We start from the raw sequence: 60,948 nt of genomic DNA, 5'->3' as shown, positions 1-60,948 counted from the left end.
ACTAATCTGTTATCGTATTTATAGATGACATCTTAACTTATTTAAGTAAAGAAGGAAAACGAACAACATCACCATCTTACGCTCGAACTTTTGAGAAAAGAGCAACTTTATACCAAATTCTCCGAGTGAGAATTTCTGTTGAACGAAGTCCAATTTTCTAGACCATGATGTTAATGGTCAAGGCATTACAATCAATCTCGAAATCAAGCCACATGTAAGCAGGAAACTCTCCCAACTCAGACTTGTATTCGTAAAATCTTAGATCTCGCCTGTTATCACCGAAGAGTCATTTCTGACTTTTCTCGTGTTACCCGACTTTTACACTCGTTAACTCACTAAGGGAAAACTTTAAACCTCTCCGTGTTCGAACCTTGAGCGTGATTCTTCACACCAACATTTCTAGTTAAAATCGTATAGCAACAGATGGAACTCAAACATGGAAATATTTCTACATGAACGCCGAAAGGCATACTCTCTCGACTCAAAATTAACGTAACTAAAATTCGTTATTTTGCACGAAGAATTCGAATATTAAACTGTAGATCTGATCAACTTTCTCGTCATCACGTACCACACACATACCTCTGTTATTTCACCGTTACTGTCTGATATTACTGGAATTTAAGATAACACACAATCCAACGATACTTCACTCTTCTTTGACTTAACGTCCTTGTGTTTCTGATAATCGGCCAACTATTATTCAACCCCGAACTATACAACTACGTGTACTATCCTGTTTCTCTTCCAGACTTCAATTTTCGACAACTAGAGGCGCGTTATGGCAACCTCGAGATGTAAACTCATCCTATTCTAAGTCCTCATTTCACTACTATCTTTACCGTTCGCATTTCCGTTTAAAGAAACTCCTTGTAACATTTCTCCATGGATAGAGAAACTCCTCATATTACATAAGTATTCGCCACGAGGGTGAATAGTCCTAACGAACATTTTTCGAACCCTAACTAACTGTTCAAACGTATCTTAAGAGATTCTATTCCAACACGGTGTATCTTTGTCAATTATTCTGTATCGAAATACTCGTTTCACTTCTAGTTTTACAAGAAACCTTGGAGACCCGCTTAGACATGAGTACCGCGTACCACCCACAAACAGACGAACCGAACAAACGAACGATTTACGTCTTCAAAAGACATGTTTCAAACTTGCATGGTCGCTTTTAGTAGATCCCTCTTACTACAGTAGTTACCACTCGTGTGTTCACACGCACTTTCCAAAACCCTATATGACCGCTAATGTCATACCCCTATTCGTTGGACCAAAGCTCATCCAAGAACACAACAATTGAGATAATCCAAGTCCGAGAAGGGCTCGGGACGACCCGTAGTCGCCCAAAGGAGTCATACCAAACTTAGATGAAAACCTCACAAATCCCAGTGTATAACCGCGTAATATTGAGAAACCGTACCTTGGAAAGGTGTAATCCATTTTGGGAAATCGAGAAAGGCTATATCTGCAATATCGAACCTTTTGAAACCTTGGGGCGTATTGGAACCGCTTCCTATCGTTTAGAACTTCCGACTCAATTAAGTTTCTGTTTACCCTACATTTCGTGTAACAAACTTAGAAACGTGTCCTGCAGAACAGGAACGTGCAATCCTGCTGGATACATCAACTATCGACGACAAACTTCTCTTCATAGGAAAACCAGTTGAAACCGGGGATCGTAAAAACCGAACCTTAATGCAACGTAAAACCCTGACTATCCAAATTCATGAGAACCCCCAAGAACGTACTTTCACTTATTCATAGCATTGACAACGTAAAGTCTCGAGTAAGAGATATCGACTACTACTTCCAACTAAATTTCGGGACGAAATTTCTTTTGAGGTGTGGATAATGTAACATCCCGCATTTTTCCGTTAAATTATTTTAACGCCCGTCTTTTTCTTTTTAAATAATACCCTTCATATCTAGATTCGTATCCTTTGTTAAGTAACATTTTAAATATTCTCGTTATCGGAATTTAATATCTCCCGTACTCCCGTGAAATTTAAAATAATTCGTTCGGGTAATTCCCGCACCCGATTCATAGTTGAGGGACCAAACTTGCCAAGGGTTCAAACCTTTGACTAGGTCAAAGGGTCAAACCCTTTCCACCCTTTCATTATCACCTCCTCCATTTTTATTACTTCCTCCATTTTCTCTCTAACTCCAAACACAAAGATTCATCATCCATTTATGATCTAGCGGGTATTTTGCAAAACAAATTACTTATTTGAGCTCCTTACAACTTCCTCTTCGTTTTGGTACCAACTTCATCTCATTTGGGTAACATTTCTAAAACACTAGATTTCTTTAAATTCGTGTTCTTGACTTATAAAGTTGTTAATTAGCGTCCATGGCTCATTGTGATGTCGTGTATGTAATTTGTATGCTCGATTCGTTGTTTTTGGTGTAACTAGTTCAATATGAAAATTACTTGCTAAATCCTTGATTTTGGATGATCAAATGTTGTTAGATTGTTAAAGTGCATGTTTTAAAAGTGTTACTAGTATCTTTAGCTTCGTTTTGATGTATAGGTTGATTAAGGAAACTCCAAGAACACGATTAATGATTTTGTGAACTTGGATTAGGGTTTGATGAGCTTTACATGAACTTTTGATGCGTCAAATGTTATGAGATATTGTTGTTAAGTGTTTTGTTGCAATGTGTGTTTGATTACCTTCGAAACGGCATAACATACATGTAAATTGGTTGCCCGAATCATAAAATGCGTTTTTGGAACTTGAACTTTGATTATGAATGTTTAATTGTGGTTTTTGGTTGTTATAAGTGGAAGTTTGATTGATGATATGTGTTTAGTTGCATTCCTCGTCAAAATACCTTTCCAACGATGTATGATAGGCGTTATAAGTGTTTGCGGGTCAAGAGTTGTGTTAGAATTGGTTTTGGCTCGTGCATAGTTTGAAAGACAGAAAAATAGCTGAACTACAGGTCGCGCGGCGCGCACCCTACCCCGCGCGGCGCGCCAAATGGCCTGGACAGATTCTGACCTCCATGTCCCTTTTAACGTGAAATGTTTGACTAGCTACCGACCTCCGATTCACATGAAACTTGTTTTAATACACTTGTATATGAATAATTAGCATAGAAAAATAGTCCGGGACCCGACCCGAACATGTTGACTTTTTCGTTGACTTTGACCCGACCAAGTTTGACTTTTTGTCAAACTTAACCAATTAATTATGCAATCTTTCTAACATGATTCTATACTTGTATCTTGCATGAAACTTGACAATTTTCTTCACATGCTACATAATCGAGTCGTGTCGAGCCATAGGACTAATTGAGCAACTTTGACCCTTCGTGACTATCGTTATTGATACAACCTATTTGTTTAGGTCGAGGCTAGCGTTGTCCTTTGCGCACATTACTTGTCGAAGTACTTATTTACTCTTGCAATCAAAGGTGAGATCATAGTCCCACTTTTTCAATCACTTTTATTCTTTACATCGTGGGCTGAGAAACACATACATTTCATACTTATATACTTTTCATGCTTTTACATTGTGAACAAATACGAATACAAAGATGCATACGAGTTTGAACAAAAGTCCTCAATCCAATTATCATTAGTTCCACTTGCAGGGTGTAAGTGTAAGCGTGTAATTATGTTGTGTGGCCATACGGGTTTAACAAACCCTCATTCAGACGGTTCGCTACCGTTAGTGAATGAAATATAATTTCAACAATGTATAGTGTAAGTTCTAACACTAAATTCAAAATTCAGAGGGAAGATTCGGTTAAGCCTTGATAATTGGGTGCTCGTGATACAAATACTATTTTGGAATGTGAATGATTCTGGTTGAGCAATTCTTAAAGAACCTTGTGGTTCAATACAATTTACTTACTAAACCTATGATTTCACCAACGTTTTTCGTTGACAGATTTCTATGTTTTTCTCAGGTCTTGCACGATATGTGAAACATGCTTCCGCTTACTATTTGATACTTGCATCCGATGTCGAGTATACATGCATTTCATGGAGCGTCTTTTGACTTTACTTTAAACCGTGTCGCCTAGATTTCAATCGTATCTATAACGTTGTAACTTAACTTTTGGTTGAACAATTCTTGTAAACTTTGAAACAATCTTTATTTTGAAATGAAGGCGACATATTTTGGTCAAACGTTATCTTAAAGACTTATAATCAGGTAATGGGACCCACGTAGCCGACGCCGTCACTTGACGATTTGTCGGGGTCGCTACAATAAGTTACTATTCACGGACGGTGTCAACCAATCATAGGTCGACACCATTTACCACAATTTATATGTATATAAATTAACTACTTTGAACCATATAAAAAAATCATTGAATTTTCTGTAAATATCTTGGCCAATTTGTTTGTGTAGGTGACCCATAATGGCCTTAACTGTGAGCAGTTCCTGTATTTCAGTGTCACCCGTTTTTACTCTAAACGAAAACCGTAAGATGCGTTCATGTATTCCAGTTAGAAGTGTAGGTCATGACGATTCGGTATCAGTTTCACGAGAATCAGTTAGGATCAATGGATCTAATTTTATATACAGTAAGAACGCTGATGTGGATTCTTACGTTGATGGTGGAAAAACGAGAGCACAACATGTTCCTGAAGTGTTGGAACCTTTGTGGGATGATGGTTATGGGACTCGAACCACAAAAAATTATGTTGAAATTGTTACAGAACTAATTAAGAGCGATGGAGGTCCACCGAGGTGGTTCTGCCCCGTTGCGTGTGGCGTACCTTTAAACGATTCACCTCTTCTTTTGTATTTACCTGGTAATATTGATAGCGTTCGAAGGATTATTCGCTAATAAGCTCTATTAATTAATTTATACTGTATAATATTATGTAGGAATGGATGGTACTGGGGCTGGCCTTGTCTTACATGAAAAAGCTCTTGGAAAGTAAGTTTCACTTGATATATAAATATAAATTCATTATCATTATGATATGTAAATTTATGTAAATGTGTAATTCAAAAAATTAGATGAAATTTATATTGCTTGAATAAATCGCTACTGTTCTCTAGTTGGAGCTACTATAGAATGAGTTTTTTTTTTTTTTTTTTTTTTTTTTTTTTTTTTTTTAAATTCTGGTGACAGGCTTTTTCATGTCCAATGTTTGCACATTCCTGTTTCAGATCGAACATCATTGGAAGGTTAACGTCTTCTTTTGTATTATGTGGCATAATATCCATTAAAAGTTCCATCTACTAACTGTAAAGTAATTAATGAAGGTTTGATTAAAATTGTGGAAGAAATTATGATGATCGAACACGCTTCATCACCAAATAGGCCAATTTATTTACTTGGAGAGTCTTTTGGAGGAAGCTTAGCACTTTCAGTTGCAGCACGTAATCCTACAATTGACTTAGTACTCATACTAGCAAACCCAGGTACTGTCTATCTCATAACGACCGTTAGGAAAATTCCGTTAAGTAGTGACATGTGTGTCTCACTAACGCGGTTGGTCCATCTCACTAACGTCGTGAAGTGTTGACATGGTTGGTCCCTCTCAATACTTAACGGAATTTTTCTAATGGTCATTATTGAGAGGGACCAACCACGTAAATTACGGTACTTGGGTGACCAACTAAGTAAAAAAACATTATCACTTTCTGAAACTTTAAGTATCATGGAATAATAATCTCTACATTATCACTTTTTACTGATAGGTTATGTTTGCAAAACTAGTCGATACCTTTTAGCTGGTAGCTTGTAGTTGTTAGCTGATAGCTTGTAGTTGTTAGTTTGTAGCTTATATCTGATAGCTTATAGCATAAATTTGTTTTTTTGGGTATCTTACCAACTTTGTATATGTCAAATAGTTAATAACTACTATTATTACCCTATCAGCGACTTCCTATGAGGGGTCCACATCGCATGCTTTTGTATCGCTCGTTAGAACTCTGCCTATGAGCCACCTCATAAGAAGTAGGTTAGCGTGTTCTTCATTTGATTTCAAATGATTCAAGTTGATCCATACATTGGTTCATTTGTTGTTACATTGAGAGGACTTATTTCTAAATCCATTAGTTATTACAGCTTTTATGTTTTCAGGTGATTTTATAAAGACAATGATGGTTGTGACCAATGGTAAAACATATTCATCATCTCTTTGGAAATTGTCTAACAATCTTGATGATGATCTTTCAGTTGTTTCTGTAAGAACTGCATCTTGTTCGACTATTGAATCGAATGCTAAGTTAATTTCAGTTTGTTTATGTCCAGTTTTTATCATCAGTTTTTCGTGATAGGTGATGGCCAAAGCGTTACCCAAAGACACTTTTAAATGGAGGTTAAAGTTAGTTGAATCAGCTGCCAATTTTGCTAATTCTCGACTTCATGCTATTACAGCTCAAGTACTTGTAGTTGCTAGGTTTCTTTCTTTTTTAGCTAATATATATATATTTAGGCAGCCCATAAATTGATACATTAAGCATTTAGGAAATTAACATTCCCAACATATATGCATTTCAGTGGCAAAGATAACCTTCTGCCAAGTAAAAACGAAGCCCGGAGACTATCAAGATTATTGAGACGATGCAATGTACGTGTGTTTGAGGACAGTGGGCACAATATCCTACTGGTAGTAATCGATTTCTCCGTGTTTAAGACCTCTGTCTCATCCACTATTGACTTTTCAAAGTATTTTTTTTTTTACTTTGACTTTAAATATTTTTATATGTGTTAATATTTGATGAAAATTATATAAATAAATTGGGTTTTAAATGTGTTTTCATTTGTATAATTTCCATCAAGTATTATGTAACACAAACAAAGAAATTTACACTCGAAAATTCAAAACGGAATAGTTTCAAAAGTCAATAGTGGCACTTAGCTACAATAAAGCAATAATGTAAGTTTTTTTTTTTTTTTTTTTTTTTTTTTTTTTTTTTTTTTTTTTTTTGCAGGAGAGTGGTTTTAACTTATTGTTTGTGATTAAAACTACTCAGATGTACCGCCATTCATCTAAGCATGATATATTCAAGGACTTTTTGCCTACTAGTATGACCGAGTTTTTAAACACACCCATGGACAGTTGGTGAATATAATAAAGTTAACAACTTTATTTTCTGTCAACTTAATTAGTAGATTCGAATATATGAACATGTACGTGATGCAATGCAGGTTGTACCGGCTTTGTATAGGTGCAGCAATGTTCTCAACAATGGAGAATGGGAAGATAGTAAGAGGTCTTGCAGGGGTTCCTAATGAAGGACCCGTATTAGTGGTCGGAAATCACACGTTTTTGGGATTCGACTCGTTTTCTGTGGTAGCGGAATTTTTAAGAGAGAAGAAAATTACAATTCATGGTTTAGCACACCCAGAAATTTATCAAATTCGTGCTGAAGACGAATTTATTATGATTCCATATACTGATGCAGTGAAGACTTTTGGTGCGATTCCTGTTTCCGCTAGAAACCTTTTTAGATTGTTATCAAGTAAATCCTTTGCCTTGCTCTACCCTGGTGGTGCACGCGAGTCTCTCCATCGTAAGGTGCATTATATCTACTCATATTTTACTTTAAATAACAAAATATAAACGGGTAAACGGATAAGGTATTCCCTGTTCAGCCTAATATTTTTCACTCAGATGTGTCCCGTAATGGTAGTCTAGTGGTTGGGGGACATGCAGCGTAAAACGGAGGTCATTGGTTTAATCCCAGCCCCATGTCCCTTTAAGCATGGGTTATGCGATTTTCCTCTCACATGTTGGCCGTGCCACTGGTCGACGTGGGGCCGCTAGAGGGTCGGTTTTACCCCTTTTTTACTCGGATGTACGTGGCTTATCAGGGTTTCCAGTGACCGTTTCCAACTCTTTTCCGTCGCCACCCCAATATATAGTTCCAGTGAGATTTGAACCTGAGATCTCATGGGAGGAACTTTGGGCCCCAACCACCGGGCTATCTTCAAATTAAAAAAACTGATTCTCGTTTTTTATTTGTTAACAGGGCGAAAGTTGTAAGTTGTTTTGGCCTGAAAAACAAGAATTTGTAAGAATGGCAGTGAAGCTTGGGGCTACGATTATACCATTAGGAGCTGTTGGTGAAGATGACTTATTAGAAGTAATAAACAACACATTTTTTCTACGAGTTTAATTTACATTTGTCACGTCTTATTTCTTAATGATGTCTACTTTGTTCCCAGCTCTTGATTGATTATAACGACATGAAGCATATCCCTTATTTCGATCAGATGGTAAAGGACTACAATCGAGGAAGAAAAAACGTTAGGTAAATTTAAGATTATGTTCCAACAAGCTTTTCATTTAAGATTACGTTCAAAACGCGTATCTTATATGTAAAGACTGATATGATTATTCGAGTGATATTTTGTAGGGCGGAAATGGAGGGAGAGATTGCAAAGCAACCACTTCATATCCCTATATCTATGCCCAAAATACCAGGAAGACTCTATTTTATGTTTGGGAAGCCTATAAGAACAAAAGGAAAGGAACATATGTTTGACGACAAATATTATGTACAAGATTTGTATTTGCAGATAAAATGTGATGTTGAAAAAAGTATGGCTTATTTATTAAGGAAACGAGAGGATGATCCTTACAGAAGTATCGTTGAGAGAATTGTGTGGCTAACGAATCATGGGTCGTTAGATCATATACCGTCATTTGATCCATGAACGTTAAGTTATCCATGTGTTGTATTTTGCTGTACATCAGTATGTTAACTTGCAGGTCTAATTGGTGCGTTCTACGAAATCTTTGGTACTATTTTTGCATTCATCTTAGAGATACCATTTACATTTACCGGCAAGGAGACATCAAATTACAAAGAAATTGAGATTGTAATAGAGTGATTATAAATCCACTGTGATTATGCATCTTTAGTTTATACAAAAAAAATTTGAATATATGAGTTTGATAAATTTATTTAAATGTTTGATACAAATATCACTGACAATGTAATATAATATTGAGAAAATAAAGCAATTTACTTGCAGATCCAAATATCACAATCACAATAAACATTCAAATGAAACCGACTGTTTACGTAAGTGTAAAACGACATGATTGTTCTTGGTTGAAGCATTCAACTTCATCTTCTTTGTAGAGTATTAAAACGTCAGTACGATATTCACTACTTTGTTGCATTGCTTTCATTGCATATTTGAAGTTGGAAGAATATGATATTTTTTTGATAATTTAGAATTATTTTAAAGATGAATGGAAAGTGTTTGTGTATTAATGTAGTTTGATTTGGGTTAGAAATTGTTGGATTTATATGAGAAAGAAAGGGGCAAATAAATTAAATAATTTTTAACGGTCATAAACGTTCTTTATAAACAAAGTTAGTTTTTTTTTTTTTAAAATATTGTATGCAACGGTTGAATGACTAGAAACAAAACAACGGTCGAAGGAGCTCGAGGTCATTTACTAAACAAGTTGCGACATATATTCAAGTTCGAGCTCCTTCGAGCTATAGCCCAAGCTCGTTTAAACTTGGCATGAACTAATCATTTAATAATTCGAGCTCGTGTAGCTTGCGATTAGCGGACTCATTTATTTAAGCCTCTACTTAACTTAAAATTTATATTTATATTTATATTTATAATAATATTCCTATTTAAATTTAAATGTATTTAGCAATTTCGTAGGAGAAAACTTGTCGAAACCTCAAAATATTGGGCCGATTTTGGCTTTTACAAAGTTGTTAGCTGTACTGTTTGACGGAAGTAATAGATTAACACAGTCAAACCACCGCAAAACGCACACTCCGCCGCCTCGCCACCGTGAAATCGAGAACAAAATGAAGACTATCCCGGTGATTCTTCTTGGATGTGGTGGCGTTGGGAGGAAAGTTCTCGAACATATCGTCTCTTGTCGTCAAATTCACGCAAAAATGGTCGAACACTAATTTCAGCTACATCGATCATATTTTCGTTTAATTAGCATATATTTTTTTTCTTCTGATTAACTGCTTTGTTTTTATATATCGATGATGAGTTCAATATAAATACAGTTGAATCTGATCATTTTGATGTTACAGGTTTGAAATTGCAGGTAGATTTTGACTTATATGTGGTGTATTATATATTTAACCAGATTTATAGAGAAAATATGCGTTGACATTTTTAGGTCAAATATAGTATGTAGCTATACATAACTTACAATTTCTATGGACTGTATATATCTAACTATGTGAAAAGATGACATTCAGCTAGTAATGTGTTATTCACTTCAATATGTAAGATATGTTATAGTTATTTTGAATATTATGAATACATGTGATGATCACAGATTTTGATACAATTATATGTTTTGGGCAGGGAATTCGCTTGCGAGTTTTTGGTATAGGCGATAGCAAATCGTTTCTTGTTGCGCCTGACGTGTTATCTATGGAGTTTGATGATGAATTTTTGAAGTATATATGCCAGATAAAGTCTAGCAGCTTATCGTTGGATAAGTGTATTGAATCCGGTAATTCCTTAATTATTCTTGTACTAATAAAATTACTTGATTCTGTTTATTCAGTGAATTTTATGTTTTCTAGGTAATGACCTCAACTTCTTTTGTGTTAATCCATATCTTTTACTACTTCTTTAGGTAAATGTGAAGCTTTTTCATCTTCTGAAGCGATGACAAAAGTCACCAACATTGCTGCTCGTCTAGGTAAATTGATCATTCAGTGAGTATCTTTTTTCTAGGTTATATATGTGGCCATGGACCATAAAGAGCATTTTTTATGTGTGCCTTCTTAATTACCTTTCAGGATTTGTACTTGTTGATTGCTCTGCAAGTGCAGAGACCGTTGGAGTTATTAGCGAGGTAGTTAAATTGGGATGCTGCGCTGTACTGGCCAATAAGAAGCCTCTTACTTGTTCAATGGTAAGTTGTCACTTAACATTTATGCACTCACTTTATGAATTTCACATTTTTTAATGAAAATTTTACTGGCTTTGAGCTTTCACTATGAAATGCGAACTGATAAATGGAGACCGATTTACTTTGTTTGTATGCAGGAGGAATTTGAAAAGTTGTTCTTACAACCACGACGTATGAAGCATGAATCAACTGTAAGTTTTGCTAATCCATATATTTTACAACTGATTAATAAAAGTTGACAGGTACAATATAAATCATTGTCGAAGGTGGCAGTTTCCCATTTACTTATGTATAGGATAGGATTTGTTAAGCTAAATTATCATAAATGGGCGAACCTAGTTTTTAGTTGGCTAAAACCAGCGGACGGGATAAGAAGTCGCCGTAAGTATGTTTTTTATGCATACCTCCTCCTTAATCATCTTGTTCAGTGATTTGGATTATTGCTTTATTACTATTGCTTTGTAATCTTATAACTCCCTCATTTTCATAATTAAGCATACGGAATGGACAAAAAAAGATGTCCGTGGATCCAAGATGGTGAAAGTCGCTAGTCGGTATCGTGTCGGCCGGGACCTTGGAGGGACAAGTCGGTCGATTTGGGGACGAGACGGGAACGAGTCGGGCATTGACCAACGTTGACTTTATGTAATAAATTAATTACTTAAGTTAAATATATACATATCACATGTAAATATATCAAACATGAAACATAAGTATTACAGTACATATATATATATATATATATATATATATATATATATATATATATATATATATATATATATATATATACAAAATATAATTTTAAAAAAATATTGAAATTTGACCCAGTTTGACTTTTACTGACTCAGACCTGACTCAGCCCGACCTTGACCCGACTTTTTAGCATTGACCGACTTTTTAGGCGTTTTTTGGCTCCCCAAACTGATGCGTCAGTCGACTCAGCCGACTTTTTCAACAATGCGTGGATACACTCTACCCTGTGTAACTCATTTTAATACGTACTAAAAATTGTCACATCTAATCTGTACCCATTTTGACCCGTAACGCACCCGACTGCCATGTTCATCTTGCCACTTTTTACTTAGTTTGATTTATCAAATTCTGTTTGTATGGCAAATGTGGGAATCTCCTTGCATCCCATTTTAATGCTATGGTTCTTCACATGCATTATTCCTTTCTTATTGGTAATTAGGTTGGTGCCGGCCTCCCCATTATAGCATCATTAAATCGTCTAATTTCATCCGGAGACACCATCAAACTCATAATTGGTAGCTTGAGCGGTAATACAATTTGAAAAATAGTAACTTACCTTTGTTAGTAGTGCTCCAAGTGTTCATATTTCCATTACTTGATTGCAAACATAACTAATAAAATTTTTTGTTGACTAAAAAATAGGTACTTTGGGCTACGTAATGAGTGAGCTAGAAAATGGAAAGCCATTCAGCGAAGTTGTTAAAGCTGCTAAAGGCCTTGGATATACTGAACCAGGTCAAAATTTATTTATCAGGCATATCATTACACATGAGTTTATCTGCCAAAATAATTTGGGCTACCAAACGTTTTTTATTTATCAGTGGATTTATTGCTTAAGGTTTGGCAAGAAATTTGTGCTTTAGAGAAATTTATGTGAAACAAATATTGTTGAAAAGAATCGATTACTATAATGGTATATCAAAATATGTACTAAGCCAATGAGGTGAGACTGGATGATATACAAAAAACTATCTGAACCAATGTTGGACAAACAGACATAAATTGAATCAATTTGATTGTAAGATATATAAAAATTCTTCATTTATCTAAAAATTTTGTTGCGCAGATCCTCGTGATGATCTAAGTGGGATGGATGTTGCAAGAAAGGTCCATTGCTCATCTCTAATTTTGCTTCGTTTTTGTAAAATTTGTTATCTACTATTTTCAATGGGGTCCATGTTGCAAGAAAGCTGATCTCTGATTAGTTGGCTATTGAACATCACAAGTCACAAATATATTATATCTTTTACTCTGCTAGAGCAAGATTTTATAATAATATATAATCATTTCACATGTCTCCCGTGTTTATTAAATTATTTATCTTGAACAGGCCCTGATTCTTTCAAGACTTCTTGGCTACCGTACGGACATGAATAACATCTCGGTAGGTGCCAGCTTGCTTGAGCATGTTAATTTTTTTCATAAATTAATGTTCTTTACGCGTGATGTTTTATCTTTACAAAGATCGAAAGCTTGTACCCTGCTGAAATGGGGCCCGACGTGATGTCCCTAGAAGACTTTTTAGCGAATGGTCTACCATTACTGGATAGTGACATTAAAGAAAGAATCAACAAGGCTTCTTCAAATGGGAAAGTTCTGCGCTACGTTTGTCTCATTCAGAACTCACGGTATCTTTCATTCTTTCCCATAGGTTGCAAAATGGCCAATTCGGGTAGGTCGGTTTTGGGTCATTACATGGCGTTAGCGTGGTTCGTAACGGGTAGCCGTTAGGCTTAGTTGACCCAGAAACCCTTTTCTGTCACTTTCAGTTTGTGTTCAAGTCTAATTTATTACATTTGATTAAATTGATATAGGAACTAATAAAGATACACTTTTGGTGACTTTAAATGTCTTTGGTTTTTTTCTTTCGGCTAAATATGTTTATTTTCGCCCTTTGAGAACAAAGTAACTCAAATCGACCAACTCATAAGTGAATGGCTTGAAATTCTTAGCTCTGTATTTTTCTATTTATTCATTTCTTTGTTTATTGATCAGTGTATACTGACTTCTATTTGAACATCTAATAGGTGCAATATCGGAATCCAGGAAGTCGAGAAAGACTCGGCTTCGGGCTTATTGAAAGGAAGCGACAATGTGGTAAGCTCTTATGATAGTTTACGACATTAGCAATAACGAGATTATGTTATTTAAAAACGAATAAAGCAGGCGTCGATTTATTGGCGACTTGACTGCCTCTTAGAGCCTAAATTAAATTTCAGGTAGGATTAAAAACCCATGGAAATTTGATTTTACCATTTTCATGGCGTCTAAATTTTATTTTATTTAAAAAAAAAGTTCCTACATATTGGCCAGAGGTCCACTCGGAATCTCTATCCGTCGAACAGAGAGAAGGATGATTTTCTCTACTTTTGAGAGTGTTTTCACTCTGCGTGGAGAAATGATTTGTCTTTATTCCCGGATAGGGGAAGGATTGTCTACATCTCACCTCCCCTTACACCACTTATGTGGTATTGGGTTTTGTTGTTGTTGTTATTGTTGTGTAAGTTATGGTCGTACGATTATTATCCTCATTTGTTAACTGATAATTAATCATTAGTGGTGAAAGCTTTCAATTTATTCATATCTAGTCCCATTAAGCTCATTGAGTTGACAAAAAATCTAACTGCAGGTGGAGATATACAGTCGTTGCTATGAAGTTCGACCATTGGTGATTCAGGGTGCTGGAGCAGGCAACGATACTACAGCAGCTGGTGTTCTTGCTGACATTCTTGATCTTCAGGATCTATTTCCGTAGGCAAACCCACAACAATAATTTTGACGCTGATATGATTTACGTAGAATGTAATGCAATGTACTTCGATTGTATGTGGCGTGCAATGTTAATGTTGCCTATAAAGGCACAACCGTGTAAAAGTATAGTTGATCTTTTATCGTTTAATTGGGGAAGAACGAAGTAAACATTTATAACGAGGGAGAAAATGATGGTGTAACAGATAATAACATCTACATGACACAGAAAGAAACGTGCAAGAAAGTGTCTAGTTCTGACTAAATTTAGAATAGGAGAACGAAAAATGAACTTGTTAATTTTAATTTGGCCTTTATTTTCACAAAACGGTCCAATAAAAAGCGTGTGATATGAGGTATTAGGTTTAAATTTCACTAGGATCACATCTTGTTATGATTAAAAAAGGTCAGAAGCGGGATAATCTAGTTTAGCTACACAAACTTTTAATATAGATAAGTGATATTTTAAAGGTTGAGTTTATAGACCTAAATTTTAGATAGAAAGACCCACGAAATCAAAATGTATATAGATAATGATTACTTAATTAATTATGTCATTCATTCAACAATTTTCCATTTTTATACTCAATACTATTTTATCATATACTAACACTAATTATTAATATTACTAGTCAAAGACCTGCGAATTCGTGAGATTTTTAAAGAATTTTATTATTGTAAAAGTTGAAACGGGCCTTGTATAAAAGTTGAATTCGCGGAATTCTCTAAGGATTTTGTTATAGTAAAAGTTGAAACAACCTTGTACATGAGGAATTGTTCGCATTCAATGGGCAAACAATTTCTTTAACATCATAAGTCAATTGTTCGCAAATATCATCAGCCAATTGTTATAATTCCTGAGTAGAGGTGGCACACTACACCGGTTGTCATGTCCTTTTTCGCTTGGGTCAAAACTTGAAGGGTTAGCCTGAGTGGCTGACCCACAAACACTTCTGTACATATTTTTAGTAAGCTGTAAATGTGTTGATTACAACTGCAAACTAACCTTACATTTTTATTTTTATGATAATAATAATAATAATAAGCATAGATATATGAACGACAATTGCATTAAAATAGTCTGTGGCCAACTTTAAACCCTTTCAGACCCAAATTACCGGAAGAAAACATATCCCAAATCAACCAGTTCAGAAGTAAATGGGTTGAGATTGCCGCCTGTACGGAATGGCTTTAACAGTTAATAAAATCTTATGAGATAAGTTCTTCAAGTGCAAAGGGCTTTCGATCGTATTAAGAATAGGTGTCGGGAGCTTCTCTATACTTCTGAGCATGTATAGGACATACAGATCCCTGTATTAGTCAAACCAAAAAAGAAACACATGACATTTAAATTAGCTTAAACATAAATTTAATTAAATTATAACTTATTTGCTCAATTATAGTCACAATCGACGATGAATTACAATCAAAACATAACATGTGTAATAAACTAAAACATAAAGATTATGCATTTACATCTGTTACTGTTATAATCTGTATTTAATTGTCAAAATCGTCGTTAGATTAACATTTTATTAAATATCCAACTTGTGATTATGAGAGGATCGCATGGACGTTAGTAGACACAAATTTGAGAGAAAATAACTCTATTACTCACAATAATAGATTACACGAGTATTACAAAACTCTAAAAAAAAAAAAAAAACGCTCAAACTAACTTACTAGGAATTATCACCACTATGTAGGGATGTATTCACTCTAGGTTAGGATTATACTTAACTCACGCACACTAACTAGGTTGTGATTACACATTTCTGAATGATTTTATAACTGACTAACTCACTAGGAATTCTCACCACGCTCTAGGGATGTATTCACTCTTGGTTAGGATTACATTTCCCTGAATAAATAATATTTCAACTGAGGTTTGCACCTCTATTTATAGAAAACTTTGAAGAGGTTGAATGGTGTGAACACATAATGGTGTAAACGCAAAATGGTGACTAGCCGTTATTGTTTCCAACTTTGCTACTTCCCTATGAGGGGGGTGGAATGATGTGAATGTAGAACATGTGGCTAGCCGTTATTGTTATCAATTTTGCTTCTTCCATTTTGGTGTTCAAAGTTGTCTACTTTGAATGTCTAGAAGATACTAGATTACGGCTAGAATGGAGACATCTAGCGGCATCTAGAAGATACTAGATTACGACTGGAAGTTATCAATTCTCCCTCTCCAGGCATATACAAAGAAATACATCCCGGTTATGTCTCTGCATAACTTTAGCTTCTCTCGAGTCACCACCTTTGTCAACATATCCGCAGGATTCTCCTTTGTATGGATCTTCACTAGTCTCAACAGTTGTCGATCAATTACCTCACGTATCCAATGATAGCGAATATCAATATGTTTGGAACGTGAATGGTACATGGAGTTCTTGCTCAAATCTAGAGCACTCTGACTGTCACAATGTACTTTGTAATCCTTTTGTTTGATTTCAAATTCTTGGAGATAACACTTTACCCACAACATTTCTTTTTCAGCTTCTGCGGAAGCAATATATTCTGCTTTAGTTGTGGATAATGCTACACACTTCTGTAATTTGACTGCCATGAAACATCTCCCCCTGCAAAAGTGTAAATGAATCCTGAAGTAGATTTCCTACTATCAGGATCTCTAGCCATATATGCATCTTTATAGCCTTCCAAGATTAGATCAGCTTCCCCGTAACAAAGACATATCTTTGTTGTACCTTTAAGATATCCGAGAATCCATTTTACCGTCTTCCAATGCTCTTTCTCGGGGTTAGAGAGAAAACGACTCACTGTTCCCATTGCGTGAGCAATATCATGCCTAGTACACACCATCGCATACATCAAACTTCTTATACCACTGTCATCATTTTTCAGCTTGAACACCCATTTGTTTTTCAGTGCCTTCTTCCAGCGTGGAAGTACAATCTTATAAGTTTGATTTTTCTGCAGAGATTTCATCTCATCCTGCATTGCCAGCAACCATTTTTCTTTATCCTTATGAGTTACTGCTCCATGAAAACTCTCTGGTTTTCCATCTTCAGTAAGTAGAAGGTACTCATATTCTGAATATCTACTTGATGAAATCCGACCTCGTTCAGATCTACGAACTTCTGGAATATTCTGAGGAGATCCACCATCATCTTGGCCTTGTGATGGTTCTGGAACGTCTAGCAGACGGGGTTCTGGCTCCCTCTGCTCAGCACCATCATGAATAATTTCGTTGTTGCCTCTAGCACCTGAGCAACAACATTTGTCTTCTGAGATATTGTGGGCTTTTCAATATCTTCTATTGTTTGACTTTCATGAAAAACCACGTCCCTAATTCTGATCACCTTTTTCTCCTTTGAATCACATAATCTGTATCCAAATTCTTCATCTCCATAGCCTATGAATATGCATGGAGTGGTCCTTGCATCCAGCTTCTGCCTGAGCTCCTTGGATACATGTGTGTACGCTAAATATCCAAATACTCTTAAGTGAGAGTATGATGGATCCTTTCCAGATCAAAGTTTCTCCAAAACTTCAAAATTCAGTGGTACTGATGGAGATCGGTTGATCAAGTAACATGCGGCTCTGACTACTTCTTGCCAAAGCCATACTGAGCATGCTCTGAACACGTTCCATGATTGGTCGATTCATTCTTTCTTCTATACCATTGTGTTGAGGGGTACGCGGAACTATATTCTCATGTCGGATGTCATATGATCTGCAATAGGCATTAAATTGCCTGAAAGAGTATTCACCACCGTTGTCGAATCGAAGACACTTTAACTTCTTTCGCGTCTCATGTTCTACAATGACATGGAAATGTTTGAAGTAATCGAAAACCTGGTCCTTCGTGCGCAAGAAATATACCCACACCTTTCGAGAAACATCATCAACAAAAGTTAGAAAGTTTCGGTTGCCGCCAATTGATTCAACCTCCAAGGGATCGCAAACATCAGAGTGCACCAGACTGAGTAACTCTGATCTTCTCGTTGAAGAGGAATAAAACAAGACTCTATGCTGCTTATCAAAACATACAATTATTGCAAGGATCTATCATAGCATCCTTGTGTACATTGATAAGCTCCTTCTTTGTTAGGGTAGATAACCCTTTCTCACTCATGTAACCGAGTCTCTGATGCCATAAGTAATGTAAAGCCTCCTTTTCTGCAACATTAAGGATGTCTGCGCAAAACTTCACATGAGTTTTGTATAGTGTGCCACAAATGAGTCCTCGAGCGACTATCATAGCTGATAGTGCTCCAAATGAACATATATTTAGTCGTAATATCATCCCAATATGTAAAGTTATTAGTTGTAATTATTCTATTTTTAAGTTGTAATCGTTTAAATAAATAAATGTGAAGACGAAGATTAAAGAATTGAAGAAAAAGTGCCACTAAAGCCTGAAAAGTGCCACTAAAGCCATAGTGCACTCAAAAGTGCCACTAAAAGTGATTTAAAGACTTGCGCGGATTTTGGGAGTTAAGGAAAATAATTTTTTGTGCAATTTACAAATTGCAAAACGCAAAGTACAAGATATCTACGCGTACGAAAGGACGTTCGAAAATCCAGAACCGAGACATAAACCGAGCATCAACGCGCGAGACAACGGAGCTAAAATTACAAGTCAACTATGCACAAGAATATAATATAATATATATATAATTATATAAAATTATATATATTATATTATATTAATTGAATACTCAGCAGCCCACGTTTTTTAGAGCAAAATATATGGATCCAGGCTGGCCATGCGATCGCATGGCCTGGAAGAAGCATTTCCATGCGATCGCATGGAGTGAAAAGTTTGGTCAGGTCTATAAATTGGCCATTTTTCGGACGAGTTTCACACACCAACATAATATCTATCTCTCCCTCTGTAATAATACATATAATATATATATATATATATATATATATATATATATATATATATATATATATATATATATATATATATATATATATATATATATATATATATATATATATATATATATAATATAGTTTAGTTTTATATTAGTTAGTTTGGGTAATGTCAATGTTATTTTACGGGTTTTAAAGTCGAAGTTCTGTCCGTGTAACGCTACGCGATAAATAATCATTGTAAGTTATGTTCTCCCTTTTTAAATTAATGTCTCATAACTAAGTTATTATTATGCTTATTTGAGCTGAAGTTATCGTGATGTTGGACTAAATATTAAGACGGGGTTATTGGACTTTGGACCATAATTGGGGTTTGGACAAAAGACCGACACTTGTGGAAATTGGACTATGGGTTATTAATGGACTCTATATTTGATTAATATAGAGATTTACAATTTGACATATCTATAAATATCCACATATGCTTGATCGGATACGATGAACGGGAGATCTATAAATACTAATAATTGTTCATTTAACCGGAGACGGGGATGGATTAATAGTCAATGGACTCATTAAAACAGGGGTGGATTACATTCAAGGGTAATTGGTGTAACTGTTAACAAAGTATTAAAACCTTAGATTACACACAGTCGATAACCTGGTGTAATCATTAACAAACTATTAAGACCTTGTTACAGTTTAAGTCCCCAATTAGTTGGAATATTTGACTTCGGGTATAAAGTTAATTTGGCGAAGACCCTCGCACTTTATAATTATGACCGATGGACTATTATGGGTAAAACCAGATGGACATATCAAATAATTCAGGACAAAGGACAATTAACCCAGGGTACTAAATTATCAAAACGTCAAACATCATGATTACGGAAGTTTAAATAAGCATAATACTTTTATTTTATTTCTTATCGCATTTTAATTTTCGCAACTTTAATTATCGTTATTTATATTTTGCATTAGGTTTTAATTGTGACTTAAGTTTTAAAATCGACAAACCGGTCATTAAACGGTAAACCCCTCTTTTATAATAATATTACTAATTATATATATTTGTACAAATATAGGGTTTAAAATATAGTGTAAAATAAGTCGTCTCCCTGTGGAACGAACCGGACTTACTAAAAACTATACTACTCTACGATTAGGTACACTACCTATAGTGTTGTAGCAGAGTTTAGGTATATCCTATCTGTAAATAAATTATATAAAACTTGTGTAATATTTTGTCGTATTTCGTAGTAAAATATAATAGTATTTCGTATACACCGCTGCACACATCAAGTTTTTGGCGCCGCTGCCGGGGACTCGGCGAAACGCTATATTTTTTTTTTTATAAAAATATAATTTATAAAAAAGAAAAAAATATAAAACATTAAAAAAAAATATATATATATATATTTTTAAAAGTTTGTTTAAAATATATTGAGATGACCCGTCCTAATCCATAAGGACGAATACAATAACATATGATTACATCGCGAGGTATTGGACCTCTATATGATACATTTTACAAACGTTGCATTTGTTTTTAAAAGACAACCTTTCATTACATCAAAAGTTGACAGGCATGCATACAATTTCATAATATCCAACTTATTAATGACCTAATCTGTCATTTACTTAATATTAATCTCTATTGAACTCAATGACTTGAATGCAACGTCTTTTGAAATATGTGATGTTATGCGAGGCGTATATGAAATAGCTTATATTTTACTAGGAAATACTATTAAATATGATACAATTTTACACAAGATATTTATTTATTTATAGAATGGATATACCTAAACCTTGCTACAACACTTATAGGCAGTGTATGTGATGACCCGGGAATTTCCGACCAAATTTAAACTTAATCTTTATATGTTTTCGATACGATGAGCAAAGTCTGTAATATTGAGTCTTCAAAATCTTGAACTATTTATGTGCATTCATTTGACCTTTGACTATGCCCGACGATTCACGAACCATTGTTGTAAATAAATATGTATATAAATATATATAGATAAAAGTATGGATTATAATTTGAAATAATAAGATATAAATTAATTATTAGAATTGAATATATAAAATTAATACACAAGATAAAGAAAATTATTAAAATGAAAACTATATATAAATATATATATAATTTCTATGGATAATTATTATTAGATTGTAATATATATAGATAATAGATACTCAGTAAAAGTTATAATATAAGGTATTATATAAGTAATAATACATATATATAATACAAGTGTAAATATAATCGTTAGAATAATATTGTTATTACTTTCAATATTAATTCAGTACTAGTGTCTATAGATACAAATTTGATATGTAAATTGATATAGTATTATTATTATTATAGTTATATTTATTAATAACATTAATTATAAACTATTATTATAAAAATATCAATATAATAGGTATAAAAATACGAATACAGATATAAGTAGATATATGCAGATATATATCTTAGGAATCAGAAATTAATATTATAAATATAATAAAAATAAAAATACTTATTTATATTAACACATTTATTTTTAAAATAAATTAAATTCATATAACTACAAACTAACAAGAAAATCGTTACCTAATTCTGTACAATTGTCGACCAAATTGAAGAATATGCCAAAAATCAAAAATCACGGATGTAAGTGGATTCTGTTAAGCATCTTATTCAGTTTTTTTTTTATTTTTATTTTTTTCCCTTCTGTCCTTGAGGTTAAAAACTGTCGACCAATTACTTTTATTTAACAAAGGAATTATTCAATGATATTAGTAAAAACACTCAGTTCTTTCCTCATCAAGATCAGATATCAATTTCGTTTTTTTTATTTGATGAACTAAACAGAAAAGAAAAGAAAAAAAAAAAAGGTATCCAGTTTATTCCCTGTTCGTTGCTCATTTTTTTTAAATCTTTAATTTCGAGTTTATTTTAAAATCTATAAATGCAGGGTTGTTAAAAATCCTTCCTTCAATCTATCTGCAATTTTTCAGATCTTAATTTTCGAAATCAAAGGTTAATTTTGAGGTCAAAGTTAAAAAAATAAAAAGTCAACAAATCGTTCTTCATTAAAATTCAATTTTGTATCTGTATTTCAAGTTAAATTAATTATCTATAAAGTTTCTATGAGCGAATTGGAATTTATTTTATGAAGGATTCATAAGCTAAAAACATCCAGAATTCGAAATCAAAGTTTGAGTTTAAATGGGTCATCGTGTTCATACTTCTGTGTGATTTTTTTTTTCGTTTTCTTTTCTGTTAAATCCATTCCCCTATGCCGTTTCTGTCCCAAATTCATAGTATAAATTCAATACATTAATACCTGTGTAAGAGTAAATAGGATTGATCGGTTTGATTAAGAAGAAGAAGAAGAAAGGATTAGAAACGGATATATAGATAATAGGTATAAGAAGGTATTAAATCAGAAATGCAGAAATGGAGAGTTGGTTAAGGGGTATTTGGCATGAACGGGAGGTCTCGGGTTCGATCCCGGCTTGGGCAGTTGGTTATTTTTTTTTGAGCCTCTAAGGTAGTAATCCTTTTATTTTAATTATTATTATTATTATTATTATTATTAACTAATATAAGTATCATTATTAATTTTTATTATTGTTATGATTATGATTGTTATTATTATTGTTATTATTAGTATTATTATCATTGTATTATTATTGTTAGCATTATTAATATGATTTCAGAGTTAGTAAACAGGTTAATAAGACAAGTATATAATAAAAGTTGTTATATTAAAAATTATAGAAAATTGTTATAATTATATGAATACACGTAAATTATATTTTTTTTTATAAACAAATTAAGGTTATGAGAAGCAATGATTAATAACTACAAAGATTATAATTATCATGACTATGAAGTTAAAGGTTTTCATATTATTATTAAAAATTAAATATAGAAATTTTGATGTAAATATTATTATTATGAAAATGACTAGAATTTTAATCAAAATATGATTTAATGGAATTAGTAAAATTATTATAACTATTCTTATCATATTTATTATAATTATGATACAATTTAGTATTATTATCATTATTAATATTATTACTTTTATTAACATTATTATTATCACTTTATAAATATTAGAACCATTACTATTAATATAAGTGTATTATTAGTATTAATATCATTACTTTTATCACAAATGAAATCATAACCATTATTATCTTAATTAAAAATTTTAAGTATTATAATTATAGTTATTTTTATTATTAATATTACTCTAGTATTACTATAACTATTATTCTGTAAACAAAAGATTATGTATATAAAAATAAATATATAATAAAATATATAAGATAATAATATAAAAATTATCACTAACAATAATATAAATATTTGTTCGATTTCGATTATATGTATTAATGATTATACAAATGATTTAGGTTCGTGAATCCAAGGCCAACCCTGCATTGTTCAAAATAGTCATATGTATTTTTACTACAAAATACATTAGGTGAGTTTCATTTGATCCCTTTTACTCTTTACAATTTTGGGCTGAGAATACATGCAAATGCTTTATTAACTGTTTTACAATATTTATATGCGTGAGTTTCATTAATCCCTTTTTAAATGCTTTTGCAATATATATTTTTGAGACTGAGAATACATGCGCTGTTTTTATAACTGTTTTACGAAATAGACACAGGTACTTGAAATTACATTCTATGGTTGGATTATCTAATCGAATATGCCCTTTTTATTAAGTCTGGTAATCTAAGAATTAGGGAACAGACACCCTAATTGACGCGAACTCTAAAGATAGATCTATCGGGCCCAACAAGCCCCATCCAAAGTACCGGATGCTTTAGTACTTCGAAATTTATATCATGTCCGAAGGAGGATCCCGGAATGATGGGGATATTCTTATATATATTGTGAATGTCGGTTACCAGGTGTTCAATCCATATGAATGATATTTTTGTCTCTATGCATGGGACGTATGTTTATGAGAAATGGAAATATGAAATCTTGTGGTCTATTAAAATTATGAAATGATTATTTATGCTAAACTAATGAACTCACCAACCTTTTGGTTGACACTTTAAAACATGTTTATTCTCAGGTACGAAAGAAACGTTCCGCTGTGCATTTGCTCATTTTAAAGACAGTATTTGGAGTCGATCATCGCAATGGAACCAGTTGTTGGTGACTTCGTCCAGATGGTTTAGGACGGGTCCTTTCAGTTGGTATCAGAGCGATGGTCTTAGCGAACCAGGTCTGCAATAGTGTGTTTAACCGATAAGTCATTAGGATGCATTAGTGAGTCTGGACTTCGACCGTGTCTGCATGTCAAAAGTTTTGCTTATCATTTCGTGTCGAAAATTACCTGCTTATCATTCTTAGAGAATCACTTGCTTATCATCTTTAGTCTAGACACATCTTATTGCATTGATTGCATGATTAGTGTATAGAAAAAATTCATATCTTAGCATATCTGCTAATTCAAATCATAGCGTATCTGTTATTGTAAACTTTGACATTTTCTGTAGATCCCTCTGTAACTTATGGGATTTTTAGTATTATATATGCATATGTAAATTATGTATTGCAGAGTACTAATCTACATCCTATAATCTATTTCTTATCGAAAGTCCTTCATCTGATCGTACGAGATGAATCCTGCAACCAGTTCGAGTCCCTCAGATTTCGATAGCTATTCCGATAGTTATTCCGACAGCTATTCCGACATGGATATTCACCTAAGCTCCGAAAGCGGTGTTACCAGAATGAATCAATCAATCAGCCATCCCCAATTCATCTGCTGGGTTCGTAGTCGACTTAATCAATGGAGACGCGAAGAAGGCGATCCCTTACACCAACCGAATTCACCTCTTGACAATGAACCTGAAGCGTTTACCGGCGAACCTGTTAGAGACACCATTTCCAGTCTCATTTCCAGGGTAACTCGATAAGATTATATTCTATCAACAATTCTGAACCCTATTCATCCGCTCGTTCCTACCGACAATAATCCTGGAGTAATAAGTCAACGAACTTCGCGCTCGAATAATCAATTCGGAGAATATGGTGCAAAATGTACCAGCTTCAGCAACATCACCGGCACCAACAGTACAATCAATAACAGCACCAGTACCATCAACAATCCATGCTTCAATATCATCATCTGTACTTTGAGTATGATCTTCGTTCGACATGTCGAATATGTAATCTCTAAAGTTTAAAGATTATTTATTCTAGTTCCAACCGAAAAGCAAATGAGTTTAATATTATATTAACCCATTAAATCCATGAATACATCTGAAGAAAATATATATGTATATATGTTTTCATAAAGATTGTAATTAAAAATTCTCTTGTACAAACTGTTAATAGTGAAAATATTTTAACGGGTAGGTAATACCCGAGGATTATTTAAATTTCACATTAATAAGTTACATTGTACGTTCTTCGAATCTGTTTCAACAGTCATATACTATCCTACTTACATCCACCTATATACAAATCCGTTCACCACCGAATAACCATATTCATCCAAATACATATTTGGATTTTGACCTATCAGAATCCAACAAGTGGCATAATGAAGAAATAATGGACACAATAAAAATTGATTAGAAACAGACTAATTAACAATATGAAATTCTATTAAGAAACCACGCTGACATAATCCTAGCTAACTGTTCCTAGCTAACTGTTAATTCCGTATTACCATTTAAATCGCAATTTATTTATCGCAGTTTATTTATCGCAATTTACATTCTCGCAATTTTATTTATTGTCATTTAATTTATGTTATTTATTTTACGCACTTTAAACATCGGGACACGTATACAAGGTTTTGACATATCATATCGACGCATCTATATATACTATTTGGAATCACCATAGACACTCTATATGCAGTAATGATCGAGTTCTCTATACATGGTCGAGGTAGATTCTCAAATAATATATATACTTTGAGTTGTGATCGAGTCTGAGACATGTACACGGGTCACGATATTTATTAATCAATTCGAATATTATATATTAAATTATATATGAATTACTGGACTGTTACTGTGGAATATCAACTGTGGACTACCAACACTGGACAATTAAAATGAATTAAAATATTGATTATAACATATGAAACTAAACAATACTTCAAGTTTGCCACTTGATTTTCATCTTAAACCTCATTTGTATCTTGACGATTACAATCTGCGTTCAAACCTTTCATGATTCTTGAAAACACCTCAATCGAGAGGATGAACCAACCGTACTTCATCTACGGAAGAAAAGATTTATGCATATAGTTATGCACCTGAGAAACTCTCGGCAACTGAGTAAAAGTTTAACACGTAGCCGCGTCAGATCCTTTGACATTTATTAGCAAAAATAACTTTGCGATCCCTTTTAAAGTAGCTAATTTTGTCACAGCTCCAGCAAGTCAACTTCGACTTTTCATTCGAAGTAGCCTTACTATAATCCTGATTTATACAATTACCCTTTTGATATCGGAGAATTCTTTTATATTCCACCATATTACCATCAGCGTTTAATCATCTAAAAACACAATTCTCCTGAAACCACCTCGGATTGATAACCGATGATTCAGATATCGTAGCATTAAATGCAGAGGAAACAGAAAAATTGTAGATGGTCTAAACAGCCAAAAGTTTGATAATAAATAAGGGAGTGTTAGGAACGCTCGATAGAAAATTTGGTACTGAAAAGCAGATTGAGCTAACCATAAAGGAAACCAAAGAGAAATACAAGTAACATACCCTAAATTCATAGAACCCAGATAAATCTAGATCCGTTGAAATCTTTAGAGAATATCTTGCTCCGAAGTCATGTTAAAATCTTGCGGAAAATCTTTCTCCATCAACCATCGAACTTAGAAATTCCAAAATATCATCATCAATATCTTCGATATTTCTGAGGATATTTTCATAAATATTCTCGTCCGAAATTATATACCTCTTCGTGCTTCCTGTGTGTCATTATATTGGAAACATTCAATAGAAAAATTTAGTGCCGAAAAGCAGATTATGCGAAACTATGAAGAAAGTCGTGGACAAATCACAAAGAATAAGTTTGACTTCAAAGAATCCAAATGATTCAATGTCTGCTAAAGTCTTTAGTGAATATCTTACTCCTTACTCTAAACCCTTGCAGACAATAGTTCCTATCATCCTCTGATCTTAGATATTCCGAGATATTATCGTATCTTTCATTATAAATATCCTCCACATTTCTGGAGATATTTTTATAACTATTCTTATCTGAAATCATTAATCTCTTCGTGCTATCAGTATTACATCATATAGAAACTGTTAGTTTCTATATTCAGTAGACTTTCGAATTTAAAATATGAATGTTTTTGAAGTAGTGTTGGGAACTGATGCATGAGTTAGTATAATATAATGACACTTGATCAACGTGATTATATTATAGTAAGTCATGCTGAATTCTAATGGGACATGATGGTTCACAGTAAATCATACCACCATCATGTGTCATGTTACATAACTCTTTCATTCTAATTAACTTCTGAACATATCAAGAAAGTATATTCTTGATAGCTCTACTCTCAATGATTCTGGTAATTTGACTAATCAAATCGTGCTATTACGTTCTTTCTTGATTATAACATTAAATTCATTCGCAACTCCATACTTACAAATTCTAGACCATTACTCGTTTTACTAGAGATCGAGAGGAGATTAAAAAGACGAAGAGCTCCGAAACATAAAGGAAGATATAAAACTCAACGACAATACTGAAATTACAATAATTAAAAATTAAAACATCACGACAATTAAAAATTAAAAGATTACAATCAAGCTACTCGTCGTCGTCAATTGTCATCTGCAAAGTAGCGTTCACCAGTCATTTCACCATCCGTGAGGTACTCTGGAGACATCGGTATTCCTCTTGATGCCTCAACTGCTGCTTCAGTTGATTCATCGAGGTAACGATAACCCAACGTCTCTTCATCTTCAAGAACCGCGTACAAAGAAATACATTTACCACGATCTTCAATGGTATTTTTTATAAAGTACCATTGATCATCGGTACACAGAAAACTTGCCCTACAATCCGCATCATAATCGTCTTTATAAAAGAACACAGACGTGAATTCACACGGGACTTTTTCCTTCAGAAAGGATAACAAGTCTTGTAAACCAACATCACGAATGTCAATATCTTCAAACGAAATACTGTCGCACCACTTATATTCCTTCATTTGATTACGGAAATCACCTCCGTAATGAACATCGAATGAAACAATCATTGGGGGAAGTGTTAACATTTTGCAGTTTGGGAGTGTTTGATTTTGATTTTGAGAAAGGTGGAAATGTAAAAGAAATATATGTTCGAGTGTATAAAATGAAGTATATGGTTGGTGTTTTTATAGGGTAAAAGTGACCGTTGGGATAGCCGTTGGAATTTTTTTTTATTTTACTAACGGCTAAAAATTTGGGCAAGTCTTTGGACGAAGGTGGACGATGCCCGTTGGGACCTCCCTCATGATAGTTTCATTCGTGCTCTTCGAATAATCGAATTATTTTATCTGTATTACTCAATGATGATAAAACTCTATTTATCAACTCATATTCGTCATGAAAATATATTTATTGTTAGCCAGGACGACCTCAATCAAATTTCGGGACGAAATTTCTTTAACGGGTAGGTACTGTGATGACCCGGGAATTTCCGACCAAATTTAAACTTAATCTTTATATGTTTTCGATACGATGAGCAAAGTCTATAATATTGAGTCTTCAAAATCTTGAACTATTTATGTGCATTCATTTGACCTTTGACTATGCCCGACGATTCACGAACCATTGTTGTAAATAAATATGTATATAAATATATATAGATAAAAGTATGGATTATAATTTGAAATAATAAGATATAACTTAATTATTAGAATTGAATATATAAAATTAATACACAAGATAAAGAAAATTATTAAAATGAAAACTATATATAAATATATATATAATTTCTATGGATAATTATTATTAGATTGTAATATATATAGATAATAGATACTCAGTAAAAGTTATAATATAAGGTATTATATAAGTAATAATACATATATATAATACAAGTGTAAATATAATCGTTAGAATAATATTGTTATTACTTTCAATATTAATATCAGTACTAGTGTCTATAGATACAAATTTGATATGTAAATTGATATAGTATTATTATTATTATAGTTATATTTATTAATAACATTAATTATAAACTATTATTATAAAAATATCAATATAATAGGTATAAAAATACGAATACAGATATAAGTAGATATATGCAGATATATATCTTAGGAATCAGAAATTAATATTATAAATATAATAAAAATAAAAATACTTATTTATATTAACACATTTATTTTTAAAATAAATTAAATTCATATAACTACAAACTAACAAGAAAATCATTACCTAATTCTGTACAATTGTCGACCAAATTGAAGAATATGCCAAAAATCAAAAATCACGGATGTAAGTGGATTCTGTTAAGCATCTTATTCAGTTTTTTTTATTTTTATTTTTTTTCCCTTCTGTCCTTGAGGTTAAAAACTGTCGACCAATTACTTTTATTTAACAAAGGAATTATTCAATGATATTAGTAAAAACACTCAGTTCTTTCCTCATCAAGATCAGATATCAATTTCGTTTTTTTTTATTTGATGAACTAAACAGAAAAGAAAAGAAAAAAAAAAAAAGGTATCCAGTTTATTCCCTGTTCGTTGCTCATTTTTCTTAAATCTTTAATTTCGAGTTTATTTTAAAATCTATAAATGCAGGGTTGTTAAAAATCCTTCCTTCAATCTATCTGCAATTTTTCAGATCTTAATTTTCGAAATCAAAGGTTAATTTTGAGGTCAAAGTTCAAAAAATAAAAAGTCAACAAATCTTTCTTCATTAAAATTCAATTTTGTATCTATATTTCAAGTTAAATTGATTATCTATAAAGTTTCTATGAGCGAATTGGAATTTATTTTATGAAGGATTCATAAGCTAAAAACATCTAGAATTCGAAATCAAAGTTTGAGTTTAAATGGGTCATCGTGTTCATACTTCTGTGTGATTTTTTTTTCGTTTTCTTTTCTGTTAAATCCATTCCCCTATGCCGTTTCTGTCCCAAATTCATAGTATAAATTCAATACATTAATACCTGTGTAAGAGTAAATAGGATTGATCGGTTTGATTAAGAAGAAGAAGAAAGGATTAGAAACAGATATATAGATAATAGGTATAAGAAGGTATTAAATCAGAAATGCAGAAATGGAGAGTTGGTTAAGGGGTATTTGGCATGAACGGGAGGTCTCGGGTTCGATCCCGGCTTGGGCAGTTGGTTATTTTTTTTTGAGCCTCTAAGGTAGTAATCCTTTTATTTTAATTATTATTATTATTAATATTATTATTAACTAATATAAGTATCATTATTAATTTTTATTATTGTTATGATTATGATTGTTATTATTATTGTTATTATTAGTATTATTATCATTGTATTATTATTGTTAGCGTTATTAATATGATTTCAGAGTTAGTAAACAGGTTAATAAGACAAGTATATAATAAAAGTTGTTATATTAAAAATTATAGAAAATTGTTATAATTATATGAATACACGTAAATTATATTTTTTTTTATAAACAAATTAAGGTTATGAGAAGCAATGATTAATAACTACAAAGATTATAATTATCATGACTATGAAGTTAAAGGTTTTCATATTATTATTAAAAATTAAATATAGAAATTTTGATGTAAATATTATTATTATGAAAATGACTAGAATTTTAATCAAAATATGATTTAATGGAATTAGTAAAATTATTATAACTATTCTTATCATATTTATTATAATTATGATACAATTTAGTATTATTATCATTATTAATATTATTACTTTTATTAACATTATTATTATCACTTTATAAATATTAGAACCATTACTATTAATATAAGTGTATTATTAGTATTAATATCATTACTTTTATCACAAATGAAATCATAACCATTATTATCTTAATTAAAAATTTTAAGTATTATAATTATAGTTATTTTTATTATTAATATTACTCTAGTATTACTATAACTATTATTCTGTAAACAAAAGATTATGTATATAAAAATAAATATATAATAAAATATATAAGATAATAATATAAAAATTATCACTAACAATAATATAAATATTTGTTCGATTTCGATTATATGTATTAATGATTATACAAATGATTTAGGTTCGTGAATCCAAGGCCAACCCTGCATTGTTCAAAATAGTCATATGTATTTTTACTACAAAATACATTAGGTGAGTTTAATTTGATCCCTTTTACTCTTTACAATTTTGGGCTGAGAATACATGCAAATGCTTTATTAACTGTTTTACAATATTTATATGCGTGAGTTTCATTAATCCCTTTTTAAATGCTTTTGCAATATATATTTTTGGGACTGAGAATACATGCGCTGTTTTTATAACTGTTTTACGAAATAGACACAGGTACTTGAAATTACATTCTATGGTTGGATTATCTAATCGAATATGCCCTTTTTATTAAGTCTGGTAATCTAAGAATTAGGGAACAGACACCCTAATTGACGCGAACTCTAAAGATAGATCTATCGGGCCCAACAAGCCCCATCCAAAGTACCGGATGCTTTAGTACTTCGAAATTTATATCATGTCCGAAGGAGGATCCCGAAATGATGGGGATATTCTTATATATATTGTGAATGTCGGTTACCAGGTGTTCAATCCATATGAATGATATTTTTGTCTCTATGCATGGGACGTATGTTTATGAGAAATGGAAATATGAAATCTTGCGGTCTATTAAAATTATGAAATGATTATTTATGCTAAACTAATGAACTCACCAACCTTTTGGTTGACACTTTAAAGCATGTTTATTCTCAGGTACGAAAGAAACGTTCCGCTGTGCATTTGCTCATTTTAAAGACAGTATTTGGAGTCGATCATCGCAATGGAACCAGTTGTTGGTGACTTCGTCCAGATGGTTTAGGACGGGTCCTTTCAGTGTACCTAATCGTACAGTAGTGTAGTTTTTAGTAAGTCCGGTTCGTTCCACAGGGAAATCTTTTAAACAAAGCTTAACGCTATATTAGTTTAAATTATAAAAACCTAATGTAAAATATTAAATAAATAAAAGACTTAATTTAAAGCGTAAAATAAATAACAATAATGAAATTTCGGATAATAAAAATGCGATAAAATAAAATTACGATAATTAAAGAGTACGAAAATTAAAAGTGCAATTAAATACAATGACAATAAATAAAAGTGCAATAATTAAAAGTGCAATTAAATATGAAAATAAAGGAATTATGCTTATTTAAACTTCCGTAATCATGATGTTTGACGTGTTGATTTTAGTTTTATGCCCATGGGTTAATTGTCCTTTGTCCTGGATTATTTAATATGTCCGTCTGGTTTTTGTCCATAACAGTCCATCAGTCATAAATATAAAGTGCGAGTATCCTCGTCAAATTATCCTTATACCCGAAGTCAAATATTCCAACTAATTGGGGACTTAAACTGCAACAAGGTTTTATTACTTTGTTTAATAATTACACCAGGATATCGACTGCGTGTAACCCAAGGTTTTAATACTTTGTTAACAATTACACCAAGTGTCCTTGTACATAATTTCACCCCTGTTTTAATAAATCTATTAACTATTAATCCATTCCCGTATCCGGTTAAATGAACGATTATTCGTACATATAAATATCCCACCAATCATGTCCGATCGAGTCTATATGGTTATTTATAGGTACGTCCAATTGTAAATCTTTATATTAAAATTAACAAACTATCATTTAGTTAAACAAATATAAAGCCCATTAATAGCCCATAGTCTAATTTCCACAAGTGTCGTTCTTTTGTCCAAACCTCAATTATGGTACAAAGCCCAATTACCCAATTTTAGTAATTAGCCCAACATCATGATTACTTCGTTTTAAATAATAATAACTTAGCTACGAGACATTAAATTAAAAAGGTTGAACATAACTTACAATGATTAAAAATAGCGTAGTGTTACACGGACAGAATTTCGACTTACACCCTTACAACATTCGCTAACATACCCTTATTATTTAGGATTAAAATTAAAATTAAAATTATAATATATATATATATATTTTTACGTATAAGCCCACCCTACATCTTAATGGACTTAATTAGCCCAACACCCATGCAAGTATCACTTTGAAATTAAGCTAGTTGGTTTAAGACACTTGGAAGCTAGTTGCAAATATTCCCATGCATGCACCCCTAATTTCAAATTTGAGTCAAAGAGCATGCATAAACTTAGTGGGCATCTCCTCCCCCATTGGTGATGGGAGAATCACGGCCATATGGCCTTGGGGAGTGGGGTTTGGTTTTCAAAATCTTGACCACCTTATTACTAGCATTACTCTTTCATATTACACACACTCTTACTTGCTTTCATTCTTCTCTCTTTCTCTCTAAACTTGGTAAGTTGCAAGACTTCTTTTCCTCCTCTTTTCCTCCCTAAAACCGTAGCACAACACCCCTAAATCATCATCATCTTTTGCTCTTTGTTGTTGATTAATTCCTTGTTGTTGCTAGTTGTTGTTTACTTACTTGTTATCTTAGTTATTTCTTACTAGTATTAAAGAACCAAACTCTTTAGTTTGATTCTTCATTTATCTTGTTCATACAAGAACATGCAAGAGCTAAACTCTCTAGTTTATGTTCTACATACTTGTCAAAAGATTGTAAGTTCATGTGTTAAAAATCATACTTGAAGCTCATGTTGTAAACTTTAAAAGTTTACTTTCTAAAGATCAAGACTTAGGCTTGAATCTTTAAAAGTATGAAACTCATGAACTTGTTACTTGTTTATTTAGTTTATCACTTCCATTCTTGCACCTTAATTACACTTTACTAGTTGATAATCAAAGTTTTGTAACTTATGGTTTCACTAAAGTAAAGGTTCAAGTGTTAGTACTTATGATTTAACTTAATGACTTTACTTAGACTTGCACATGGGTTATGATGGTCAAACCATGGTAAAGATGATGTAAACACATCAATGAGTTGTACACTTGAAGCTATAGGCATCAAGGATGAGAACCATGATGAACATCAAGCACCAAACTCACCGGAACCCATTATTTCCTGCTTTCCTGTTCTCTGCTTACTGTTTTACTGTTTCTGTAACGGACCAGTAGACCTAGGCTGTTGTAATTATGATTTTCAAATATATCTTTTCGAGTAGATAACTTTTCATATAAGACTCGTCTTAATCCGAGTTATGGTTTAGAGTCTATGGCCCTCCGAACGTCACTATGTCCATTTATTTTTCTGTTTTCTGTTTACAGTTTCTGTTTTGCTGTTTCTGTAACAGACCAGTACACCCGGGCTACTGTAACCTTGATTTTCAGTTAGCTCAGTTCGTGTAGATAACTTTTCATTTAAGACTCATCTTCATCCGAGTTACGGTTTAGGATTTATGGCCCTCCGATCGTCACTATGTCCTTTTAACGTTGTGCAGAAATTTCTGACCTACTCGTACTTAAACCGTCACGACGGTTAGACGAAGACGAGTTTGCTTCTGTAAATTTTACCACACTTAAAGTACTCGTATACGGAGCCATGGCCACTGGTCTCACCTTATTTCAGTAGGTGTAGAGGCCATGGTGACTGACCGAACTCAGCCTTTGTTGTAAACTACTTTCATGAACGAAACTTACTTTACTCCTTTTGTTTGATGATGAATGATGATGACCCATAAGACCTTATTTACATACTTTTAAACCTATTCGGATGATTTACTGACTTAGTACTATTTGACTTAGGTTGAGGACCTTCGGACCGATTACTTGCACACCTTTTCCGAACCGACTTTACGACTACATTATCATTGTGAGTTATAGCATTCCCTTTTTACTTTAACTTATTTTGGGAACTGAGAATACATGCGGATTTTATGTTTTACATACTAGGCATGAGTACTTAAACTTTATATATGTGTGGGTTATATAACGGCAGAAACATTCCCTTTAGCTCGGTAACGTTTAGTCATTGGTTTTTGAACCGGTGAACGCGAATCTTAGATATGGATCCATAGGGTTTGACATCCCCACTCGGGCTAGTCGCGCTAGCATTTAACGAGTGATTAATACTTCGTAATCATACGCACTTGCCAAGTGTACTTTCAGGGGGTATAAACGTTAAGTTAGTTACCAAGTGCCCACGGTTAAGCATATACTTTATCATATCGTTTTGAAACGCTCTTTGTAGCACTGAAATCTCGTGGCCTACCTTACATACTGTTATACTTAAACTATAGCTCACCAACCTTTGTGTTGACGTTTTAAGCATGTTTTTCTCAGGTGCTTGAGGTTAGCTTCCGCTGTGTACTAGTCGTGCTGTAGACACCCGCTGCTTAGAGTTGTCATCGCATGAACTACTTTACCTTGCATTCAAACTTTAGTACTTTTGAATTATGACTTGTAACGACCATTGTGGTCACATACACTTATTATTTACTTCTACTTAGTGAAGCATGCTTTTGGATTGTAAAACATTTGATGTCGGTTATGACATTGCCTTTTTATCGTGAATGCAACTTATTTTATTACAGCATATAGTACTTAACCTTGTAATGATCCTGTTGTTGATCATTCGTACACGATGGTTTTGTACGGGGCATCACATTTGGTATCAGAGCATTGGTTGTAGGGAATTAGGTTGCATTAGTGAGTCTAAGACCGACCCGAGTAGGATTCACTAATAGGACTAATCTACAACTTGCTAGTTTACGTGTTTCTGCTGAACTTACTGCATGCTGCTGCTTACTTTTACTGCTATATGTCGTATGCTACTACATGATTTCACTACTGTATGATATTACTTGCTTTCGATTGCATGCTACCTTCGTACGATTTGCTGTTATTGCCATGCTACTTATTGTTATACATGATTTAAACTGTTGGCCATGCTACTTCAACAACCCGAAATCCTGGAATGGAAATGGGAAAACATTACCATGGATTTCATCACTAAATTGCCAAGGACTGCAAGTAGTTTTGATACTATTTGGGTAATAGTTGATCGTCTCACCAAATCAGCACACTTCCTACCAATAAGAGAAGATGATAAGATGGAGAAGTTAGCACGACTGTATTTGAAGGAAGTCATCTCCAAACATGGAATACCAATCTCTATTATCTCTGATAGGGATGACAGATTTATTTCAAGATTCTGGCAGACATTATAGCAAGCATTAGGAACTCGTCTAGACATGAGTACTGCCTATCATCCACAAACTGATGGGCAGAGTGAAAAGACAATACAAACGCTTGAAGACATGCTACGAGCATGTGTTATTGATTTCGGAAACAGTTGGGATCGACATCTACCGTTAGCAGAATTTTCCTACAACAACAGCTACCATTCAAGCATTGAGATGGCGCCGTTTGAAGCACTTTATGGTAGAAAGTGCAGGTCTCCGATTTGTTGGAGTGAAGTGGGGGATAGACAGATTACGGGTCCGGAGATTATACAAGAAACTACCGAGAAGATCATCCAAATTCAACAACGGTTGAAAACCGCCCAAAGTCGACAAAAGAGCTACGCTGACATTAAAAGAAAAGATATAGAATTTGAAATTGGAGAGACGGTCATGCTTAAAGTTGCACCTTGGAAAGGCGTTGTTCGATTTGGTAAACGAGGGAAATTAAATCCAAGGTATATTGGACCATTCAAGATTATTGATCGTGTCGGACCAGTAGCTTACCGACTTGAGTTACCTTAACAACTCGCGGCTGTACATAACACTTTCCACGTCTTGAATTTGAAGAAATGTTTTTCTAAAGAAGATCTCACTATTCCGTTAGATGAAATCCAAATCAACGAAAAACTCCAATTCATCGAAGAACCCGTCGAAATAATGGATCGTGAGGTTAAAAGACTTAAGCAAAACAAGATACCAATTGTTAAGGTTCGATGGAATGCTCGTAGAGGATCCGAGTTCACCTGGGAGCATGAAGATCAAATGAAGAAGAAATACCCGCATCTATTTCCAGAAGATTCGTCAACACCTTCAACAGCTTAAAATTTCGGAACGAAATTTATTTAACGGGTAGGTACTGTAGTGACCCGAACTTTTCCATGTTTATATATATTAATTGAGATTGATATTTACATGATTAAATGTTTTCAACATGTTAAGCAATCAAACTTGTTAAGACTTGATTAATTGAAATATGTTTCATATAGACAATTGACCACCCAAGTTGACCGGTGATTCACGAACGTTAAAACTTGTAAAAACTATATGATGACATATATATGGATATATATATAGTTAACATGATACTATGATAAGTAAACATATCATTAAGTATATTAACAATGAACTACATATGTAAAAACAAGACTACTAACTTAATGATTTTTAAACGAGACATATATGTAACGATTATCGTTGTAAAGACATTTAATGTATATATATCATATTAAGAGATATTCATACATGATAATATCATGATAATATAATAATTTAAAATCTCATTTGATATTATAAACATTGGGTTAACAACATTTAACAAGATCGTTAACCTAAAGGTTTCAAAACAACACTTACATGTAACGACTAACGATGACTTAACGACTCAGTTAAAATGTATATACATGTAGTGTTTTAATATGTATTTATACACTTTTGAAAGACTTCAATACACTTATCAAAATACTTCTACTTAACAAAAATGCTTACAATTACATCCTCGTTCAGTTTCATCAACAATTCTACTCGTATGCACCCGTATTCGTACTCGTACAATACACAGCTTTTAGATGTATGTACTATTAGTATATACACTCCAATGATCAGCTCTTAGCAGCCCATGTGAGTCACCTAACACATGTGGGAACCATTATTTGGTAACTAGCATGAAATATCTCATAAAATTACAAAAATATGAGTAATCATTCATGACTTATTTACATGAAAACAAAATTACATATCTTTTATATCTAATCCATACACCAACCACCAAAAACACCTACAAACACTTTCATTCTTCAATTTTCTTCATCTAATTGATCTCTCTCAAGTTCTATCTTCAAGTTCTAAGTGTTCTTCATAAATTCTACAAGTTCTAGTTACATAAAATCAAGAATACTTTCAAGTTTGCTAGCTCACTTCCAATCTTGTAAGGTGATCATCCAACCTCAAGAAATCTTTGTTTATTACAGTAGGTTATCATTATAATACAAGGTAATAATCATATTCAAACTTTGGTTCAATTTCTATAACTATAACAATCTTATTTCAAGTGATGATCTTACTTGAACTTATTTTCGTGTCATGATTCTGCTTCAAGAACTTCGAGCCATCCAAGGATCCGTTGAAGCTAGATCCATTTTTCTCTTTTCCAGTAGGTTTATCCAAGGAACTTAAGGTAGTAATGATGTTCATAACATCATTCGATTCATACATATAAAGCTATCTTATTCGAAGGTTTAAACTTGTAATCACTAGAACATAGTTTAGTTAATTCTAAACTTGTTCGCAAACAAAAGTTAATCCTTCTAACTTGACTTTTAAAATCAACTAAACACATGTTCTATATCTATATGATATGCTAACTTAATGATTTAAAACCTGGAAACACGAAAAACACCGTAAAACCGGATTTATACCGTCGTAGTAACACCGCGGGCTGTTTTGGGTTAGTTAATTAAAAACTATGATAAACTTTGATTTAAAAGTTGTTATTCTGAGAAAATTATTTTTATTATGAACATGAAACTATATCCAAAAATTATGTTTAAACTCAAAGTGAAAGTATGTTTTCTAAAATGGTCATCTAGACGTCGTTCTTTCGACTGAAATGACTACCTTTACAAAAACGACTTGTAACTTATTTTTTTTGACTATAAACCTATACTTTTTCTGTTTAGATTCATAAAATAGAGTTCAATATGAAACCATAGCAATTTGATTCACTCAAAACGGATTTAAAATGAAGAAGTTATGGGTAAAACAAGATTGGATAATTTTTCTCATTTTAGCTACGTGAAAATTGGTAACAAATCTATTCCAACCATAACTTAATCAACTTGTATTGTATATTATGTAATCTTGAGATACCATAGACACGTATACAATGTTTCGACCTATCATGTCGACACATTTATATATATTTAGGAACAACCATAGACACTCTATATGTGAATGTTGGAGTTAGCTATACAGGGTTGAGGTTGATTCCAAAATATATATAGTTTGAGTTGTGATCAATACTGAGATACATATACACTGGGTCGTGGATTGATTCAAGATAATATTTATCGATTTATTTCTGTACATCTAACTGTGGACAACTAGTTGTAGGTTACTAACGAGGACAGCTGACTTAATAAACTTAAAACATCAAAATATATTAAAAGTGTTGTAAATATATTTTGAACATACTTTGATATATATGTATATATTGTTATAGGTTCGTGAATCAACCAGTGGCCAAGTCTTACTTCTCGACGAAGTAAAAATCTGTGAAAGTGAGTTATAGTCCCACTTTTAAAATCTAATATTTTTGGGATGAGAATACATGCAGGTTTTATAAATGATTTACAAAATAGACACAAGTACGTGAAACTACATTCTATGGTTGAATTATTGAAATCGAATATGCCCCTTTTTATTAAGTCTGGTAATCTAAGAATTAGGGAACAGACACCCTAATTGACGCGAATTAAAGATAGATCTATTGGGCCTAACAAACCCCATCCAAAGTACCGGATGCTTTAGTACTTCAAAATTTATATCATATCCGAAGGGTGTCCCGGAATGATGGGGATATTCTTATATATGCATCTTGTTAATGTCGGTTATCAGGTGTTCACCATATGAATGATTTTTATCTCTATGTATGGGATGTGTATTGAAATATGAAATCTTGTGGTCTATTATTATGATTTGATATATATAGGTTAAACCTATAACTCACCAACATTTTTGTTGACGTTTTAAGCATGTTTATTCTCAGGTGATTATTAAGAGCTTCCGCTGTCGCATACTTAAATAAGGACGAGATTTGGAGTCCATGCTTGTATGATATTGTGTAAAAACTGCATTCAAGAAACTTATTTTGTTGTAACATATTTGTATTGTAAACCATTATGTAATGGTCGTGTGTAAACAGAATATTTTAGATTATCATTATTTGATAATCTACGTAAAGCTTTTTAAACCTTTATTGATGAAATAAAGGTTATGGTTTGTTTTAAAATGAATGCAGTCTTTGAAAAACGTCTCATATAGAGGTCAAAACCTCGCAACGAAATCAATTAATATGGAACGTTTTTAATCAATAAGAACGGGACATTTCAATCGTCGGTATGGATTGGTTTACCAAAGTAAGGGCCGATATTATTTGTGGAGATAAAGCTCTTCGTATACCACAAGGAGATGGCGAGCCGCTGGTTATCTATGGGGAGAGATGTACGTCGAAGCTGAACCTCATTAGTTGCGTGAAGGCATAAAAGATTATGAAGAAGGGACGTTTTGCTGTCCTAGCACATGTGAAAACAGTAGAAACCGAGGTGAAGAGTGTGAATGACGTACGGATTGTGAACGAGTTTCCTGATGTCTTTCCAGAGGAGTTACCTGGATTACCACCACCGAGGGCAGTGGAATTTCAGATCGATTTAGTGCCAGGAGCTGCACCTGTAGCTCGCGCACCGTACCGACTTACACCTTCCGAGATGCAAGAGTTACAAAGCCAACTACAGGAACTCCTAGATCGAGGGTTTATTCAACCAAGTTCTTCGCCGTGGGGCGCACCTGTTTTGTTTGTGAAGAAGAAGGATGGATCCTTCCGTATGTGTATCGACCACCGTGAACTCAACAAATTGACAATCAAGAATCGGTATCCACTACCACGAATTGACGATCTTTTCGATCAGCTGCAAGGATCGAGCGTTTACTCTAAGATCGATTTGCGATCCGGTTATCACCAGTTGAGGGTGAAAGAGAGTGACGTGATGAAGACTGCATTTAGGATACGCTATGGTCATTATGAATTTCTCGTAATGCCGTTCGGATTGACCAACGCACCTGCCGTATTTATGGACCTCATGAATCGTGTCTGCAAGCCGTACTTGGACAAGTTTGTTATCGTCTTCATAGATGATATCCTCATCTACTCTAAGAGCGAAGAAGAGCATGAGCAACACCTCCGATTAGTGCTTGAACTCTTGAGACAAGAGCAACTATACGCAAAATTCTCCAAGTGTGAATTTTGGTTGAAGGAAGTCCAGTTTCTGGGTCATGTTGTGAGCGACCAGGGTATCAAAGTTGATCCCGCAAAGATTGAAGCTATCAGCAAGTGGGAAACCCCCACCACTCCGACTCACATCCGTCAATTTCTAGGTCTCGCCGGCTACTACCGAAGGTTTATAGAAGGATTCTCTCTGATTGCGCGTCCTTTGACAGCGCTGACTCACAAGGGTAAGAAGTTCATTTGGGAACCCGCACACGAATCAGCATTTCAAACCTTGAAGAAGAAGTTAACCTCCGCACCTATTTTATCACTCCCTGAAGGCAGTGACGACTTTGTTGTTTATTGCGATGCATCGAAGAATGGGTTTGGTTGCGTATTGATGCAAAGATCAAAGGTTATTGCCTATGCATCCCGACAATTGAAGATTCATGAGTGGAACTACACAACTCACGATCTCGAACTTGGAGCCGTTGTCTTTGCGCTCAAATTATGGAGACACTATTTGTATGGAACTAAAAGTTCTATCTTCACCGATCACAAGAGTCTTCAACACATCTTCGATCAGAAGCAACTGAATATGAGACAGCGTCGATGGATCGAGACGCTTAACCACTACGATTGTGAACTCCGTTATCACCCTGGCAAGGCCAATGTTGTAGCTGACGCTTTGAGTCGAAAGGAGAGGACGGTACCTCTTAGCATTCGGGCTCTGAACATCACCATCCATTCGAACCTCAACAATCAGATCCGAGTAGCCCAAGATGAGGCTCTCAAGGAGGAGAATATATCTCATGAACATTTGAACATACTTATCTCTCGATTCAAGGTTAGAGATACTGGACTCCGATGTTATGGCGGAAGAATTTGGGTACCTCGTTATGGAGATCTACAGAACCTTATACTTGATGAAGCACACAAATCGAGATATTCGATTCATCCTGGAGCGGGCAAAATGTACCACGACCTTAAAGAACAGTATTGGTGGCCGAATCTTAAGAAGGACGTTGCGACTTATGTTGGTAAGTGTTTGACTTGCTCGAAGGTTAAGGCCGAGCATCAGAGACCTTCTGGGTTACTTCAGCAACCGAAAATCCTACAATAGAAGTGGGAAAGGATAACAATGGATTTCATCACCAAGCTACCAAAGACGGCGGGCGGATACGATACCATCTGGGTTATCGTTGACCGTCTTACCAAATCTGCACACTTCTTAGCCATGAAGGAAACGGATACGATGGAGAGACTTGCTCAACTATACATCAAAGAGGTTGTATCTCGTCATGGTGTACCTTTATCGATTATCTCAGATCGCGATCCCCGATTTGCCTCTAGATTTTGGCGTTCTTTACAAGAAGCCATGGGAACTCGCCTCGACATGAGCACAGCTTATCACCCACAGACAGATGGGCAAAGTGAACGGAATATTCAGACCTTGGAAGACATGTTGCGTGCATGTGTCATTGATTTCAGAAAGGCCTGGGATAGGCATTTGCCACTCGCCGAATTTTCTTACAACAACAGTTATCACTCGAGCATTAATGCTGCACCTTTTGAAGCGTTGTATGGTCGCAAGTGCCGATCTCCTATTTTTTGGGCCGAAGTAGGCGAAAAGCAAATCACCGGACCCGAGGTAGTCCACGAAACCACGGAGAAGATTGCTCAGATCCAAGCTAGACTTAAGACTGCCCGTGATCACCAAAAGAGTTACGCCGATCTTAAACGTAAAGACTTTGAATTCAACGTTGGTGATCGTGTAATGTTGAAGGTTGCACCTTGGAAGGGTGTGATTCGCTTTGGAAAACGTGGAAAGTTGAACCCACGATACATTGGTCCTTTTGAAATCTTGGAACGTGTTGGACCCGTTGCATACCGTTTGGATCTACCAGCACAATTGAGCTCAGTTCATCCCACCTTCCACGTGTCGAACTTGAAGAAGTGTCTTGCTGCACCTGAACTTATCATACCTCTTGAAGAACTTACGATTGATGACAAACTCCACTTTGTGGAGGAACCTGTTGAAATTATGGATCGTGAGATCAAAACTTTGAAACGCAACAAGATTCTGATCGTCCGAGTGCGATGGAATGCCAAACGAGGACCTGAGTTTACTTAGGAGCGAGAGGATCAAATGATGCGGAAGTATCCTCACCTTTTCCCGACTCCTCCATCTACCTCAGCTTAAATTTCGGGACGAAATTTTCTTTAACAGGTGGGTAATGTAACGACCTTGGAATTTCCAACGTTTATTTATTAATAATTATTATTATTAATACGTGTGATAAAACGAATATATGTTATTACATTTACATGTTGCCATGATTGCCCGTACTTGGACTTTAATTGCCCGAAACATTTTTGTGACACACGAAACTTTCACGAATAATATTTTTTAGATATTATATTGCATTCATGATTTATTTTATTAATCATTTTAATTAACTAAAGTTATTAGTTAATTACTTGGGCTTAGTTGGAATAATTTGTGAATTACTTGAACTTGGGCTTGACAAAGTTAATGGACTCATGATATTGGACTTATAAGCCCACCCTACATCTTAATGGACTTAATTAGCCCAACACCCATGCAAGTATCACTTTAAAATTAAGCTAGTTGGTTTAAGACACTTGGAAGCTAGTTGCAAATATTCCCATGCATGCACCCCTAATTTCACATTTGAGTCAAAGAGCATGCATAAACTTAGTGGGCATCTCTTCCCCCATTGGTGATGGGAGAATCACGGCCATATGGCCTTGGGGAGTGGGGTTTGGTTTTCAAAATCTTGACCACCTTATTACTAGCATTACTCTTTCATATTACACACACTCTTACTTGCTTTCATTCTTCTCTCTTTCTCTCTAAACTTGGTAAGTTGCAAGACTTCTTTTCCTCCTCTTTTCCTCCCTAAAACCGTAGCACAACACCCCTAAATCATCATCATCTTTTGCTCTTTGTTGTTGATTAATTCCTTGTTGTTGCTAGTTGTTGTTTACTTACTTGTTATCTTAGTTATTTCTTACTAGTATTAAAGAACCAAACTCTTTAGTTTGATTCTTCATTTATCTTGTTCATACAAGAACATGCAAGAGCTAAACTCTCTAGTTTATGTTCTACATACTTGTCAAAAGATTGTAAGTTCAGGTGTTAAAAATCATACTTGAAGCTCATGTTGTAAACTTTAAAAGTTTACTTTCTAAAGATCAAGACTTAGGCTTGAATCTTTAAAAGTATGAAACTCATGAACTTGTTACTTGTTTATTTAGTTTATCACTTCCATTCTTGCACCTTAATTACACTTTACTAGTTGATAATCAAAGTTTTGTAACTTATGGTTTCACTAAAGTAAAGGTTCAAGTGTTAGTACTTATGATTTAACTTAATGACTTTACTTAGACTTGCACATGGGTTATGATGGTCAAACCTTGGTAAAGATGATGTAAACACATCAATGAGTTGTACACTTGAAGCTATAGGCATCAAGGATGAGAACCATGATGAACATCAAGCACCAAACTCACCGGAACCCATTATTTCCTGCTTTCCTGTTCTCTGCTTACTGTTTTACTGTTTCTGTAACAGACCAGTAGACCTAGGCTGTTGTAATTATGATTTTCAAATAGATATTTTCGAGTAGATAACTTTTCATATAAGACTCGTCTTAATCCGAGTTATGGTTTAGAGTCTATGGCCCTCCGAACGTCACTATGTCCATTTATTTTTCTGTTTTCTGTTTACAGTTTCTGTTTTACTGTTTCTTTAATAGACAAGTACACCTGGGCTACTGTAACCTTGATTTTAAGTTATCTCAGTTCGTGTAGATAACTTTTCATTTAAGACTCATCTTCATCCGAGTTACGGTTTAGGATTTATGGCCCTCCGATCGTCACTATGTCCTTTTAACGTTGTGCAGAAATTTCTGACCTACTCGCACTTAAACCGTCACCACGGTTAGACACAGATGAGTTTGCTTCTTTAAATTTTACCACACTTAAAGGACTCGTATACGGAGCCATGGCCACTGGTCTCACCTTATTTCAGTAGGTGTAGAGGCCGTGGTGACTGACCGAACTCAGCCTTTGTTGTAAACTACTTTCATGAACGAAACTTACTTTACGCCTTTTGTTTGATGATGAATGATGATGACCCATAAGACCTTATTTACATACTTTTAAACCTATTCGGATGATTTACTGACTTAGTACTATTTTACTTAGGTTGAGGACCTTCGGACCGATTACTTGCACACCTTTTCCGAACCGACTTTACGACTACATTATCATTGTGAGTTATAGCATTCCCTTTTTACTTTAACTTATTTTGGGAACTGAGAATACATGCGGATTTTATGTTTTACATACTAGGCACGAGTACTTAAACTTTATATATGTGTGGGTTATATAACGGCAGAAACATTCCCTTTAGCTCGGTAACGTTTAGTCATTGGTTTTTGAACCGGTGAACGCGAATCTTAGATATGGATCCATAGGGTTTGACATCCCCACTCGGGCTAGTCGTGCTAGCATTTAACGAGTGATTAATACTTCGTAATCATACGCACTTGCCAAGTGTACTTTCAGGGGGTATAAACGTTAAGTTAGTTACCAAGTGCCCACGGTTAAGCATATACTTTATCATATCGTTTTGAAACGCTCTTTGTAGCACTGAAATCTCGTGGCCTACCTTACATACTGTTATACTTAAACTATAGCTCACCAACCTTTGTGTTGACGTTTTAAGCATGTTTTTCTCAGGTGCTTGAGGTTAGCTTCCGCTGTGTACTAGTCGTGCTGTAGACACCCGCTGCTTAGAGTTGTCATCGCATGAACTACTTTACCTTGCATTCAAACTTTAGTACTTTTGAATTATGACTTGTAACGACCATTGTGGTCACATACACTTATTATTTGCTTCTACTTAGTGAAGCATGATTTTGGATTGTAAAACATTTGATGTCGGTTATGACATCACCTTTTTATCGTGAATGCAACTTATTTTATTACAGCATATAGTACTTAACCTTGTAATGATCCTGTTGTTGATGATTCGTACACGATGGTTTTGTACGGGGCATCACAGATAATGCGATGAAATATATGTTCATTTTTAGCATTATCAAATATTCCCACACTTGAGCGTTGCTTGTCCTCAAGCAATATAGTCTTGAATAAAAACATACTAGAATCACTTCTTTATTCTTCACACTTTGTACATCAGTGATTTCATTACGGCGGTATGAACAATGATAGTAACGTTATGGTTTACAGTCCTACATGACTATAAAAATTTAGATCCTTTAAGGAAATTGGATCTTTATGAAAACATTTGATCTTTTTGAAAATTCAATCTAGTTTTTACCCTAGATAAGTTTTCCGGAATAACCATTCATCGGTGTTTGCAAATTCTTTTTGTGGGTTTGGTGGGTTTCAGATTTGAAAATTTTAGCTCAAAACTTGTGGTTTTGTGTCACCCACTTGCTAACCTTGTATTGGGAAAGCAACACGTCCAGTATACTTGCTCCGTATATTACCTTTCGATAAACTACCATCCGGTTATAAAGGAAAGCATTGAACAAGCAACTGTTAAGGCAATGTCCCCTGACATGCTTTTAATTATGGTCTATAACGTATTAGATGCAATTACTATCCTTTGTAGGAGCAATAGTAAAGCTCACCCTTATAATTTTCCGTTCTAGCACAAGGTCCTGTCTTTGACCATGCTATGCAACCACCGTTCTTACGGTTGACACCCGATTTGGTTCAGGTGACCTAATGAATTCCAGGTGAATTCCTAGGATTTTACGTTCAATGGTAATGAACGCATTGAAAAATGGGTTTTCAGAAAACAAATCGGTTTGTAATTTTGATCAAAATATTTTCTCGTCGAGTTTAGATATCATCGAATTCCATGAGTTTGTAATTCTCAATCTTTAAGGTTAATCTCTAGGATTGAGTAATATCAGGCTTAAAAGCTGATTTTTGATCTTTAAGGAGATTATCCTTTCTTGGGATCTGATTCATTAGTCTTATCCAGATAATTTGCACGGCGTCCTCCCCATTTTACAAGACAGATCCTCTCATGGTTAGGATAAGTCTGACCACTTGGCGACCCTGTTTGATGCTGAGGTCCGTGGATTTCCTGCTGATTTTAGAGATGACTTTTCTAGATTTTTCGTCAACCTACAGCTGGTCTGGACGACAACTTCATGACCTAAATCAAGAAGCGCGTTTCTTTTTCGGAAGACTTTACTTCCTTTTAACGATGGAATTGATTCATCGTGTAGATCCATCTTTCTTTCAAATATATTATAATAAATTGGGTAAAACTGATTAGTTTAGTCTAAAGCAAAAGCATCTTCAGTTATTTGTACAAAAATATGTGATATATGTTCAAAATAACTTGGTAAATTTTCCCACACTTGGCTTTTATTTTCTTTTATTTGCCTTTTTATTGTCCTCTATTCCATTTTAAATGAATTCTAACATTTTGGTTTGTTTCTCAATTTATGTCCTTTCCGAGGTAACAATAATTTCGGTGTTAACACCTAGTTTTATCGTTCATAAATATATATAAACATGATTTTGAGCTCATTTAATTGAAAATTTTGAAAATTTTTACTAGAATTGGGTAGTCAGTATATAAGACTAGGGCTGTTCTTTATTATCAGAGAGCACTAGATTCTAATACAACTACTGCGTTACTAGTATTTTTAATGGTAACCAAGTGTATAAATCAAAAATTTTTAAAATTTCAAAAAAATTTAACCCCTTCCCACACTTAAGATCTTGCAATGCCCTCATTTGCAAGAAATCAGTAACAATTTAAATTATTGAGGGTGATTAGCGTAGAAAAATGATTAAATTTTATCAAAGTTTCCAAACATATTGGCGTTTGTTTGCTGAATGATAAATGGTGCACATCATTTGTTCATTCCGTCTGTTGGTACATCACATTTGTTTTTTCATTTTTTTCGTCAAAAATACTATCTTTTGCTGAACTTAATGCCAGTCTTTGAAAATGCGCTGTTTTACCCTGTTTTGTACATGAGATAAACTACAAACACATATATACATATTTTTGAAGTTGGGTTTTCACACCAAATTCAAAAATTATTAAAATCTAATAAAGTTAGAAAATTATAAAAGCTATAATAATAATAAAATAAGAAATAAGAAAATTAAGAATTAGTAACATTACAATAAAATAAATAAAAAAAATAAGAAAATTACGGATGAGGAGGATGGTTCCAGTATGGGTCCCAAGCGTATCCATAGATGCTGTAAAATGCTTGGGCCGGGTCATATGTAGGATATGGTGGTCGGCTCTCTAAAGTCCAAGGAGCAAATTCGGGCATAACGGTAGGAATGTAGTTTCTACCTACGTGTGTACAATGACTTATGATTTGGCTTTGATGATACTGCCAATCTTGAAATGCTTTTTGTCTAGCCATTTCATACTCGTGTCGAGACATAAAAATTTGCATTTCCGTCATTGGATTACCCCCTCCCGGTTGACCTTGCTGTTGATCTCTCTCAACCTGTGGATGCCTGCCATCATAACGTGCTACCGTGTTGTTTCGTTTCTTTAAGACCTTAGCACCATGATAAACACGCAAATATATTCTATCGCGGGGTTCTGGTTTTGCCATTAATATTCCCCCCGACTTCTATCCACACCGAGATATTAAGCAATTAAAGTAATAAATATACCACCTCCTATTATGCTACCACGCCTCATACCCCTTACCATAGTTAATAAATAATAACCCACACAAAAAGGTATACTTACAGCGCTCTGTGGGTCTCGAATACACATGTGGTAAAACAAATCCTGTTCATTTACATTTTCCTTATTCTTACCTCGTTGTGTAATCGAATTGGCTAAAAACCTATGGATTACTCTTAATTCAGCTCTATCAATATCAAGATAAGAGTATAATCCCCCCTGGAATCAGCGATGGCTAATCATCCTACTCCATACGTCATTCGTATCAAAATTCTCATCCACCCTCCTACCATAAACTATTAACCTCTGACAATCATAAGATGCTAGCTCCTCGGGCGTATATATACGTAAAGCCCGAGCCATATCTAGTAAAGTCATATGGCGCATCTCCCCTCCTAATAAAAATCTAAGAAAACTACGATCGGTTAAAGTATCTACCCGATCATTTATTTCAATAGTACATAATAACTCTATACACCATTCTCTATACACAGGTCTACGCATGTTGAATAAACGTACCCAATCACTAAAAGTAGAATTACCGTACCTTTGAGTAAGTAATTCCCTGATTGGCTCGGCCAATTCCACTACCTCTAATGGTTCCCAATCTATAACTCTGGGTACCTCAACATTATTAGACATAAGGTTGTGCAGGTTCTTTTGATATTTTGGATAGTCTATCCAATATCTATCAAATCTCAAATTCGGATGTAAATCTGCCTCATGAATGTTTGAATATGAAACAATTGGGTGAGGCATATCTTGTCGGTATTGGTTATTAATTTCCTGTTGATCTGCATCTTCCGGAGGAGCATTGCGAGCCTGGGATGAAGATTCACCCCTTTCAGTCTGCAAAATAAACACAATTTTTGTACATCCAAATATGCATTAGTTTTAGCAAAATTATAAATCTAAACAATTACATTGACATGTTTAATCCATATTAAACTCTATACACATTTTCAAAATATTAACAATTCTACACTTTTACAAATATACATATATGAAAATTTATACAAAGTTCCTTCGCATTTTCTTTTAAAATATGTCAAAAACAATCATTATAACAATTAAATAAGTTCCTCATGGCATTCATATCAATTAAATCAAGTTCATGCAATTTTGGTTCAAAAAGTCCACTTTAATCTTCATAAATCATGTTTAAGATCAAAGTTTTGATCATTTAGCAACCTAAACATGTTACACTACTCAATTTAGCATAAACTAATAACAAAATTCGGCTATAACCTGTTTATATCAAAAAGCCCTAATTTTGCTCAAGAACACAAACCCTAGATTTTTCAAAAATTGAAGTTCAAAGTTTCTAATCATGTTTAATAGCATCAATCTAGGTTATACAAGCATAATACACAAACAATTGAAGCATTATTACACTAGAAAGCATCAAAATCGAATTAGGCATGAAATTGTTCAAGAACACTAAAAATTCGGATTAAATGGTGTTTAGGTGTAGAAATTTACCGATTTCCTTGAGTAATTCCTTGATAATAGTCTCCTCATTGTGATTTTATGAAAGATTTGATGAAAAATGGTGAAAAATTGCGAATTTGGGCGATTTTTTGTGTGTTTTTCGCAGAAAATGTATATATGTGTGTACAAACTGGTCTGTTCGACCAGTTTTATTTTTTTCTGGATTTTTGATGCTCCGCGAGTGCGGTGGTGGGAACCCACAAAGCACCGCGAGTCGCGGCTATTTTTTTTTATTTTATAAAACCTTATAACTTTTTAAAACATTTAATTAATTAAATTCTAAAAATTTTGTTTTCCTTTAGGAGCGAGGGCGATTCGGATCGTTGTCCTAATCCATCCCTCGACAAAATTTTAAAATTTGTCAATTTAAAGCGCGGTTTTAAAAGCAAAGATTTTCGGGTTTTTTAAATGTTTTTGGCATACTTTAGTTTAAATAAGATTAAAAATAATGATAATAAAAGTTCTCGTCCCTCCCTCGGGTAAAGTAATTTTAGTTCAAAGACCCAGTCTTCAACTTACGACGAATTTTAAAAATCATATTTTTAACTTAGCAAAATAAAGTAAATTTTTGTTTTTAAATTCACACCAAACTTAAATTTAAAATGCATAAAATTAAAAATTCATATTATTAAAATTAAAAATTCACACCAAAGTTATATTATATTTTTGTTTTTATACATACAAACTTATATTAAAAATATTAATTTTTTAAATATTTACAATTTTAAAGAAGTTTACAATATTAATTTAATATTTATATATTAATTTTAAAAACATGGTAAAAATAAAATTAAAAATCTTTTTGATCTTTTATCCCACTTTAATCAATTAAATATTATCAAAAATATACGCCCCTCTTTTTGGTAAAGTAATTTCGGTTTCATAACCTATTTTAACTCATGACGAATTTTTGAAATATTTTGGGTTGATTGATTAAAGATATTTATACCTTAAGAATAAACGTTAAATTTCCCAGTGATGTAATAAATTTTTGAATGATATCAATAATTTCGGTTGCAAGACCTAATTTTATCGAATATCAATTTAATACTCTATAGCGAACAAATTAGCGTTTATTATCAAAAGGTTAAAAATAAAAATAAAAATAAAAACTGTACAATCTTACCTGTGAGATAGTATTCTTAGTGATATGCTCTAGCCCACTCATAAGATAGTCGGACTAATTGGTTTTCCATAGCTACATAGGCGTAACCTCGAGCATTCAACATTTTTCCTTCTAAACATATGAACGGTCCGTCTCTGCGTAGAGTAACAAATTCGGTATTTGAATAGGTTTGATTATTTGAACATTTACCTTCGTGTGACCATTTTCCGCATTTGTGACATCTTTCAAGGTGTCGTGCTCTTCTTTTCGCTGCGGATTTTGATTTTCCTTTACCAAACTGTAACTTATTATTTTCATTTCTGGATTCTTTTCTTACTTCGTCCAATTTACCTTTGATTAATGATACTATTTCACTTGAAAGTGTGTCATTATTACGTTTAGTGATCAAAGCGTGCAGCATTAGACCATGGTTTAGTTCACAGGAAGTCTTCATCTCGTAAAACCTAAAAAAAATAAAAATTCAGAATGAGGGAAGAAGACTAGTTCTTTAGGGTCTGCTAGGGAAAGACCATTCGGGTTCCATTTTTGAGAACTACACGAAAACAGAAAATCTAACTCTAACAGAAATACATATTATCCTTTAAAAACTTGATTCTCCCCACACTTAGTTAGCTGTGGTGTTAAAATTGTGATTAACTTCGTTGTCAACTTCCATTGGACTATCTATGTAATGTTTAACTCTGTGACCATTAACCTTAAATTCAAATCCATTTGAATTTATCAATTCTACTGTTCCGTATGGGAAAACTCTTTTGACTATAAATGGTCCAGACCATCTTGATTTCAATTTTCCAGGAAATAGCTTGAATCGTAAATTGAAAAGAAGAACTCTGTCTCCTTCTTTAAATTCTTTTGAACTTCTGATTCTTTTATCATGCCATTTCTTCGTTCTTTCTTTATAGATTAACGAATTTTCGTATGCTTCTTGTCTTAATTCTTCTAATTCGTTTAGTTGACTTAATCGTAGACGTCCGGCTTCATGTAAATCAAGATTACATGTCTTCAAAGCCCAAAATGCTTTGTGTTCAATTTCTACTAGAAGATGACATGCTTTTCCGTAAACGAGTCTAAAAGGTGTGGTTCCAATTGGAGTTTTGTAGGCTGTTCTAAAAGCCCAGGGTGCATCCTCTAATTTAATGGACCATTCCTTCGAATTTGATCCTACGGTTTTCTCTAGAATATGTTTTAAAGCTCGGTTGGTATTTTCAACTTGTCCACTTGTCTGTGGATGATATGCGGTGGAGATTTTATGAGTTACTCCATATCTTTTAAGAACTTTCTCAAGTTGATTATTACAGAAATGAGTTCCCCGATCTCTTATTAAAGCTTTCGGTGTTCCAAACCTTGTAAAAAGACGTTTTAAAAAGTTGACTACAACTCGTGCATCATTAGACGGGAGAGCTTGTGCTTCCGCCCATTTAGATACATAATCAATGGCAACGAGAATATAGAGATTATTATGAGATTTTGGAAATGGACCCATAAAGTCAATACCCCAAATGTCAAATACTTCACATACTTGAATGACATTTTGTGGCATTTTATCACGTTGACTTATTTTTCCGGCCCTTTGACATGCATCACAGGATTTGCAAAGAAGGTGTGCATCTTTGTAAATTGTAGGCCAATAGAATCCAGCATCATAAACTTTTCTTGCTGTTAGTTGTGGCCCATAATGCCCTCCTGTTGGTCCTGTGTGACAATGGTTTAAGATTTTACTAGCTTCATCTCCGAATACACATCGGCGTATTATTCCATAGGGATAACTTTTAAACAAATGTGGATCTTCCCAGAAATAGTGTTTTATATCACTAAAGAATTTCTTTCGTTTTTGGTACGATAATCCTTTTTCAAGGAATCTACATACTAAGTAGTTTACATAGTCTGCAAACCATGGAATTTCATTATAATCTATTTTCAATAGATATTCATCAGGAAAGTTGTCTTGTATGGCCGATTCATTTAGAACTTCTAATTCGGGATTTTCAAGACGAGAAAGATGATCAGCGGCGAGATTTTCTGCTCCCTTTTTATCTCGGATTTCAATATCAAACTCTTGTAAGAGTAAGATCCAATGGATTAATCGTGGTTTAGCATCTTGTTTCGAAAATTGGTATCTAAGAGCAGAATGGTCGGTATAGACCACCGTTTTAGCTAGAACGAGATATGAACGAAATTTGTCAAAAGCAAAGACAATAGCAAGGAGTTCTTTTTCAGTAGTTGTGTAATTTGTTTGTGCTCCTTGTAACGTCTTACTAGCATAATAAATAGGTTGAAATCGTTTTTCAATCCTTTGTCCTAAAACGGCTCCCATTGCAAAATCACTTGCATCGCACATAAGTTCAAACGGTAGATTCCAATTTGGTGCTATCATGATCGGCGCATTAGTGAGTTTAAGTATATTAAAATATTTGATACAGTCATCTGAAAAGATGAATGGAGCATCCTTTTCTAGGAGTTTGTTCATAGGAGTGGTAATTTTAGAAAAATCTTTTATGAAACGTCGGTAAAAATCGGCATGCCCTAGAAAACTCCTAACTCCTCTAACATTGGTGGGATGTGGAAGTTTAGCAATTACATCTACTTTAGCTCTATCCACTTCAATTCCTTCCTTTGAAATTTTATGTCCAAGAACGATGCCTTCTTTAACCATGAAATGGCATTTCTCCCAATTAAGTACTAGATTTGATTATTCGCATCTAATAAGCATTCGTTCAAGATTAACTAAACATGATTCAAAAGTATCACTGAAAACTGAAAAGTCATCCATGAAAACTTCCATGCATTCTTCTATCATGTCGTGAAAATTCGCCATCATGCACCTTTAAAAGGTTGTAGGGGCGTTGCAAAGTCCAAATGGCATGCGTTTGTAAGCAAAAGTACCATAAGGGCACGTGAATGTGGTTTTCTCTTGGTCTTCGGGTGCTATTGGAATTTGAAAATATCCGAAAAAACCATCAAGAAAACAATAGTAGCTATTTCCGGCTAATCTTTCCAACATTTGATCAATGAAAGGTAAGGGAAAGTGATCTTTTCTGGTGGCGTCATTTAATTTTCTTTAATCAATACAAACACGCCATCCTGTTACAGTCCTAGTAGGAATAAGCTCATTTTTCTCATTTGTAATGACAGTCATGCCACCCTTTTTAGGTACGCATTGAACTGGGCTTACCCATGGACTATCAGAAATTGGATAAATTAAACCTGCATCTAGCAGTTTAATAATTTCTTTCTTAACAACATCTTGCATATTAGGATTTAGTCTTCTTTGACGTTGCACATACGTTTTATGACCTTCTTCCATAAGAATTTTATGTGTGCAATACGAAGGACTTATTCCTTTTATATCATGAATCTTCCATGCAATGGCTGGTTTATGAGCTTTTAACACAGAAATGAGTTGATATTTTTCATTTTCAGTAAGAGAAGACGATATTATTACAGGTAATTCAGATTCACCATGTAAATAAGCGTATTCCAAATGGTTTGGAAGTGGCTTTAACTCTAATGTCGGTGGTTCTTCTATCGATGATTTATATCGATATCTGTCTTCTTCTTTTAGCATTTGAATTTCTTCTGTTGTTGGTTCATATCCATTAGCCATAAGTGTAGCTAACATTTCAGTTTCATCAATTGGTTCAGTTCCTTCTCCTAAAGAACATTCTCCTGTTCCTTGTAATTCTGGAAATTCTTTTAACAATTCTGCATGTGTTTCTATAGTTTGAATATAATAACATGTATCATTTGCAGATTACGGTTGTTGCATTGCTCTATCAACTGAAAAGGTAACACTCTCGTCCTCTATACTTAGGGTCAGTTTCTTACCAAACACGTCTATCATTGCTTTAGCCGTGTTTAAGAATGGTCTTCCTAATATGAGAGGAACTTGAGAATCTTCTTCCATGTCCAGAACAATAAAGTCTACTGGAAATACTAAAGTATCAACTTTAACTAGCATGTTCTCCATTATCCCTCTAAAATATTTTACTGATCTATCGGCTAGTTGTATACTTATTCTAGTTGGTTTCAATTCTCCAAGGTCTAGTTTAGTGTATAATGAATACGGCATTAAATTTATACTAGCACCTAAATCTGCCAATGCTTCTATTGAACTTAGACTACTCAGAAAACATGGAATTGTGAAACTTCCTGGATCAGATAATTTTTCTGGTATCTTATTCAACAGCACTGCAGAAAAATAGCATTCATAGTAACAGCCGAGAGTTCTTCCATTTTCTTTCTATTCGAGATTAGATCTTTTAGAAATTTAGCATATCTAGGCATTCCTGAAATCACATCAATGAAAGGAAGATTTACATTTATCTGTTTAAACATATCCAAGAATTTGGATTGCTCGGCTTCAAGTCTCTCTTTTCTCATTTTACTCGGGTAAGGAAGTGGTGGTTGGTATGGTTTAACATAAGGTTTAGCCTTAACTGTGTTATCTTCATTAACCTTTTCAACTACTGGTTCTTTTTCCTTATCTTGATCAGATTGTGGTTCTTGTGGAGTAGGAATAGCTTCCTCGGAAATTACAGGTATTTCAGGTGGTTTAAGTGTAATACCACTTCTTGTGGTAATGGCTTTAGCTGTTTCATTCCGGGGGTTAGCATTTGTATCACTAGGTAGACTTCTCGGTTTTCTTTCACCTATTAACCTTACTAGGTTACTTACTTCTTGTTCCAGATTTTGAATAGAAGCTTGTTGATTTCTAAATGTTTGAGCATTTTGTTCATTGGTTTGTTTCTGAGATGTGAAAAACTGCGTTTGAGATTCAACTAGCTTCGTCATCATATCTTCTAAATTCGGCTTTTTATCATCGGTTTGTGGTGGTTTGTTTTGAAAATTAGGTATTTGCTGATTGTAAGTATTATTAGATACTTGTTGATTACTTGGACCTTGTTGGTTGTTGTATGGAACATTTCGGTTATAATTCTGGTTTTGATTATAGATTGGCCTTGGCGGTTAATAATTATTCTGATAATTATTTCCAGGCCTTTGGTTTATGTATGAAATATTATCTCTTTGTTCCATTGTTAGTTCAATACTGAGACAATCTTTTGTTAAATGTGGTCCTCCACACTGCTCACAACTAATTCGTATTGAGTGTATATCCTTAGTCATATTTTCCATTCGTCTCTCGACAGCATCTATCTTTGCGGAAATGGAATCTAAGTCATGGCTAGAATCGGTTCTAGCTGCTTTAGATGATCTAACGATATCTTTTTCTTGATGCCACTCATGTGAGTGGGAAGCAGTGTTATCAATAATTTTGTAAGCATCAGTTTCAGTTTTCTTCATAATAGAACCACCAGCTGCTATATCTATGTCTTTCCTTGTAGTGATGTCGCATCCTTGGTAGAATATTTGTACTATTTGATAGGTGTCTAAACCATGTTGCGGACACCCTCTCAATAACTTTTCAAATCTGGTCCACGCCTCATATAGAGTTTCATTTGGCTTTTGTGTGAACGTAACAATTTCTCCTTGAAGTCTTACGGCTTTAGATGCCGGAAAGAATTGTTTAAGAAATTTTTCAACTAAAACGTCCCATGTATCAATCGCCCCTTCAGGTAATGATTCTAACCAATCTTTGGCTTCTCCCTTTAAAGTCCAGGGAAATAACATGAGATATATCTGTTCATCCTCCACTTCTCTTATTTTAAATAGAGTGCAGATCCTATTAAAGGTACGAAGATGTTCATTTGGATCTTCCTTCGGCGCCCCACTAAATTGGCATTGATTAGTTACCATGTGTAGAATTTGTCCTTTGATTTCATAATCTGACGTATTAATGTCTGGATGAGTAATTGCGTGACCTTGGCCAGTGCGTTTAGCTCTCATTCGGTCTTCCATACTTAAAGGTTCCAGATTTTCCATGATTGAATTTGTTGAATCTGAATCACTAGAGGATTCTGATTTAATGGTTCGTTCCTCAACAATCTCTGTTTGAATGATTGGTGTTTCCAGAGGAAAAATTAATGGTTCAGGATCTATGAATTGTCCTTGAATATTCTCCGGATTCTCAATTGTGAGGTCGGGTTCAAAAAATGGATTATCGGAAATTTAAATTGGAGTACTTGGTCGACTAGATGATAATTCTGAAGAAAAATCAATGGCGACAATATTTGCTAGATGTCTTGATCGAGTTACAGGTGGTGAACGTACAAAAGGTGGTGAACGTTTTGCTCGGTGCATTCACTGAATATCCTATTAGTTTTTAAAAAGAAAGAAAAATTATATAAGTTATCCAATTAATAGACTTTTCTGATTTTGCCCACGTTTCGAATAGCCAAAAGATGCAACAGAGGGGGAGGATTCATTTGGTCTCAATATAATTGAGTACTGTTTGGCTCCAATAACCCGGTCCACGTACAAATCCAACTATTACTACGAACCAGAAAATTTTGATGTCTATCAATTTAACCACTTAAAACAATTTTTCGTTTGAAATTTAAAGAAATATTAAATAAGAAATAGAGAAAATTCTAAGTCCTAAAAACTAGAATGGCGAGAAATAAGAGAGAAAAAGAGCGCGTCGAAAAATGTCGGTGAATAAAAGATAAGAAAGTAGCGCGTCGAAACTTAAAAAGAAACTAAAATTTGTAGCGTCGTAAAATTCTAAAGCACCTAAATCTTAGTCTAAGAAAAGCACTTAAGGGATTTTACGGCAAATCTTAAAAATCTAGAAATAAAATAACTACGGCAAAAAACTATGTCTTAAATTAAATACGAGCGAAAAAAAATTTAAAAATATTACAAGAAACGATTAAAAAGGTACGAAATATAAAAAATAAAACTAAAGTTTATGAAAATATAATTTTTATAAAAATATTATTTATTTTATAAAACTATTAATTTTATAATTTATTAAAACTTGATATAAATTAAAAATACAAATTAAAATAAAACTAAAACTAATTTTATTTAATTAAAACCCTAATTATTAATAATAATAAAATTTTAATCCCTAATTTCGTATTAATTGCAATCCTAGGTTTGACCTGTCAGAAGACCTCCGCGAGTGCGGTATGGTCCAGTTCAAATGCTCCGCGAGTCGCGGAGGGTTCAATTTCAGCTCAACAGGGGTCGATTTTTACAGGTTCAGTTTTTTTTTTGTTTTTATATATTTTTTTTAATTTTTATATTATACATAAAATATAAATATAACTTAAATAAAAATTTAATTTTAAAACTAAAATAAAAATACTTATAAATATTATAAACTCTTAAAAATATAAATGTATTTTTCTTTCTTTTTGAATTTTTATATTTTTATTATTTTTAAAACTTATATTTATAAAAAGAACTTAACAAAAACTTTTATAAAAACTTTTTTTTTTTATTTTTAGCGTTGCGCTTTCGGCGTTTATGTTCTCCGGCAGCGGCGCCAAAAATACTTGATGTTATGCGAGGCGTATATGAAATAGCTTATATTTTACTAGGAAATACTATTAAATATGATACAATTTTACACAAGATATTTATTTATTTATTTATAGAATGAATATACCTAAACCTTGCTACAACACTTATAGGCAGTGTACCTAATCGTATAGTAGTGTAGTTTTTAGTAAGTCCGGTTCGTTCCACAGGGAAATCTTTTAAACAAAGCTTAACGCTATATTAGTTTAAATTATAAAAATACAAATATATATAAGTAATATTATTATTATAAAAGGGGGTTTTTACCGTTTAATGACCGGTTTGTCGATTTTAAAACTTTAGTCGCAGTTAAAACCTAATGTAAAATATTAAATAAATAAAAGACTTAATTTAAAGCGTAAAATAAATAACGATAATGAAATTTCGGATAATAAAAATGCGATAAAATAAAATTACGATAATTAAAGAGTACGAAAATTAAAAGTGCAATTAAATACAATGACAATAAATAAAAGTGCAATAATTAAAAGTGCAATTAAATATGAAAATAAAGGAATTATGCTTATTTAAACTTCCGTAATTATGATGTTTGACGTGTTGATTTTAGTTTTATGCCCATGGGTTAATTGTCCTTTGTCCTGGATTATTTAATATGTCCGTCTGGTTTTTGTCCATAACAGTCCATCAGTCATAAATATAAAGTGCGAGTATCCTCGTCAAATTATCCTTATACCCGAAGTCAAATATTCTAACTAATTGGGGACTTAAACTGCAACAAGGTTTTATTACTTTGTTTAATAATTACACCAGGATATCGACTGCGTGTAACCCAAGGTTTTAATACTTTGTTAACAATTACATCAAGTGTCCTTGTGCATAATTTCACCCCTGTTTTAATAAATCTATTAACTATTAATCCATTCCCGTGTCCGGTTAAATGAACGATTATTCGTACATATAAATATCCCACCCATGATGTCCGATCTAGTGTATATGGTTATTTATAGGTACGTCTAATTGTAAATCTTTATATTAAAATTAACAAACTATCATTTAGTTAAAAAAATATAAAGCCCATTAATAGCCCATAGTCTAATTTCCACAAGTGTCGTTCTTTTGTCCAAACCTCAATTATGGTACAAAGCCCAATTACCCAATTTTAGTAATTAGCCCAACATCATGATTACTTCGTTTTAAATAATAATAACTTGGCTACGAGACATTAAATTAAAAAGGTTGAACATAACTTACAATGATTAAAAATAGCGTAGTGTTACACGGACAGAATTTCGACTTACACCCTTACAACATTCGCTAACATACCCTTATTATTTAGGATTAAAATTAAAATTAAAATTAAAATTATAATATATATATATATTTTTACGTATGATGAAAAGAAAATAAAGTAAATAATTCGTCGAATTGCATGGCCTTTTATAGGTGGATTTCTGAATTGGTAGGCTCCGCGAGTGCTGCCTTTTTGGGCTTTATAAGCTCCGCGAGTGCGGAGCTGTGGAATCCAGCTCACACAAGTTTGGATCTTAGTCTGCCGACGGATTTAATTATATAAATATAATATAAATATATAATTTATATAATTAATTATATATTATATTATATTTATATACATAATTAATTTGTAACTTTCGGTCCGTTGCATCGTACGTTAAAAGCTGGTTCATGTCTCGGTTCCGGATTTTC

The 60,948-nt window shown here is 33.6% G+C and overlaps 2 protein-coding genes across 2 annotated transcripts; both read left to right on the top strand.

Annotated features, from left to right (window-relative positions):
* The first annotated feature begins 4,389 nt into the window (after positions 1–4,389).
* Positions 4,390–8,652, top strand: LOC139888377 (phytyl ester synthase 1, chloroplastic-like). Its single transcript, XM_071871384.1, has 13 exons — positions 4,390–4,489; positions 4,526–4,786; positions 4,863–4,914; positions 5,113–5,168; positions 5,247–5,405; positions 6,046–6,173; positions 6,267–6,388; positions 6,490–6,598; positions 6,924–7,054; positions 7,141–7,510; positions 7,965–8,078; positions 8,161–8,246; positions 8,352–8,652. The coding sequence occupies exons 1-13, from the start codon at positions 4,390–4,392 to the stop codon at positions 8,650–8,652; spliced, it is 1,989 nt and encodes a 662-aa protein (XP_071727485.1).
* A 1,020-nt stretch (positions 8,653–9,672) lies between these two features.
* On the top strand, positions 9,673–14,586 carry LOC139891526 (uncharacterized). Its single transcript, XM_071874499.1, has 12 exons — positions 9,673–9,875; positions 10,300–10,450; positions 10,577–10,642; positions 10,743–10,858; positions 10,993–11,046; positions 12,051–12,138; positions 12,254–12,346; positions 12,678–12,718; positions 12,942–12,995; positions 13,076–13,239; positions 13,639–13,708; positions 14,241–14,586. Exons 1-12 carry the CDS (start codon positions 9,780–9,782, stop codon positions 14,364–14,366), a joined length of 1,119 nt encoding a protein of 372 aa, XP_071730600.1. The 5' UTR covers positions 9,673–9,779; the 3' UTR covers positions 14,367–14,586.
* Positions 14,587–60,948: the final 46,362 nt, after the last annotated feature.

Source organism: Rutidosis leptorrhynchoides, chromosome 2, assembly GCF_046630445.1.
Source record: "Rutidosis leptorrhynchoides isolate AG116_Rl617_1_P2 chromosome 2, CSIRO_AGI_Rlap_v1, whole genome shotgun sequence".
In the NCBI taxonomy this organism is placed as follows: domain Eukaryota; kingdom Viridiplantae; phylum Streptophyta; class Magnoliopsida; order Asterales; family Asteraceae; genus Rutidosis; species Rutidosis leptorrhynchoides.
This window is presented reverse-complemented; position numbering and strand designations above follow the sequence as displayed.

Coding starts and splice junctions, on each gene's coding strand:
- LOC139888377 (XM_071871384.1), top strand. CDS start 4,390: ATGGCCTTAACTGTGAGCAGTTCCTGTATTTCAGTGTCACCCGTTTTT. Junction 5,169..5,246: donor AGATCGAACATCATTGGAAG/GTTAACGTCTTC, acceptor TAATTAATGAAG/GTTTGATTAAAATTGTGGAA. Junction 7,055..7,140: donor AACACACCCATGGACAGTTG/GTGAATATAATA, acceptor GATGCAATGCAG/GTTGTACCGGCTTTGTATAG.
- LOC139891526 (XM_071874499.1), top strand. CDS start 9,780: ATGAAGACTATCCCGGTGATTCTTCTTGGATGTGGTGGCGTTGGGAGG. Junction 10,643..10,742: donor CAACATTGCTGCTCGTCTAG/GTAAATTGATCA, acceptor ATTACCTTTCAG/GATTTGTACTTGTTGATTGC. Junction 12,996..13,075: donor CGGACATGAATAACATCTCG/GTAGGTGCCAGC, acceptor ATCTTTACAAAG/ATCGAAAGCTTGTACCCTGC.